Here is a 72,089-nt window from a genome sequence, read left to right on the forward strand (position 1 = left end):
CAACCAGTGGCCTCACAGTGGCCCATGGGATGGATCTGCGAGCTTCAGTCTGAGTGCGGTTGGCAGACCTTTTCCTGTGATCCTTCCAGGGGCGGCCCCAAGCCAAGGGACTGGGAATTGAGAGTTTCCAGGTGCTCTCAGAAGGACCAGCCAGAGACCCCTCTGTTCTCAGGGGCGGTGCCCAGCTGAGAATCTGGGCTCCAAGGGCAGTGCTGCGCCTTTCTGATTCTCAGAAGGTCAGCTAGGCTGCTGGTCAGCCCTTCAGATCCCTGCTGTTTTTCCACTGCTTTGTGAGAGAGTCTGTAACTGTGGGGGGCCCCTCGGTGCTATCTTGCTCAGGATTTCCAGCTGGAGAATGCCCCGCTCAAGAATTGAGGGGGGGCAGATTCTGGTTCCTACATTCCCGCAGACCCTACCCGCTGTTGTAAGGCAGAGTCCCAGCGCCCTCCACTCTCCAGTTAGAGTGGCCTGGGAGAGGAGCCTGTTGGGCGGGTGGGAGCTGGGACAGCTCTGCCTCCCCTGGTGGGGTGCTTAGTCTTAGGGTCTGCCCGCTTGTCAGTCTCCAGTCAGAGGGTTGGGGGTCGAGCCCGTTGGGTGGGTGGGAGTTGGGACAGCTCCCCCTCCCTTGGTGGGGTGCTGGGTCTTAAGTAGCCTGCCTGTCAATCTCCTATCAATGGCCTGAGGGAGAGGGCTGTTGAGGAAAGGGACAGGATTCTAAATTCCTTGCCCCCATGCTCCCGCCAGTCTTTCTCAAGCGGGGTGGAGGGGTCTGAGTTAAGTTCTATTGCTTGGCATCGCTGTGCTTTCCCGTTGTGTTTCGGGATGCGCTGTATTACTCATGCCTCTGCGTCCATCTGCGGGTGATCCGTGGTGGTGGGGAGTCTTTCACTCCCCTCCGGTCTCATCTGCCGCCTGTGTTCCGCGTCTGTGTTCCGCTGCTTGCTGTTCTGGTTCCGAGTCTGGGTTCCGCTTCTTCCCCTATTCGCTGGCCTGGTTGTATGTTGGTTTCTGCAGCAGTCAGTCTCCTGGCCTGATGCCCTCTGCCCACAACTGCTTTTCGCGGCTTGGAGCCGGCAGAGAGAGGTGGGGGAGGGGTCCTCGCGTTCCAAATTCTTTGAGAAAGGTGGATGTGAGCTTTATCTGGATTTCTTTTCTGGTTTGAGTCCTTCTCCGTTGCTTTTTGAGTTTGCTGTTGTGGATTTCTTAAGATAATTCGCTCGTGGGACTCCCTGGTTTTCTCTTTTTGTGAGATCTCTCTCACAAGGCAGCGTCCCTATTTTCTCAGCGCCATCTTCTCCCCATTTGGAAAATGAGAATCTTGCCAATGGCAATACCCATCAATACCCCAATGTCATTCTTTAAAGAAATAGAAGAGGCAATCCAAATTTCGTATGGAATAATGAAAGACCCTGTATAGCAAAAATACTTTTTAGCTGAAGGAACAGCACTGGAGGAATTTCACTTCCAAAGTTTATACTCCATTACAGAGCAATAATTATCAAAACAGCTTAGTACTGACACAAGAACAGGCCTAAAGACCAATGAAATAGAACTGAGGACACAGATATTAAACCACAGAGATATGGCCACCTAATCTTGGACAAGGGAGCCAAAAAAATAGAATGAAATAAAGACAGCCTCTTCAATAAGTGGTGCTGGCAACCGCAGAAATCTAAAGTTGGGTCCTTATTTGTCACCCTTCAGTAGAATTAATTCCAAATGGATCAAAGTCCTCGAGGTAAACTCTGACACACTGAAAACTTTACAAGAAGGAATTTGAGACACACTAGTCCTCCTAGGCACAGGTCCAAAATTTGTTAATAAGGACCAAGAAACACAACAAATCAGAGAAAGGCTGGATAAGTGGGACTGCATTAAACTGCAGAGTTTCTGTATGGCAAAGGACATAGCTGATAAATTAATTATGAAGCCTACACAGTGAGAGAAGATCTTTGCTAAACATACAACAGACAAAGGCCTCATATCTAAAATATATCAGCAGCACTAAAAATTGAATCACTCCAAAACTAATCTCCAAAGAATCAACCATCCCATCAAAAGATGGGCCAAAGACTTAAAGAGAGTCTTCTCTGAACAAGAAACAAAAATGGCTTATGGACACATGAAGAAATGCTCAACATCTCTGGTCATAAAAGAAATGCAATTCAAAACAACTCTAAGATTCCACCTCCAGTTAGAATGGCCAGGATCAGGAAAATGATTAATAACAGATGCTGGAGGGGATGTGCCCAGGAGGGATCACTACTACACTGCAGGGGGGAGTGCAAACTCGCTCAACCACTATGGAAAGCAGTATGGCAGTTCCTCAAAAGACTAAACATAGAACTCCCCTATGACCCAGCAATTCCACTACTTGGCATTTACCCAATCATCCAGAACCAAAGGCATACTAAATCCAGTAGCACAACAATGTTCATTGCAGCACTATTTACCATAGCAAAGATATGGAACCAACCCAGATGCCCTTCAGTTGATGAGTGGATCAACAAGTTGTGGTATTTATACACAATGGAATTCTATGCTGCTGTCAGAAAGAATGACATCGCCCCATTTGTAAGGCAATGGAACGACTTGGAAAAAATCATATTAAGTGAAGTAAGCCAGACTGAAAGGAACATAGGCTCAATGGTTTCCCTTGTTTGTCATAATCAGTAGAAACCTTGGGCTCTCCTAGCCGAGATTTACAATAGAGTAAAACCTAGATATATAAGGTCATATAGGATGACACTAAATGAAAGAACTTCTAGGATATAGAAAGAAAAGCCATACAATGAGTGATTGTTATCCTTAACGTACTATGTTATCTCTCATCTCTTTTGCTGTCCCTTGGTTATCTCATATTGTTACAGTATTTCACTTTGTTATCTCATATATTGGTATATGCATATTTGGTTATTTGAAATTGGATAGGAAAGGGGGGAAAACAAAATGAGGGTGGGGGTGGGGAGGGGAGGGAAATGGGGACCAAGACATGAGAAAGGGTATCAATGTATGTGAAGTAATGCACCTTCCATCTGGTGAATGTTATGTAATCCTTCTATTAATTACAATAAAAATATATGGAAAAAAAGAGTGCAAATAAAAAATAAAAGTTTCTGTACAGATAAAAGTATAGTTGCAAAAGTAGAGAGATAGCCAACCAACTGGGAAAAGATATTTACAAATAATACAATTGACAAATGGTTAATATCCAGTATCTACAGGGAACTCAAGAAACTAATCCCCCCCAAACCCAACAAACCATTCACCAAATGGGCAAGGGAAGTAAAGGGAAACTTCTCAGAAGAAGAGATTAAAATGCAGAAAGCATATGATAAAATGTTAATCATCTATGGTCATAAAGGTAATGCATATAAAAACAACCTTATGATACCACCTTACCACAACAAGAATGACCAAGATTTTGTACTCAGACAATGACAGTTGCTGGCGGGGTTGTGGAGAAAAAGGAACCCTACTGCACTGCTGGTGGGATTGTAAACTAATTCAGCCACTCTGGAAAGTAGTGTGGAATTTTCTCTTTTTTTTATTCTATTCATTCTTTTTTTATTGTAATTACTAAAAGGGTTACATGATATTTGCCAGATAGAAGGTGCATTAATTCACATACATTGATACCCTTTCACATGTCTTGGTACCCATTACCCTCCCCCCGACATCCCCCACCCCTCTTGATTTTCCCGCCTTCCCTATCAAATTTCAAATAACCAAATACAAATAAATTCAATATATCAGATAGCAAAGTGAGATACTATAAAAATATGAGATAACTAAGGGACAGAAAAGGAGATGAGAGACAACATAGTACATTAAGGACAACAATCATTCATTATATGGGTTTTGTTTCAATATCCTGGAGGTCCTTTCAATTAGCTGCTTAAAGAAGTGAAAATAGAACCTTCGCTACGATCCTGCCATACCACTTCTGGGCATCTATACTGAATATCATAACCCAAGATATGATAAGAACACCTGCTCAGCTACGTTTATCTCTGCACTATTCACAAGAGCCAGGTGATGGAAACAATCCAGATGCCCTATTGCGGATGAATGGATACAGAAAATGTGATATATATATATATATATATATATATATGTATGTATACAATGGAATTCTACATAGCCAACAGACAGAATAAAATAATGGCATTTGCAGGGAAGTGGATGAACCTAGAGAGAATCATGTTGAGTGAGACAAGTGAAGACCAAAAAAATAATAGGCACATGGTGTCCTTAATATGTGGCTATTAGATTCAAAGAGTAGAAGAGGGAGGACACAACATTTGTAAACCCAATGCTATGGACATGGTAATGGAAATATCAACATAACTATATAGACAGAAAAATCTATGACTTTATAGAAATAATGTTTTATTTCATAAATTAATATGTTTCTATGACATACAAACCCTTAGCCTAATTTTGATTAAATTCTAAAAACTAAGTTCCAGTGATTATATGTAGAGATTCCTACATGAACATTTGTTTGTTAAACTTGTTATTTGAAATATGATGTAAAAATCAATGTTAATGAATTCTTTAATTAAAAAAAATACCTGATCTTTCATTCACAGCACCCTGAGTAGCTAGGATCACAGATGTGAGACAGCAGTGCAGCCTCATTTTGGAGATATTAATTCTTCACTTGTTTGTAGACAGAACTTTCCATTTAAGACATTCATGTATATGTACAACACATCTTTCTTTTTTTATTTTTTTATTGTAATTAGTAAAAGGGTTACATGATATTTGCCAGATAGAAGGTGCATTAATTCACATACATTGATACCCTTTCACATGTCTTGGTACCCGTTTCCCTCCTCCACACACCCCTCACCCGTCTTGGTTTTCCCCCCTTCCCAATCAAATTTCAAATATCCAAATACAAATAAATTCAATATATCAGATAACAAAGTGAGATACTATACCAATATGAGACAACCAAGGGACAGCAAAGGAGATGAGAGACAACACAGTACATTAAGGACAACAATCATTCATTATATGGCTTTTGTTTCACTATCCTGGAGGTCCTTTCAATTAGCTTCACATTATATGTCCTTATGTATCAAGATTTTGCTCTATTGCAAATCTCTGCTAGTAGAGCCCAAGGTTTCTACTGATTATGATGAATGAGGGAAACCATTGAGCATAAGTTCCTTTGAGTCTGGCTTACTTCACTTAATATGATTTTTTCTAAGTCTTTCCATTTCTTAACAAATGGGGCGATGTCATTCTTTCTGACAGCAGCATAGAATTCCATTGTGTACAAATACCACAACTTGTTGATCCACTCATCAACTGAGGGGCATCTAGGTTGGTTCCATATCTTTGCTATGGTGAATAGTGCTGCAATGAACATTGTTGTGCTAGTGGGTTTAGTATGTCCTTGTTTCTGGGTGGTTGGGTAAATGCCAAGTAGTGGAATTGCTGGGTCATAGGGGAGTTCTATGTTTAGCCTTTTGAGGCACTGCCACACTGCTTTCCATAGTGGTTGAACGAGTTTGCACTCCCACCAACAGTGTAGTAGTGATCCCTCCTGGCCACATCCCCTCCAGCATCTGTTGTTATTCTTTTTCCTGATCCTGGCCATTCTAGCTGGAGTGAGGTGGAATCTTAGAGTTGTTTTGATTTGCATTTCTTTTATTTTTTTTATTGTAATTAGTAAAAGGGTTACATGATATTTGCCAGATAGAAGGTGCATTAATTCACATACATTGATACCCTTTCACATGTCTTGGTACCCGTATCCCTCCCACCCCACACCCCCCACCGTCTTGGTTTTCCCCCCTTCCCTATCAAATTTCAAATATCCAACTACAAATAAATTCAATAAATCAGATAACAAAGTGAGATACTATACCAATATGAGATAACCAAGGGACAGCAAAAGAGATGAGAGACAACATAGTACATTAAGGACAACAATCATTCATTATATGGCTCTTGTTTCAATATCCTGGAGGTCCTTTCAATTAGCTTCACATTATATGTCCTTATGTATCAAGATTTTGCTCTATTGCAAATCTCTGCTAGTAGAGCCCAAGGTTTCTACTGATTATGATGAATGAGGGAAACCATTGAGCCTACGTTCCTTTGAGTCTGGCTTACTTCACTTAATATGATTTTTTCTAAGTCTTTCCATTTTCTAACAAATGGGGCGATGTCATTCTTTCTGACAGCAGCATAGAATTCCATTGTGTACAAATACCACAACTTGTTGATCCACTCATCAACTGAGGGACATCTAGGTTGGTTCCATATCTTTGCTATGGTGAATAGTGCTGCAATGAACATGGTTGTGCTGGTGGGTTTAGTATGTCCTTGTTTCTGGGTGGTTGGGTAAATGCAAAGTAGTGGAATTGCGGGGTCATAGGGGAATTCTATGTTTAGCCTTTTGAGGCACTGCCACACTGCTTTCCATAGTGGTTGAACGAGTTTGCACTCCCACCAACAGTGTAGTACTGATCCCTCCTGGGCACATCCCCTCCAGCATCTGTTATTATTGGTTTTCCTGATCCTGGCCATTCTAACTGAAGTGAGGTGGAATCTTAGAGTTGTTTTGATTTGCATTTCTTTTATGACCAGAAATGTTGAGCATTTCTTCATGTGTCTATAGGCCATTTTTGTTTCTTCTTCAGAGAAGACTCTCTTTAAGTCTTTGGCCCATTTTTAATGGTATGGTTGTTACTTTGGAGGTTAGTTTTGGGGTGATTCAATTTTTTGAGTTGTTGATATATTTTAGATATGAGGCCTTTGTCCGTTGTTTGGTTGGTGAAGATCTTCTCCCACTCTGTAGGCTTCCGAATTAATTTACTAGCTATGTCTTTTGCCATACAAAAGCTCTGCAGTTTAATGCAAAGCTGGTTCAACATACACAAATCAATTAATATAATTCAACACATCAACAGGAGCAAGGACAAAAATCACATGATTGTCTCAATAGACGCGGAAAAGGCATTTGACAAGATCCAACACCCCTTTATGTTAAAAGCTCTGGAGAAACTAGGAACCCATGGAACATTCCTCACAGTAATAAAGACTTTGTATGAGAAACCTACTGCTAGTATTACACTTAATGGTGAAAATCTAAAGCCATTCCCTCTAAAATCAGGAACGAGACAAGGATGCCCACTCTCTCCACTACTCTTTAACATAGTACTAGAATTCCTAGCCAGTGCAATAAGGCAAGAAGCAAGCATAAAGGGGATCCAAGTAGGGTAAGAGGAAATAAAACTATCCCTTTTTGCAGATGACATGATTCTGTATTTAAAGAATCCTATGGACTCTACTCCCAAGCTCCTTGAGCTGATTCAAAGCTTTGGAAGAGTAGCAGGCTCTAAAATCAACCCTCAAAAATCAACTGCCTTTCTTTATGCCAACAGTGAGAGGAACGAGGCAATAATCAGGAAAGAAACTCCTTTCACAGTAGCATCAAAGAAAATAAAGTACCTAGGAATTAGCTTAACTAAGAATGTAAAGGACCTTTTTGATGAAAACTTTAAAACCCTAAAAAAGGAAATTCAAGCAGAACTAAGGAAATGGAAAAACCTTCCATGCTCCTGGATTGGAAGAATCAACATTGTGAAAATGACAATCTTGCCAAGGGCTATCTACAAATTCAATGCAATACCCATCAACATCCCAATGTCATTCTTTAAAGAAATAGAAGAGGCAATCCAAAATTTCATATGTAATAATAAAAGACCCCGTATAGCAAAAACACTTCTTAGCAGAAAGAACAGCGCTGGAGGAATTTCAATTCCAAACTTTAGACTCTATTACAGAGCTATAATTTTCAAAACAGCTTGGTACTGGCACAGGAACAAGCCTGAAGACCAATGGAATAGAACTGAGGACCCAGATATTAAACCACAGACCTATGGCCACCTAATCTTTGACAAGGGAGCCAAAAAAATATAATGGAAGAAAGACAGCCTCTTCAACAAGTTGTGCTGGCAGAACTGGTTAAGCACCTGCAGAACACTAAAGCTGGATCCTTCTTTGTCACCTTGCACTAGAATTAACTCCAAATGGATTAAAGACCTGGAGGTAAAAGCTGACACACTGAAAACTGTACAGGAAGGAATAGGAGATACACTAGGCCTCCTTGGCAAAGGTTGAAACTTTCTTGATAAGGACCAAGAATCACAACAAATCAGAGAAAGGCTGGATAAGTGGGACTGCATTAAACTGCAGAGCTTTTGTATGGCAAAGGACATAGCTAGTAAACAACACATCTTAAACCCAATCACACCTTCAAAAATACTTCCTCTCCCCCTCCCCCACCTGCCACATTAATATCCACACTTCCTTTCATACATGCACATTTTGTATGGTGACAAAATTCTCTCACTGTGTGTTCAATGATTCCATGTGATTTATTCCTTCCTGCTAGTCCCCTATTCAAGACACTGATACTCTAGATATTTCCTTTATGAACTGTCTAGGAACTCTCCAAAGGGTTTGCAATGTGGAATAGCCTTCCTGTATAGTCTATAATTACCCATACTTTTCATCTTGTCATCTTTGCATAGACAGACCAGCTTTGTTTACCAAAACTATACTTTTAGGCATTTGTTCTCCCTCACCCCCTCCATGTTATGGGGTCCCTAGAGATGATTTGTTCGGCATCAGTTTGGAAAATTGTGAGCTCTGTGAATTGTGCATCCACAATCATAGAAAAGCCTATTAGCAGCCAGTCCCCTGACATCTCCCTAAATATCTCCAATGCAATATTAGCCCCAGTTGGAAAATCTCCTGTGTTGCCCTACTCATGGTCCACTGTGAGGATTGAGCCTGGGGTTTTCATACACTTCAGGCATGGAACAATCTTTTCATCTGTACTTCATGGACATGACCCAACAGAGAAGCAACATAACGAAGTGTGTAGCAAGTGTACCACACAATTCATACAAGCGTGCTTTCTGTAAGATTCCTGTGATTTAGAGTTTTCCTTCTTGTCAAGAAATGCAGTCAAATGCATTGTTTACTAACTAAACAGCAAAACAGCTGCAAGGACTGCTGGAATATAATGAAGACAAGCCAGTAATTTGGTATCCTGTTAGAGGAGTCCCAGGAATAGCAGTAGTGAAGAATACAAAAAATTATTAATCTGTTCTACAGAAGGTCACAGGATTCTTACTTTAAATCTCTTATTGTTTACTGCAGTCTGTCTAGTTATCTAACAGGATATGACTGAACACTCAATTCACATGTAAGTGGTTGTAGATGATTAGATAAAAAAATTGTGAATCCAACTTTCTATTTGTCTATTGTCACCGAATATTAAATACTGGAAAGTGGTGTGATAGGCTTTGTTAGTCCCCCACTGAGAATCTGGACATCTGTCTCATCACTCTCTGACTTCCAGAAAGAGAACTCTAATTTCTTCTCTAAGGGATTAATGACTGATCACTAAACAGCCACCGGGGTCACAGCTAGCAACCAGTATAGGAAGTGCAATAATCAGAAAGATGATTGAAAAGAAAGAAACCCAGTAACTAAATGTCAACCAACATTGCCTATATCCAAGGAATCCCTTGCTCCACTGTCAGAAAAGTCCTCAATTCCTGAAATTACTTCAGGAAGAAGTAGATGTCATATTGGAGATCTTGATTTATTTATATGTAGGAGACTGAAGAGTTCGTGGTTTTTTTTATTATGCTATAGTCCAAGCCCTGGTGCCTCATACCTGGAATCCTAGCTACTCAACAGGCTGAGTTCTGTGGATAGAGGTTCAGAGCCAGCGTGGGCAGCAAAACCTGTGAGCTCTCATCTCCAATTAGCTACCAGGAAGCCAAAAGTGGAGTTTCTTACTCAAGTGTTTGAGCTTTCCTTTCGGCAGGAAAGCCTCAAGTTCAGAACCCAGGGCCAGAGTCAGAATCTTAGGACACACACGTTCACAAAGTCAGACAGAGAGAGAGAGAGAGAGAGAGAGAGAGAGAGAGAGAGAGAGAGAGAGAGAGAGAGAGAGAGAGAGAGAGAGAGAGAGAGAGAGACAGACAGAGAGAGAGAGAGACAGACAGAGAGAGAGAGAGACAGACAGAGAGAGAGAGACAGACAGAGAGACAGAGACAGAGAAAGACAGAGAGAAAAAGGGGGGATGGAGGGAAACAAAGATGAAACTTAGACAAAAAGCAAGGATGAAGAAATCTCCTGGGGTATTGCAGACATGGTAGAGGATTTTCTAGTCCTGGACTCTCGATGTGAAATTGCTTTGGATCATGCAGCTCTGTATATTTTAGAGTTTTCATAAGTAGGACAATTTGAATTTTTCACTATGTCCCTATACACTATTTCCATATCATAAAATGAAGCATGTAAGCATGCTTCTTTACAGATTGGATGAAAATGAATTTCACAGATTAAAAAATCACACCTGTGAAGTAGACTGTAATAAAGAATAAGCTGTATTTCCTGTGATCAGAAAACATTACACAGTTGATTATTTCAAATGAATACATGAAAGGGAATCAATGAGAAAGAAAAAATCTAGGATGATTGGGTTTGTGATAACTAAAAAGTATTGGACAGAATGTTGTTATGAACTGTGCATATTTGAGTTCAGAATGATTGTTGAATTCTGACTTCTTCATTAAGTATTGCTCTCTCTTAATATCGAAGATCTCCAATTAATGCAGAGATGTATAATCTAACACACATCTCAGAATTTTACCTCCTGGGACTCTCAGATGACCTTGAGCTACAACCCGGGCTCTTTGGGCTCTTCCTGTCTATGTACCTGATCACTGTGGTCGGAAATCTGCTCATCATCCTGGCTGTCACGTCTGACCCCCACCTCCACACTCCCATGTACTTCTTCCTCTTCAACCTGTCCTTAGCTGACATTGGCTTCACCTCCACTACAGTCCCCAAGATGCTGGTGGACATCCGCACTCACAGCAGAGCCATATCCTATGCGGGCTGCCTCACACAGATGTCTATTTTTCTCATTTTTGGTTGTATGGATGTTTTGCTTCTTACTGCCATGGCCTATGACTGCTTTGTGGCCATCTCTCACCCCATGAATTACCCACTCATCGTGAACCCTTGTCTCTGTGTCTTCTTGATTCTGCTGTCATTTGTCGCCAGCACCTTGGAAGGTCAACTGCATGTGTGGATGGTGTTACAGATGCCCGATTTCAAGCAATTGGAAATACCAAGTTTTTTCTGTGACCCTTCTCAAGTGCTGGATCTTTCCTGTGAGCATACATTCACAAGTAATTTATTTAAATACATCATGGGTACCATATATGTTTTCCTTCCTTTCTTAGGGATCCTTTTCTCTTACTACAAGATTATTTCTTCTGTACTGAGAATGTCGTCTTCAAGCGGGAAGTACAAAGCCTTCTCCACATGTGGCTCTCACCTGTCTGTGGTCTGTTATTCTTTGGGACAGCATTGGGTGTCTACTTTGAGTCATCTGTGTCACATTCTCCCAAGGGCAGCTCTGTGTTCTCAGCAATGTACACAGTGGTCACTCCTCTCCTGAACCCTTTCATCTACAGCCTGAGGAACAGGGACCTCAAAAGTGCCCTGATCAGGTTGTACAAACCAGGAGCTGACAATAGCAGGTAGGAAGTTCATTTGTTATGTGGTTTTGACAGAAGCAAGAATCTTCAGCCTATAATCCTATGAATTCTACCTGTCTGAACACTGTATGTGTCTAGTTTAATTAGTACAATCCATTAGCAGTGGAAAACCATTCTGGCTATGTCAGGATGGATTCCTTAAGGAGGAATATATCTTTGTAATGTTTAAATTGTTAGTTTGTAAAGAATGATGAACGTTTATAGATGTTAGGCTCAACAAAAATATTGCAAGGATTGAGTGGCAAATTTTGTAATATGTACATTTTACCTCAATACTATTGGACAGACTTTGAAGGCAGAACATGTTATTTTGTAGCCAGCTATCCTGTCCTGCCCTTTAGCTTGAGTTAATTTAAAAATTATAAACTAGTGCCTTAATTCTTCCCCTGATGACTTTTGTTATTTTAAAGGTGTTATATAAATGGGCTACCATTACATAAGTCAGGCGAAGAGTGCATTTCATTCTGGACAATGTAATTCCTACCTTCCCACTGTCCCAGTTCTTCCCTCCCATCATCACCTATGAGTTTTTAAATTCAATTAGAACACACATACACACACACACACGGAGCAAAAAGTCAAGCGATGGCTCAAGAAGCAGAAAAATAGCCCTGAGGAAAAAAATCAGGTCAAGTGTCCACATCCTGAGTTCAAACCCCAGGAATGGTACAAACCAAGATGCAAAGAAGCAAGCAAACAACAAAAATCATCCACCTTGCTTTTATGAGCAGGCAGTTAGAAGCTCACCCCTGAGATATAAGCATCCAGGCAGACCTGTGCACGCCTCGTCAGTACATATACTAAAATTGGAATGATACAGAGAAGATTAGTATGGCCCCTGCGCAAAGATGACACGCAAATTCGTGAAGTGTTCCCTGTTTTTACCCGTGCTGGCGGGGTTGTGGAGAAAAAGGAAACCTACTACACTGCTAGTGGGAATGCAGAGTAGTTCAGCCACTCTGGAAAGCAGTGTGGAGGTTTCTTAAAGAACTGAAAATAGACCTTCCCTACGATCCCACCATACCACTCTGGGCATCTATCCTAAACATCATGACCCAAGATATTACAAGCACACCTGCTCAGCTATGTTCATCTCTGCACTATTCACAATAGCCAAGCGATGGAAACAATGCAGATGCCCTACTGCAGATGAATGGATACGGAAAATGTGGTATATATACACAATGGAATTCTACATAGCCAACAGACAAGATAAAACAGTCGCATTCACAGGGAAATGGATGAACCTAGAGCGAATCATGTTGAGTGAGACAAGTCAAGACCTAAGGAACAAAAGGTGCATGGTATCCCTAATATGTGGCTATTAAATCCAAAGAGGACAAGAGCAAGGACGCAATATCTGCATACCCAAAGCTATGGACATAGTAATGGAAATATAAACATAACTATATAGACATAAAAACCTATGACTCTATAGACATAATGCCTTATTTCTCAAATTAATATGTTTCTATGACATGCAAACCCTTAGCCTAATTTTGTTTAAGATCTACAAATGAAGAGAGATTCCCTCCTTGAATACTTGTTTGTTAAACTTGTCATTTAAAATATGATGTAAAAAAATCCACAATAATAACTTCTTTAAAAAAAACCCGAAAAGGCCATATAGTATGAAGCTAATTGAAAGGACCTCCAGGATATTGAACAAAAGCCATATAACGAATGATTGTTGTCCTTAATATACTATGTTATCTAAGGACGTATAATGTGAAGCTAATTGAAAGGACCTCCAGGATAGTGAAACAAAAGCCATATAATGAATGATTGTTGTCCTTAATGTACTATGTTGTCTCTCATCTCCTTTGCTGTCCCTTGGTTATCTCATATTGGTATAGTATCTCACTTTGTTATCTGATATATTGAATTTATTTGTAGTTGGATATTTGAAATTTGATAGGGAAGGGGGGAAAACCAAGATGGGTGGGGGGTGTGGGGGGGAGGGAAACGGGTAACAAGACATGTGAAAGGGTATCAATGTATGTGAATTGATGCACCTTCTATCTGGCAAATATCATGTAACCCTTTTACTAATTACAATAAAAAATATACTATGTTATCTCTTTGCTGTCCCTTGGGTATCTCATATTGTTACAGTATCTCACTTTGTTATCTGATATATTGAATTGATTTGTATTTGGTTATTTGAAATTTGATAGGGAAGGGGGGAAAACCAAGACGGGGGGTGAGTGGTGGGTGGGGGAAGGGTAATGGGTACCAAGACATGTGAAAGGGTATCAATGTATGTGAATTAATGCACCTTCTATCTGGCAAATGTTTTCAGTGTTTAAATTGTTACTTTGTAAAGAATGATGAATATCTGCAGATGGTGGGGCCAGCAAAGAATTTAGAAAGGATTGAGTTGCAAGTTTTTAATATGTATAATTTACCTCAATAAAATTGGAGAGAAACAGACCTTTATGTTTTTCTTTTTTAAGCAGTCTTTGAAGTCATAACTTTTGAATTGATAGCCAGGTATGCTACCTCCTGCACTTTTGTTTTGAGTTATTTTACACTTATAACTTAGTCCCCTAATTGTTTCTTATGATGCATTTTGTTATTTTAAAGGTGATATGTAGATGCGCTCCCATTATATAATTCAAGTAAAGAGTGTTTTTCATTCGGGGCAGTGTAATTTCTTCCTTCCCTTTCTTCCATAATATCTTTCAAAGAAAATTGAAAATCTTGTTTCCTAGTGAAATTATGTGAGGATAGACAAACCTAATCCACTGGCACCTACATTTGGTTCTAGGCTGCTTGATTGTCTGGGTACGTGAACTCTATGATATGGGGGTCTCGTAATGCTTGAGTGAGTTGGAGGAAGCAATGAAAGAGCAATCCAATATCTAATCTACAGGGACGTGAGTGGTTCCTTGGACAGTTGAGTTTTCATCTCAAATTCACTTGAAGAAAAACCAAGAGTAAGGGACATTGGCTTGGTCCAAGTATCAGCAGCCCCGCACCTGGAGATTGAAGAAACCCCTGTATTATTGATAGTTGCATGCTCACAATTCACACACATGCACAGAAACAATTTTTATAGGTTTCTAGTTATGAATATAGAGAGGCCGTACTTGTCTACTACTTATATGTGTGCTATTCTAAGTATACATATAGGCACAATTACAATTTCATGGACTGACATAAAAAGGAACGATAACACCAGTGTGGTTTTCTGTCCAATACCAGGGTTTCAATTCAGGATCTCCTGTTTATATTCTGTTTGCACAGCTTGTTTGCTCATTTGAACTATATCTCCAGCCTGCCTTTTTGCTGAATAGTTAAAATGGGTTTTCAAACATTGTTTTCCTAGCCAGACTGACTTAATGACATTCACAGGATAGATAGAAAATCTTGAAGATATAAGAGGAAAATGCAAGTGACACAAGAACAAGTAAAAGTACACCTATATCATTGACAAATATTCAAAAGAAATGGTTTAGCTTGGCTCTGATATTAAGCTTCCCAAATCCTGGACTTGTGATAAGCCATGCATAAGGAAGCGAGTTATGATTTTATCAGATCCAAAGCACTGCTTTGTATGCATTGGGCTGATATGTTACATTAGGCCACAGGAGGTTATCTAGGCTGATCTCTAAAGGCAAACTACTGGCTTTTCCTGACAGGCTTGTTTCCATAAAACAGGAGGATGACATATTGTGGGAAGGTAGATTCTGTAAGAATATAAATGTAAAAAAGTCTGAACTGTACTTATTTAGTGTTTTTAGGGTCATGGGGTTTGAACCATTAGGCCTTATGTATCAAGGTTTTGCTCTCTCATATTTCCTAGATTTAGATTGACTCATTTTCTGTTCTTTCTCTATAATAACTAAATTATCCTCAGCCCTGGAAATTCTCTCCTCTGCATTGTCTAACCTGCTATCAAAGCTATCTACTTTATTTTTCATCTCCTTTGCTTCTAATTGCTCATTTTTGATGCCTTGCATCTCTTCTTTTAGAACATGTATGGATTTCTTTAGCTCCTTGATTTCCATTTGAGTGGTTAGCTCAGTAGCTTTTTTTTCTTTGGATATTTGCTGGAGTTCGGTCAACTGTTTATTTGTGGATTCTATGAATTCATCCATCTTTCTTTGAAAAACTTTTATTATGGCCTCCTTTATGGCTTCTTCTTTTTCGCTTATCACCTTGTTTATGGTTTCCTCTTGTTTAGCTATGGCTTCCTTCCTTATCTCTTTCTTTATATTTTCACATTTTTCATTAATGATGTTTATCAGTTGTATTTGTATACACTTAGAAGAGTCTCCTCTAGGTTTGCCAGTGACTGTTCCATTGTCTGTTTACATTGGGTGGGGCATGTTGTTTCTTGATTTGACATTTTTCTTGAGTTTCTTGTTCTGCCCATTTGAAAATGGGAGCAAGATTAATACTAAACACGATTATAGTTTTTCAGATATAACCAACCTAGACCTCTGTAGCTGGCAGACACTAAATGTTCACAAGTTTTGATTGGTGTTATCTCTCTTTCTTTTTGTGCACTTACAGACCAGTCTAATTCAACAACTGATAAGCGACTTATACCCAAAACAATAAGCCTCTCAATCCTATCTCTATTGTCTTTATGCCCCTCTGAGCCTAGAGAATAATTAACCACCTAGATATACAGTATTTCTCAACAGCCATCAAGTGTAGATCCATGCAATATAAGGGTTGAAAGACGAACAGAGGACGAGAGATAGAAAAATAGAATGAGAGAGGTCAGGCGAGGAACAAGAGGATTAATATAGGAGTGTGAGAATATTATGGAAATGTAGAAAAGGTATAGCATAAGGATAACTGACCTAAGTTGTAAGTAGGTAGCATATTTGAGTACAAATTTTGGACAGTATTAGAATAAAACTTATGTGTTGCTGCACGACTAGCTCTTAGACCGACCAGTGGCCTCATAGTGGACCATGGGATGAATCTGCGAGCTTCAGTCTGAGTGCGCTGGGCAGACGTTTTCCTGTGCTGCTTCCAGGGGTCTGGGGTTTGAGAGTTTCCAGGGGCTCTCAGGAGGACCAGCAGGAGACCCCTCTGTTCCCAGCAGCGGTGCCCAGCTGAGGACATGTGCTCCAAGGGCGGAGCCTCACCTTCTGATTCTCAGAAAGAGAGCTTGTCTGCTGCTTGGCCCTTCAGATCCCTGCTGTGTTTCCATTGCTTTGTCAGAGAGTCTGTGACTGTGGGGGGCTCCTCAGTGCAGTCTTGCTCAGGATTCCCAGTTAGATGATGGCTCGCTCAAGAATTGAGGGGGGCAGATGCTGGCTCCTATATTCCGCACACCCTACCCGCTATTGTAAGGCAGGGGCCCAGCGCCCTCTACTCTCCAGATCCAGTGGCCTGGGAAAGGAGCCTGGTGGGCGGGTGGGAGCTGGGACAGCTCCACCTCCCCTGGTGGGGTGCTGAGTATTAGGGTCCACCCGCCTGTCACTCTCCAGTCAGTGGGCTGGGAGTTGATCCCGTTGGGTGAGTGGGAGTTGGGACAGCTCTGCTTCCCTTGGTTCAGTGCTGGATCTTAGGTAGCCTGCCTGTCAATCTCCAGTCAATGGTCTGAGGGAGGGGGCTGTTGAGGGAGGGACAGGATTCTAAATTCCTTGCCCCCCTGCACCTGCCAGTCTTTCTCAGGCAGGGTGGAGGGGTGTGAGTTAAGTTCTATTGCTTGGCACCCGCTCTGCTTTCTCTATGTGTTTGGGAAGGTGCTGTTTTACTCATGCCTGTGCGTTCCATCTGTGGGTGTTCCACGGTGGTGGGGAGTCTTTCACTAACCTCGGGCCTCCTCCACCACCTGTGTTCCAAGTCTGGGTTCTGCTGCTTGTTGGTCTGGTTCTGCATTTGGGTTCCGCTGCATCCGTGGCTTGCTGGCCTGGTCCTGTGCTGGTTTCTGTAGCAGTTGGGCTGCCCAGCCCGGTGCCCTCAGGTTCCCTCCGCAGCCACTTTTCGAGGCTTGGAGCCGCTGGGGAGGGGTGTGGTAGGGGTCCTCACGTTCCGAATTCTTGCAGAAAGTTGGATGTGAGCTTTATCTGGATTTCTTTTCTGATTTGATTCCTTCTCTGTTGCTTTTTGAGTTTGTTGTTTTAGATTTCTTAAGGTAATTCGCTCGTGGGACTCCCTGGTTCTCTCTTTTTGTGAGAGAGAGCTAGGCAACGTCTCTATTGTCTCTGCCCCATCTTCCTTCCCCTTTCTCACTGTTTTTGATTTCTATACTTTTATCTTGATTAAAAGTTTATCTGCTTTGGGGAGGGAAAGGGGAAGCACAGTGATGATGGGACAAAGAGTGAACTAATTCAGTAGTGATACTTGCTAGACACAATGTTGGAAATGAACTATAAAACTTGTGGTCAGAAGGGTCAAAAACAGGAGAAAATGAGGGAAGAGATGACACTGTTCAAAAAGAAATGTACTCAGTGCATAACTTATATAACTCCCCTGTATATTACCTCTGCAGTAAAAGCAAAGTAAACCAGACCCAGAGGGAAAAATGTATACCCTAGGCAAAAACATGAGACCCTACCTGCTAAAAGCTACAGGACAGAGACATGGCTTTTCACGGCAGATCACTTGCTAAATAAGTACCAGGCTCGGAGTCCAATCTCTAGTACTGCAAGAAAAGCAAACACAAACCTCAGATCACAATCTTATTTACCACTCCTGAGAATACAAAGGAATGTAACTTGGCATATAGATGCAGGCACATCCAAGTTTATCAGGGCCCTGTTTCCAACAGTTAAGCTGTGAATCTGTGCAGGTGCCTATCAATGGATATAAAAATTGTGGTACATATACACAATGCAGAACTACTGAGTTATAAGAAGGATACCATTATTTTGTGAATAGAACTAAAGACTATCTTGTTCAGTGAAACAAGGACAGATATCAAGATGCATTGTGTTCACCAATAAGTGTGTAAAAATGAAACAGCCTTGTATATACATGACTCACTGATGCTAATAAGATAGTTAACAAAGTCTGGTAGAAAGACACAGATAAAAAGAAGAAAGACAAGTATCAAGATTTGTCTACTATGGCACATGCAGATGCTATATACATGCACATCTGAATAGTACTGAAACAGAGTGTAGCTATGAAAATAACACAATTGAAACCATGAAGATTCTAGAAGGAAGGATAAGGGAGGAGGGAAAGAAAGAGTAATACTGGGTGTGAATTTCATTTAACTTGGTTATGTAACTGTATGGAAATATAAAACCTGTGTGTAAATACTTTGATAAGATAAAATAAAAATTTAAGAATGATACTGTTATTCAGGCACTGGCAGCTCACACATGTAATCTAGTTATTCAGGAGACTGAGATGTGAGAATTGTGGTTCAAAGCCAGCCAGAACCGGAATGTCTGTGAGACTCTTTTCCCCAGTTTACCACCAGAAAATCCAAAAGTGGAGCTGTAACTCACATGGTAGACTGCTAGCCTTGAGTAAGACTGGGGACAGTGCCCAGGCCCCAAGTTTAATCCCCAGAGCTGTCATTCACACACACACAAAAGCCACAACCATGAAAAAGAAATTTTACTTAGAGATAAAACTACTAAGAATATAGAAAATGATGTTTGATTCTTGATATATATCTAACTCTCCAAATTTATATGTGCTGTTAGTGTCATTAACAATTTTTTTAAAAATATGCTGGATTTATTTATTATTATTATTATTATTATTATTATTATTATTATTATTATTATACCAGTCCTGGGGACTGAACTCAGGGTCTGAGCACTGTCCTTGGGCTTTCCTCAAGGCTAGTGCTCTACCACTTGGGCCACAGCACCACTTTTCTATGTATGTGGTACTGAGGAATTGAACCTGAATCTTCGTGCATGCTAGGCAGGCACTCTACCACTAGGCCAAACTCCAGAATTCTATTTATTATTTTTGAGGTAGGGTCTTGGTAGGTAGCCAAGCTTTGAACTTTTCATTCTTCTGCGTCAGTATTAGAAGTTCTGAGATTATAGGCATGAGTCACCTTGCCTTTGTGTGTACAATTTATTTTTCTTAAGATTCATGGGAATTAGAAAATATTGACAGGGGTGACACTGGTCAAGATGCATTGTATTCATAAGCTGTTTTGTTAAATGGCAACTCCTCTGCATATGTACTTAAAGATAAATTTGAGCAAAGAAAAAGGAAAATGAAGATTTACATCTTAAAGGTCAGAAGAAAGGAATCCAGATGACATAGCCCGCTTGAGGAGTGAAAGGTCTCAAGCTTTACCAAAAATACTAGGTTTTTATTTTGTTCCTATTTCATCAACATTAACAAGTCCTCAGAGACAGAGATACCATGAGCTAATTCGCCTGATGATCAGTGTTCAGCCTTGAGCTCTCAAACCTAGATGATTGTAAATAACCAGCTGGTGTTCTCCAGTTTTGCAGTTTACTGATTCAAGTCCAGTTGTCTTGCTTCATCTCTATCCAGACTTGAGGCTTCTGTCAGGAATCCACACAGGATTCTGTTATTCTGCTGGTCCTGAGGACAGAGCTTTCCTCTCCATCACACACCACTGATCCCGGAGGGGATGAGTGGTCATTCCTTTCTCATTCTCCCTGGTATTGATGGCATAGTCTGGTGAGTCTTGTGGATGAGCCTGGCAGGCTGGATTTGGGTAGCATTAAGAACCTTACCATTAAGATGCAAGGATGGAGTAGCTAGCTAAAAGCTGTGCCCCAAATGCAGAGTCTTCCACCCTCCTTCCCCCCAGTGGCCCTCCATCCCCACTGGTGCCTGGATCATTTTCATTTGATATGAAATCATTTTCAATTTCCTCTCTGATTTCTTCATCGGCCCAGAGATCATGCAAAACTTTGTCATGCTATCTCCATGTGTCTGTATATTTCAATTAATTTCTCATTTTTTCCCCTTTAGGATCCTTGAAGATATAGAGAATTCTTTTCTTTTACTTTGGTATTTGTTAAGACTTACTTTATGGCCTGAATTGTGATCTAACTTATAGAGAGTTCAATGGGTAACTGAGAAGGGCTGGTGGCTCACCCCTACAATCTGAGCTACTCAGGAGGCTACTAGAGTATGTGGAGGTATATATCTTATTTTATCTATGGTGCTGTTTAACTATTTGAGTGCTTTTTTCTTAATCTATGGTGCTGTGTAACTCTTTGAGTTATCTTTGTGTACTATTTTATTTAGTGGTCTATCCAATGATGAAAACACTGTGTTGAAGTCATTTATTTTTATTGTATCTGGACCTATCTAGTTTTATTTTTCTGGTCCTGGGACTTGAATTCTGAGCCTTCTGGACATTGTTCTTTAGCTTTTGTACTCAAGGCTGGCACTCTACTACTTGAGACAGATCTCCATTTTTGGCCTTTTGCTGGTTATTTGGAGATAAGAGTCTCATGGACTTTACTGTCCAACTGGCTTGGAACAATGATACTCAGATGCCAGTCTTCTGAGTAGCTGGGATTACAGGTGGGAGTCACTAGATATTTTATTGTACTCAAAGCTTTACCTGGATTGCTCAAATGCACATCACTTGGGTATATCTCTAAAATAAATGGAGTGCATGAAAGAACAAATGATGGACGATGGGATTTCTCAGAAAGTAATATTTTGGACGAGATTTTCCTCTCCCCTGAGAACTTCCCTGTTGGACTGATTTAATCTGAATGTAGTTTTAGTGTCACACACTGGTATACTTACATTTCTTTCTTTTGACACCTTTTTTTCATCTTCAAAAGGTGCCCAGGCAACATAGATGCCCATAACCTAACTCCAGTCACCGAGTCCCATCTCCTGGGCCTTTCAGATGACCCTGAACTACAATCTGTTCTCTTTGGGATCTTCCTGTCCATGTACCTAATCACCGTGCTCGGAAATCTGCTCATCATCCTGGCTGTCACCTCTGACCCCCACCTCCACACCCCCATGTACTTCTTCCTCTCCATCCTCTCCTTGGCTGACATTGGCTTCACCTCCACCACGGTCCCCAAGATGCTGGTGGACACACGGAGTCACAGCAGAGCCATGCCCCTAGTGGGTGCCTGACTCAGATGTCCTTTTTTATGCTTTTTGGTTGTCTGGACAGTCTGCTTCTGACCATCATGGCTTATGACCGCTTTGTGGCCATCTGTCACCCCCTGCATTACAAGGTCATTATGGACCCTCGACGTTGTGGCTCACTGGTTGTGGTGTCTGCTGTCATCAGCCTGCTGGTGTCCCAGTTACCTAACTCTATGGTCTTACAGCTCACTTTCTTCAGGAGTGTGGCCATTCTCATTTCTTCTGTGATCCTTCCCAGCTCCTCAGCCTTGCCTGCTCTGACCCCTTCACCAATGACCTGGTCATGTATTTTGTGGGTGCCATGTCTGGTTTCCTCCCTATTTCGGGAATCCTTTTTTCCTACTCTACAATAGTTTCTTCCATACTCAGCTTGGCGGGAGGTGGAAAGCTTTCTCCAAATGTGGGTCTCACCTGTATGTGGTTTGCTTGTTTTATGGCACAGGACTTGGGGTGTACCTCAGTTCGGCGGTGTTAGTGTCTCCCAGGATGCGGGCAGTGGCTTCTGTGGCATACACAGTGGTCCCGCCCATACTGACCCCCTTCATTTACAGTCTCAGGAACAGGGACATCAAATGGGCCATAGGGAGACTGCTGAGGAAAGTCTAATCTCAGTGGGATCAGAGTCTTCCTTCTGGAGAAAGCAGCAAGCCCACGTTGAGACTCAGAAAACAACAACAACAAACATCTCCCATCGTTGACCATGTCATTCATGTTTAAAAAATTGTTATTGTAAAGGTCATGTATGGAGAGGTTACAGTTAGGTAAGTCAGGTAATGAGCACCTTTCTTTTTGGAAAACGTAACCCCTTCCCTTGCTTTCTACCAGCCTTTTCCTCCCCACCCTCCATAAGTTGTAAAGTTCATTTTCAGCATAGTGTGTAGTATCACTGCTGAAGTAATTTATCTTTTGTCCTACAATTTCTGTGCTTCCCGCTTACCCTTTGCAAACATGTAAACTTATAATCAAGACAAAAGGCACAGAAAACAAAAATAACAACAGATAGAAAACAAAGACAAAAAACTCCTTTCGTCTCCATTTCTTGGAGTTCATGTCTATAAATATCATTTTATATGACCGTATGCACAGAGCTATTGAGACTTTGAGATCCTCTCCTAAGAATAGCCTTCTTTGGTCTCACTGTGTGAATGTGTATAGTCCTGTAAATTTATCATGTTCAAATGTGTCTTTGTCTTTTATCATCCAGTGTGTTTACTTGTAGACTTATAGGCACATTCTAATGATTAAAAATGGTGGAAACCATGCATCCCATGTTTCATTGGATCTGGCTTACTTCACTTAATATAATTTGAGGCACAGGCGCCTAACTAAATTTTTACTATTATTTTTCTTTAAGCATCATTTTCTTGATGTTTGTGTGTACTTGTATTCATTCGCTTGGCAGTCTTTTTTTCCAGTCGTGGGGTTTGAACTCAGGGCCTGAGCACAGTCCTTGGGCCTCTTCCTCAAGGCTAGAGCTCTACCACTTGAGACTCAGCACCACTTCTGGCATTTTTCTATGTATTTGGTACCGAGGAATCAAACACGGGTCTTTGTGCATGGTAAACAAGCATGCTACCACTGGGCCAAACTCCTGATCTCACCTTAGAAGTCCTTCAGATGGTTACTTTGAACTTGCTGTCAGATAAATTAGAGATCTCTATTTCTTTAAGGAAGACTTGATACTTTTTTACGTACATGTGTGAAAATGGGACAATGAAGCTTGTTGAGATTGATTTCAGAAGAGGAACAGATGAGAGAGTTCTTGTGGGGCTGATTTTGATCATGCTACATCATCTTCACATGTGGACATGTTAAATGGAACCTTCTTGTAAACTGATGGATGCTTTTTATTAAAATAGGTGGGAGGAACATAAATATTTTCTCAACAATTTAATGTATTTCTTGGCTTGGTTCACGTTTGCCCCCACCCCTTCATTTTGCAAGATTGTTCTTTTTTGGTGGGTAATGGGGCTTCAACTCATCCAGGGCGTTGTAACCCTGAGCTCTTCAGCTCAAGGCTACCTCTCTGCCCTTAAGCCAAGCCACACTTTCCCTTTTCTAGAGGTTAATTGGAGATAAGAGTATCTGGTTCTTTTGTGCCTGGGCTGGATTTGAACCTTGATCCTCAGATTTCAGCCTCCTGAGTAGCTAGGATTACAGGTGTGAGCCACCACACCCATCTTATTTGGGTAATTTTTTGTGCCAGTCCTGGGGCTTGAACTCGTGGTCTGAATGCTATCCCTCAGTTTCTTTTGTTCAAGATTAGCACTCTACCGCTCTACTTCCAGCCTTTTGGTGGTTAATTGGTGATCTGAGTCTCTCAGAATTTCCTGCCCAGGCTGGCTTCAAACTATGTTTTTTTTTCAAATCTCAGCCTACTGAGAAGCTAGGATTACAGGCGTGAGCTACTGGCATCCTTGTTTATTTCTTTTTTTAAATTGTATTTTATCATTAAGGTGATGTACAGAGGAGTTACAGATAGCAGGTACGTTACTTCTTGAACATTGATACCCCTTCCCATTTTTTCCCAGCTTCCCCCCTCCACCCCTCCCAGTTATCTTGATTTTCCCCCTTTCCCTTCCCATTTCAAATAAACAAATAAACATATATACAATATACCAGGTACTAAAGTCATATACAGTAACAACATGAGATAAACCATAAGGAGGGAGGGAGGGAGAGAGAAGGAGAAGAGAAATACATTCACAAGTAGGTTAAGAACAACAAACACAAAGATAAACCTCTTGTTTCCATATCCTGGAATTCATTTTGCATATCCTCATCCTGTATGGCCATATGCACATAGCTTTTGAGCTGTTGTGATCCTCTGCTAGGAGAATCCTGGATGTGTACTAGTTCTTGCAAATGAGGGAAACCAGGGAGCTATGATCATTTATGTCTGGCTTACTTTATTCAATATTTTTCCAAGTTTTCCATTTCCTTATGAATGGGTTGATGCCATTCTTTCTGATGGCAGCATAGAATTCCATTGTGTATAAATACCACATCTTCTTGATCCAATCATATACTAAGGGGCACCTATCTTCGCTATGGTAAATGATGGCATCTGTGTTTCTCATTCTTTTACATGGTTCTGTTCTTTATTTATATTGGGGTATTTAGTAAAGTCAGACATATATACTTGTTTCTTTGCTTTTGTTTGTTTAGTGTTAGTTCTAGGGCTTAAACTCAGATCCTAGGGCTGAGTTTGTTTTGCTTAAGTCTAGTAATCTACTACTTGAGCTGCAGCTGGATTTCTGGACTTTTTTCTAATTGGAGATAAAGAGCCGCATGCATTTTTCCACCTGGACTGATTTTGAATGATGTTCTTTAGATTTCAGGCTCTTGAATCCCTAGGTTAAAGTTATAAGCTATCAGTGTCCAGTGAGTAGTTGAAAATTTAGACAAGTGAATATATGCATACATGAGATGTAGAACCACTAGTTAAGCTATTTAATAACTTTAAAAATCCTTACTAGAATGCTCCTGTGCTAGATAATTTTCCCAATAAGAAGTTGCCCATACGTGTTTTCAAGTATTCATGCATTTTTTCTTTTACCTCTTCTCAGTTAAACCATAGTGAAAGGAAACCAAATAATGAATCTGAGTTACCTTTAAGTAGCAAAAGTAAAGCATTTTTGTGTGTATGCATGTATATGCCATATCTGGAGAGGACTGGATTCAGGGCCTGGGCACTGTCTCTTTTCTGGGTACCTCCTCACTCAAGGCTGATGCTCTACCATTTGAGCCACAGCTCCACTTCTGTGAATTCTATTCTCAGTAGCTTCCATTCACAAATGTAGCAAGAAACAGAAGTTCTTACAAATAAACCCTTCGAGTGTAACCAAAGGCACTTATGTAAGCCCATAAGCACTGTCCTGAAAGGTAGGAATTTTAATTAGCTTGCTGTATGTTTTTTATCAGATAACAAGAAATTATTGGTTTTGCAAGGTCCTGATGGTTCACACCTGTAATCCTAGCTTTTTACACAATATGCTTGTGATGCAATTTAAAAATTTCAAGCAGGTGGAAATTTCAAATTTCTCTTGTGACCCTTCTTGAATTCTTCATCTCAGCTGTGTTGACACTTTTCTTAATCCCCTTGTCAAGGATTTTCTAGTTGTTCCCTGTGGTTTCTGCCCCATTTCAGGAAACTTCTTTTCCTATTATAGAATTATTTCATCCATCATGAGGCTTTTCCTCACGTGGGAATTACAAAGCCTTCTTCACCTGTGGCTCTCATCTCTCTGTGTTGTGCTTATTTTATAGAAGCGCCATTGGTGTGGGTCAACAGTATCAAAGTCTCCTAAAGATTTGGTGCTGTATGCTGTGGTCACCCCTATGTGAACCCCTTCATCTACAGCCTGAGGAACAGGGACATCAAGTGTGCTTTATTTAAGCTGGGGGCAGACTAGTCCAATGACATTCACTACCTTTGTTGCACTGTCCAAGGTATTTATTTTTGGCTTCTTATGCTCATCATCCTATGCCAGACCTGTGCTTCTCCAGGCCTGCATCCTCAGATCTCAGACTCCTAAGCAGCTAGGATTACAGGTGTGAACCATGAAACCTGGCAAGATAGGGGTTTGTTCACTCATCAGAGATTCAAAGCTCTCCTGAAGTCACAAACCTCTTGTACCACAACACCACTTCTGGCTTTTGGCTGGCTAGTTGGAAATAAGAGTCTCTTCTTGCCCAGGCTAGCTTTGAACCTTGATCTTCATATCTCAGCCTTCTGAGTAGCTGAGATTACAGATGTTAAACCACTGGTACTTATTTCTACTTAGTGTTAAATTTGACCTGCCCAGTTCTTCATCACAGCTACCTCTACCATCATTCTTCCCATCTTCACTATTCCCCCCACAAAAAAATTAATTTGAGGTTTCCCACTTCTGTTATCACAGACACAAATTGTCTGTTGTTCTTTTTTTGTCAGCCTTGGGGCTTGAACTCAGGGTCTGAGCACTGTCCTTGGGCTTTTTCCTCAATGTTAGAGCTCTACCACTTGAGCTACAGCACCATTTCTGGCTTTTCTATGTATGTGGTGTTGAGGAATCAAACCTGGGCCTTCATGCATGCTAGCACTCTACCACTAAAACAAACTCCCAGCCCCTTTGTTCTTTTTTGATTCATCCACCTGCCCTTGCCTCAACTAGCAACCTTCCCATTAAACTTATTTTTGCTAAAATCTTTTTTCCTACTTAGTGTTTAGCTCACCCTTCTTGACATTCATGGATCTTTATCAATTGTTTATTTGTTCCTTATCATCTATATTTGCCTATAATGTGGTCAAATGTAATTGTAGGATTTTGTATTTTGTGCAGGCCTTGGGGCTTGGACTCAGGGAATGAGCACTATTCCTGAGGGTTTTTTTTTCTCAAGGCTAGCACTCTGTCACTTGAACCATAGCCCTACTTTCAGATTTATGGTAGTTAATTGGAGATAAGAATCTCACGAACTTTTCTGCCTGAGGTGACATTAAACCATGATCTTCAGATCTCAGCTTCCTGGATAGCTAGCATTACAGGTGTGAATACTGGTGTCTGACTAAGTCATTTTTGATGCTATTAAATGCACTCCCACTTGGGTCTGAAGTGGGAACTCAAAGCGATCTTGACTACCCACTGTGTATGGATCTTATGTCCAAGGCTCAGTGAACAGTTGTGCTTGCTGTTGGCAAGGGCCTGTGTAATAATTTTTTTGCAATTTATTTTTTATTGTAATTAGTAAAAGGGTTACATGATATTTGCCAGATAGAAGGTGCATTAATTCACATACATTGATATCCTTTCACATGTCTTGGTCTCTGTAATAATTTTGAACCAGGTCAAGAAATATTACTTTGCACCTGTGGCTCATGACTGCAATCCTAGCTACTCAGGAGGCTGAGATCTGAGGATAATGCTTCAAAGCCAGCCCAAGCGGGAAAGTCTGTGAGCCTCTTATGCCCAATTAACCACTAGAAAATTGGAAGTGGCACTGTGGCTCAAATGGAAGAGTGTTATCCTTTAGTAAAAAGAGCGCAGGGACAGAGCCTAGGCTCCTTGACCCACACAAGAGAGAGACAGACAGACAGACAGAGAGAGAGAGAGAGAGAGAGAGAGAGAGAGAGAGAGAGAGAGAGAGAGAGAGAGAGAGAAATTTAAGAACTTGATCCTTACATTTATTATTCATCCATTCGAAAAGAAGCCAAGACTTTAGAGAATGTCTAGCCCTCAAGAATTGACTGATAGCAGAAGTATAATATCCTCAAATTGGAAATAATCCAAAATGTCCATTAATTGATGACTACATAGACAAAACAAGAAATATTTATACAATAGACTATTATTCAAAGGGGTGAATTACTTGATAGATGAATCATATGTTGATAAATTATGTCCATAAACAATAAAAAAGGGGCCTGGAGTTTGGCCTAGTGGTAGAGTGCTTACCTAGCATGCACAAAGACCCAGGTTTGAGTCTCTGTACCACATACATAGAAAAAGCCAGAAGTGGTGCTTTGGGTCAAGTGGTAGAGCTTTAGCCTTGAGAAAGCTCAAGATAAGCTCTGAGTTCAAGCACCAGGACTGGTAAAATAAAACAAAAAACAATAAAAAGTATTCCTTTATCTAAGCACGAGTGGTGGTTTATGTCTGTAACCTGCTACTCAAAAATGCTGAGATCTGAACTTCACAGATGGAAGCCAGCCCAGGAGAGGAGAGTCCATTAGACTCTCATCTCCAGTTAGCCAGCAAAAGAAAGAGAGACATGTCACAAGTTGTAGAGCACTAGCCTTGAGCAAAAGTGTTCAAGGACAGCACGCAGGTCCTGAGTTCAAGCCTCAGGATTGGAACACACACACACACACACACACACACACACACACACACACACACACACACACACACACTGCACCCCCATAATGTGCATAACATGAAACATGCATTGCTGTATGGTTTCTTTGGGGGTATTGCCTCATTTTTGGTGGGGGGGGGACTTGCATTTACTTTATATTCTACTTTCTGCACGGATTCTTCTCTCCTCAAATTCATTCACATTTTGTCTTCCTACTTCCAGGATGCTAGCACCTGTGTGGGCTGCACTGCCAAAGTCATTAAAGACATTTCTAGTCTTCAGTATGTTTGATGTCTCAGTAGCAGAGCCACAGGTACTGTGGTTGCTCATTGTGAGATGGTGATGATGGGTTATTTCTCATACAGTTCATTTTTGGTACAAATGGGATCCTGATAGTCAAGGCTGTTGAGACTTCCTGTTAACACTAATATGTCACTCAGGGAGAAACTTCTATTTTGAAATTAATTTTTTTTGCCAGTACTGGGCTTGAGCTCAGGGCCTGAGCACTGTCCTTGAACTTTCTCAAGGCTAGAGCTCTACCACTTGAGCCTCAGCACCACTTCCGGCTTTTTTCTATATGTGATACTGAGGAATCGAACTCGGGTGCATGCTAGGCAAACACTTTAACCACTAGGCCAAACTCCCTGCCCCTCAAATTAAAATCGTAAAAAAATTTTTTGTGTGCCAGTCCTGAGGCTTGAACTCAGGGATTGGGTACCTTGAGCTACTTTGCTCAAGGCTACTGCTCTGCCAGTTGTGCTAGATCTCCATTTCCAGTTTTTGTTTGTTTGTTTGTTTTTTGGTTGCTAAATTGCAGAAAAGAGTTTCATGGTATTTCCTTCCTGGGCTGGCTTTGAACTGCCATCCTCAGATCTTAGCTTCCGCAGAAGGTAGGATGACAGGCGTGAGCCACTGGCCCTCAGGCTGAAATTAAAATCTTTTAATGGGAGACAGCAATTAGTGAAGTTTGATAAACAGTCATGGGAAACTTCTTGTTTAGAATGAGAAAGGCGATTAAAATCTCCAGGGCACTGATCATATTAAGTAAAAATGATCAAACATAGTAGATAAAGAAAAAAATAGAGAAAAGAAATGTATCTGTCTTTAGAGATAGGTGGCTGGCAAGACATTTATTCTGTCTCCCCTTTAAAGTAAAGAACAAATAAATGAAGGAGTTGTTCTGAGAACTCTTTTCTCAAGGTCTTGGAAATATCCCCAAAGAAAACAGTGGGACTCTTACCGATTAGGGATTACCTAAGGGGGATATCTCCTTGAGCTTTCTTGTTTTGTTTGTTGAAAAAAGTTACCAGGGGGAAAGGAGACGTGTCAGACAGGGTTCTATGATGCAGTCTGAAAGTGATGCATCTTATAATTGCAAGAGCTTATTTAGAAGTAAATGAAAATTAAATGGAAGCAATAGGGACCCAATAAAGGTCCAAAGTTTCTAAAGTATCTTCTCCAAATTAGCAAGACAAGCCTCCCTGGGTGCTTATTAAACACGAGAATTCTTGGCTCCTTTCCCAGGTCTTTTAAGTCTGAAACTCCTGGAGTCAGACTCAGATTTTTAATGAGCTCTTAAAATCATTTCTGCATGGTCGAAGTTCGGGAACGTGTGGCTCTAAGGGGTTTGTTAGCATGAATAACTTTAATGAACAACGAGAGACCCATAGAGGACTGCCCTTTTCAGATTTCAGGGCTCTCTGCCTCCTTCCAAATTCTCATGTGTACATCTGAAGAAAGAATGATGTGTTCATTTTGGAATTCATTAAAAATAGTCTGCATTTTTTCTTTTGCGAACACTGCACTTTTTCCATATATTTTTTATTGTAATTAATAGAAGGGTTACATTATATTCATCAAATAGAAGGTGCATTACTGTTGGGAGCCAGAGTGGAATCAAACTGTACCTTGACTTGCATCAGACATGGCTATATTGTCTTATTGCTTTCTGGCCCTATTCTATGTAAATGACCTGAGAATTACCATATGAATGTAACACCTGGAGGTTCCCTGGGAGAGGAGGAGGGAAGAAGGGGGAGTGGAAAATAAACGCGGTAGTCTCGGGAGTCTTTGCCTGGACCGCGGACATCCCGGACCCGGTGTGTCTGTCTCTCTTCTTTTTCTTCCTAGTCCTTGTCCCCTATTTCAGGAACCCCAATCTGCGAACCCTGGTTTGCTGCCGGTTGGCCCCGGCATCTGGCGCCCGAACAGGGACCCTGAAAATCTGGGACGAAGGTGAAGGACCCCTCCCTGTGGTGAGTAACACATCGTAGGACTATTAAGAGAGTATAGTCAGGAGTAAAAATTATGGGTCAAGCTAATAGCCATGGGTTATTTCTACCGATCTTAACAGGCCTATTTGAAGCCCACGGAACGTGGGTGGAAAAAGGGGTGCTTCAGAGCTTCCTACAGTTTGTCGAGGAGGCATGGCCGAGGTCTATAGAGGAGGAATTCCAAAAAGCCTGGCAGCGGATAGGAAAAAGAATTCAAGATTATTATGATGTATATGGCCCCGAAAAGACCCCAGTAGAGGCTACTACTGTATGGAATTTAGTAAGTGAATACATAGATCCTCTACATGAAAATGCTGAACTTAATCTTGAATTAAGGGAACTTTATGAGGTAAAGGACCCTTCTGAAGAACCTGAGGCTGAGCCATGTGCCGCAGCCCAAGAGAGTCTAAGTGAGATCTTGAAAAGGGAACAACAACCAGTAGATATTGAGTATCAGAATTCAGGTTTGAATACCAAGGAAGAAAGTTATGATGAGTCATTGGAGGGCCGGGTGGCTACGATAGAGAAGAAGTTAGAAGAAATGCTACATCTTCTATTGAAAATGGGGACAGAGCAGAGAGCCCCCCCAGAAGTAGGAAAGAAAGATGACCCTCAGGCCACTATGGTGTCTGATTCTAAACCTTACCCCTCACACCCACCGCCTCCGGCTGCAGCCTTATGGCCTCAATCCCTTTCTCAACATTTAGGCAAGCCTAAAGGCCCTAGCAACAAGTCCCTTTTAACAGGCACTACAACCAGGCACAGTGCATCGCAATTAAACCTGACTCAGGCTGCTAGAGAGAGGGAAGGTATTTCAGGGCCTCGATGCTTCCCTAGTTTAGTTGATCATGATGAACAAGTATACCATCAACCTGTTCCTGTTAAACTATTACAGGATTTAAAAAATGCCTGCTCCCAATATGGGCCAACTGCCCCTTTTACTGAAGTAATATTGGAGGCCGCGTGTGCTGGTATTGCATGCCCAAATGACTGGAAGTGGCTTGCCAGAGCATGCCTTAGTGCAGGAGAGTACTTATTATGGGAGACAGAGTTCACTGCACAGTGTCGGGCTAAAATTGAAACAAATAGGTCTAAGAACCTGCCTTACACTGTTGATCAGTTGTTAGGAGAGGGAACCTATAAAAACACCAAAGATCAATTGGGTTATGCAAAGGAGGCCTATTTACAAATAAATGCTGCGGCGAGAGAGGCTTGGAAAAAGTTACGCAATTGCAATCGTACAAAAAATCTAGTAGAAGTTAAACAGGGACCGAATGAACCTTATCTAGAATTTTTGTCTCGATTAATGGAGACTGCAGACTGCCTAGTACAAGATGAGAATGCAAGGAAGAGTATAGTTAGACACATAGCCTATGAAAATGCCAACGCCGCCTGTCAGGCGGCTATCAGACCCCATAGGAATAAGGGAGGAATCACGGATTTATTTCACTGTGTGCTGATATTGGACCCTCCCATGTACAAGGCCTTACTTTAGCCGCCGCTCCTCAAGGAAAGACTGTTACTGAGTCTCTAAAATATAGAGGTCAGCGGCATTCTCGGGATGCTAGACTCTCAGGGCGTTGCTTTTCTTGTGGACAAATAGGACATTGGATGCCGCAATGCCCACGCCAGGCCAGGCAAAAGAGAGAAAAATCACCTGGCACATGTCCACGCTGTGGTAAAGGGAAGCACTGGGCTAAAGATTGCAAGTCAGCAACAAATCGCAATGGCCGCCAGTATTTGGGAAACTGGAGAAGGGGCCAGCCCCTGGCCCTGCAAAACCATGGGGCAGTCCCTCCCTCTTCTCGGCCACAAGTGCATCTTCTATCAACCCCCCAAGATCAGTCTCTGGCCTCCTCCGTGCCACCCCACGATGTGCAGGATTGAACCTCTGTTCCTCCACCTGCTCAATATTGACCCCAGAGATGGGGACACAAGCTCTCCCCACGGGGGTCTTCGGCCCCCTTCCCCCGGGAGTGGCTGGATTGCTGTTAGGGCAAAGTAGCTCAGCCTTTAAAGGGATACAGATTACACCTGGCAAAATTGACCAGGATTTTACTGGAGAAATCAAAGTTATGGCCTCTGCCCCGAAACACGTGGTATCGATCCCAGCCGGTCAAAAATTAGCACAATTAATACTTGTGCCTTTACCTCCCGGGGAGACTGCTAATTCCCCATGTGGACAGAGAGGATTTAGATCTTCTGATATCTATTGGGTACAAAGCATAAAACAAGAGAGGCCTGAGATGACTATATTTATACAAGAAAAGCCCTTTAAAGGAATATTAGACACTGGAGCAGATGTGTCTGTGATATCTAAAAAACATTGGCCAGCCCAATGGCCCCTGACAACCTCTATGACTTCCCTACAGGGGGTTGGGCAAGCAACTGACCCACAGCAGAGCAGTGCGATCCTTGTTTGGAGAGATGAGGAAGGGCACTCTGGTCATTTTCAGCCATTTGTCTTGGATCATCTGCCAATTAATTTATGGGGTCGTGATATCATGGAAAAAATGGGAGTGTATATGTTTAGTCCTAGTGCTGCGGTCACTAAGCAGTTACTTGATCAAGGCCTCCTCCCCTTTAGGGGACTAGGCCGAGCAGCACAGGGGGAGCTAGAGCCACTCCAACCCCAGTCTCACCCTACGAGACAAGGATTAGGGTATCCCTTGACGGGAGCTGTCGTTTGCCCTCCCCCTCATGCTGATCCCATAAATTGGCTCTCTGAACAACCGGTATGGGTTGAACAGTGGCCTCTTTCTCTAGAAAAGATCATTGCAGTTCAGCAGCTGGTACAGGAACAGCTGGACTTGGGACATGTGGCCCCTTCTAACTCTCCATGGAATTCTCCAATTTTTGTTATAAAGAAAAAGTCAGGTAAATGGAGGCTGTTACAGGATTTGAGAAAGGTTAACGCGACAATGGAACTGATGGGGCCCTACAGCCCGGCTTGCCTGCACCCATGGCAATCCCAAAGGATACTTATAACATTATTATAGATTTGAAGGATTGTTTCTATACTATACCCCTGGCGCCTCAAGACTGTAAGCGCTTTGCCTTCAGCGTCCCCTCTGTTAATTTTAAAGAACCCATGAAGCGATATCACTGGCTTGTGCTCCCACAGGGCATGGCAAATAGCCCAACTTTATGTCAAAGTTTTGTAGCTAGAGCCATTTCTTCCACTCGTGAAAAATTTTCTTCTGTTTATATTGTTCATTATATGGATGACATCTTGTTGGCTTGTTCTGACCCTATCGTCGTACGACAAACCTTTGGACAACTAAAGCAAGATCTGAGCCTCTTTGGCCTTATAATAGCAGCTGAAAAGGTTCAGGAACACCCCTCTTTTACATATCTAGGCCATATATTAGGCCCACACTATTTTAAAAGCCAAAAAATACAATTAAAAACTTCACACTTAAGAACTCTTCATGATTTTCAGCAATTCTTAGGAGATATAAATTGGCTTCGGCCTTATCTAAAGCTCTCCACAGGAGAGTTAAAACCCCTTTTTGATCTCTTAAAAGGAGATACCAACCCTACATCCTTGCGCGAATTAAATCCTGACGCCAGGAGGGCCATCCAAATTGTAGAAAAGGCAATTTCCCAGCAACAAGTGACCCATTGTGACTATTCTAAACCATGGGGAGTTTATATTTTAGCTACTTCTCACTCCCCAACTGCTGTATTGTGGCAGGATGGCCCACTTTTATGGCTTTATCTACCATCAACACCCGGCAAAGGGCTGACCCCCTACTACGAATTGGTAGCTAATTTGATACATATGTGCCGAGTGGCTTCCCGTAAATATTTAGGTCAGGAACCTCATTTTATCTGTGACCCATATAATCTACAACAACAAGATTGGCTATTCGCCCATTGCGATTCTTGGGCCATTGCTTGGGCCAATTATACGGGGAAAATTTTGCATCACTACCCGTCTAACAAACTTCTCCAATTTGCTGCGTGTCATACGTTTCTATTTCCTTCCATAGTACAGGCCTCGCCTTTATCTTCTGCTGCTTTGGTATTTACAGATGGATCCTCTAATGGAAAGGCTGCTTTGACCATTAATGGGAAAACTCAATCTTGGGTTACGGGTTTTTCCTCCGCCCAAGAGGTGGAATTAGAGGCTGTTTTACAAGCAGTCGTCCTGTTACAAGACGAGCCCTTTAACTTATACTCAGACAGTCAATATGTAATTCGTGCTCTTCAAGTCATAGAAACTGTTCCCTTTATTGGAACTACTAACTTCAATATTCAGACCCAATTTCGCCAAGTACAAACTTTGCTTTGTTCTCGCAACCACCCCTGTTTTTTTGGCTTTGTTCGAGCTCACACTAATCTTCCTGGCCCTTTAAGTGAGGGCAATGCAGTTACTGACTCCGCCACCAGAGTTTACTTAACTCAGGTTGAACTTGCTAAGCAGTCACATGCCATCCATCATCAAAACAGTTGAGCCTTGCGCTGACAGTTTAAATTATCTAGAGAAGCAGCACGACAAATAGTTAAGACTTGCTCCAACTGTGTCCCTTTTTCACCAGCCCCCCATTTAGGTATAAATCCACGAGGACTGCTTTCTAATCACATTTGGCAGATGGATGTCACACATGTTCCATCATTTGGCCGATTAAAATATGTTCATGTTACTGTAGATACTTATTCTAATTTTATCTTGGCCACCCCCCTTGCTGGGGAAGCCACTAAACATTGTATCCTGTTCAGCACAGAGGTGTTAGGGAATTTTGATTTATTACTTTAAGTTAAAGTTTGGAAACATGTATTAGAAATTTAAATGTAAAATTGTTCATTAACGTCAGAAATTTTGCCTGTCCTTTCTTGCAAACTGACACTAGAAATCTGATGGTAAAATTTGGATAATGTGATTAGTATTTTAAAGGAATGTTTAAAGGTTTATCTCCATGCTATTGGGTGTATTTTAAAAAAGGAGAGGAAACTAAGTCCAGACTTAGACTTTTGGTGCACTGATGTCTATAGTTCTTGAATTAGGGAAAAACTGTTATTTGAGTTTAAACTGTTGTTGGAGTTCTAGACAGTAATCTAAACTGCAAAAGAGCCCTTTTTTCTAAAAGGCAAGAGGAGTGCCTTGAGCCTTAGGGGGCCTGAAGGCAGAAGGAGTTCTTTGTGCCCTTAAAGGTTTTTCAATTGCAAATAAAGGCTAAGGTGTTAATTGTTTAAGCCAGTATCAGTAAAAGTTATTAAGAACATTAGAAATGGGTTTGTAAACAATATTTGAAAGTGAAGTTGTCTTAAATGTTTAAAGAAAGAGAAAAAAGAAAATTAGGACTACCAAAGTAATTGTTTAATTGCTATTTCAGCTTGCTCTTGTAAGTTACCTTATAGCAACTTCCAGCTAGCCCATGGAGAAGGACAGCAATCCTTATTCAGATGTAACTTTGGCTTTTACCAGGTTCTAGGTAAGCTCATGCTTAGAGACTATTTCTGTGTTGACCACCTTGTTGCTTTAATTGGGAGTAACGTGGGCTTTTGTAGGACTCATTGATCTGAAAGCCACATCTTTGAGCCTGCCCGGGGAAAGCAAAGTCCCTGTGAGACTATGGTGTCTAATCTGCCAGCAGGATGCTAGGACAGAGTTGTTTTGGAGCTTGAAGTGGCAGAGTGCTAGCTCTGAGCTGAAAAGCTGGGGGGAAGCACTCAAGCACCAAGCTTGGGACTCGTAGTGGTAGGGTGCTAGCCTTGAGCTGGAGAGCTGAGAGACAGTACCCAGGCCCCGAGTTCAAGTACAGCAACCAACAAAGTGAAATGCCAATGGCATGTTTATCCCTGTGTGGAGAGACACTACTGGGACACGAAAGCCTCTGCTTGGATGGCAGAGATGGTGTCAGATCTTAGTCACTTGTGCTTGGCCAATCAAATTAATCAGAGCCGGGAGGTCATAGAATAGTTTGTAAGCATGCCTTAGTAATGCCCGTGCCTTTCATAACTGGGCAGGAACTTGTCAATCTTCTGTGATAGCGGGTAGTTTAAAGTCCTAATTGAGTAAAATTTTTAGTTTTTATTTTTGACACCAGCCACAAATTCAGGAAAAGTTTGTGGATCTGAGGCTTGTGTCTCTATTAATCTGTTTAGATCTGACAACTGAAGCATTGTTAAGGTTGCAGAAATTTAGTTCCCCAGACAATCAAGAAAAAGCCTTTGCAAATGGGTGCTAGGTAGGCTGCGCTGTTGTGGCCAAGGATGGTTTGTGCAGTTGTTGAATGTCAAGTATGATTTCTAGTTTGGAGTAGATTGTTGTTCCTGGTGTCTAATCCTTGCAATCCCTTGATAAAACAGGCTGGGCTTCTTAAGGTCCCTGGTCAAGCGTGGAGACGGCGCCCCTGAATCAGCTTGAAGAAGTCACGGAAGTTGAATCTCTGCCCATCAAATCTCCGTTGGACCAAGGGACCAAAGTCATTTTTGGAAAATGTGACAGGATAAATTAGGGGTATAGAAAAGAGTAAAAATTGCACTTGTGTTTCTTTTAAAATAAAAAACGGGGGACATGTTGGGAGCCAGAGTGGAATCAAACTGTACCTTGACTTGCATCAGACATGGCTATATTGTCTTATTGCTTTCTGGCCCTATTCTATGTAAATGACCTGAGAATTACCATATGAATATAACACCTGGAGGTTCCCTGGGAGAGGAGGAGGGAAGAAGGGGGAGTGGAAAATAAACGCGGCAGTCTCGGGAGTCTTTGCCTGGACTGCGGACATCCCGAACCCGGTGTGTCTGTCTCTCTTCTTTTTCTTCCTAGTCCTTGTCCCCTATTTCAGGAACCCCAATCTGCGAACCCTGGTTTGCTGCCGGTTGGCCCCGGCACATTACTTCACAAATATTGATACCCTTTCTCATGTCCTGTTTGCCATTTTCCTCCCCTCTCCCCCCTCAAATTTGATTTCCCCTTTTCCCTCTCCTATTTCAAATAACCAATTAAGCATATATAAGATATATCAGATAACTAGGTGAAGTATTGTAACAATATGAGATAACCAAGGGACAGTAAAAGAGATGAGAGATAACATAGTACATCAAGGACAACAATCACTCATTATATTGCTTTTTTTTTCTTATCCTGGAGGTCCTTACATTTAGTGTTGTACTATTTGGCCTAATGTCTCTAGATTTTGTTCTATTGTAAATCCCTGCTAGGAGAGCCCTAGGTTCCTACTTATTATGACAAATGAGGGAGACTTTTGGGCCTATGTTCCTTTGAGTCTGGCTTACTTCACTTAATATGATTTTTTTCTATGTCTTTCTATTTCCTTACAAATGCGGATATGTCATTCTTTCTGACAGCAGCATAGTATTCAATTAACACTGCATTTTTTAAAACTGCTATTTCGTAATGTTTCTATGTTCAATGGAATGTTATTCCTCATATGAAAATCAAATTATTTATCCTATCTATTTTTATTAAAGAGTTTATTAACATTGATTTTTACATCATATTTCAAATGACGTATTTAACAAATAAATATTCAAGAAGTGCATCTCCATTAATCACTGGCACATACATTTTAGAACATAATTAAAATAGGCTGAGGGTTTGTATGTCATAGATACATATTTGGCAATCCTGGGACTTGAACTCAGGGCGTTGGCACTGTCTTTGGATATTCAAGGCTAATGCTCTGCCACTTGAGCCACAGCGCTATTTCCAGCTTTTTCTGTGTATGTGGTACTGAGGAATTGAACCCAAGTCTCCATGTATACTAGGTGAGCACTCTACCATTAGTCTGTGCTCTGGCCCCAATTATTTATCATTTTAAAGGGGCATCTTGATCTTTTCCATTTGAGTGTCTGCGTGCATGCTTTTCCCTTCTCATGCACATTGGAATTGCAGGTGGCATTAAAAATTACAGACAATAGCTGGGAGTTTGGCCTAGTGGTAGAATGCTTGCCTAGCATTCACAAAGACCCAGTTTTGATTCCTCGGTACCACATCCATAGAAAAAAGTCAGAATTTCAAATATCCAAATACAAATAAATTCAATATATCAGATAACAAAGTGAGATACTATACCAATATGAGATAACCAAGGGATACAAAGGAGATGAGAGACAACATAGTACATTAAGGACAACAATTATTCATTATATGGCTTTTGAAATTTGATAGGGAAGGGGGGAAAACCCAGACGGGAGGGGGCTATGGGGAGGGAGGGAAATGGGTACCAAGACATGTGAAAGGGTATCAATGTATGTGAATTAATGCACCTTCTATCTGGCAAATATCATGTAACCCTTTTACTAATTATAATAAAAAACAAAAAAGAAAAAAAAAAAGAAAAAAGTCAGAAGTGGTGCTGAGTCTCAGGTGGTAAGGCTCTAGCATCGAGAAAGTCCAAGGACAGGGTTCAGGCACTGAGTTCAAGCTGAGGACAGGCAAAAAATAATTAGATATAAATTTTGATTTCTATTGTACTTAAGTAGATATATTTACCTGAACATTTAATGCATATTTATTTATTGTTTGTTTGTTAATGTATATTTATATCTTAAGAGTGATGCACATTTAAATTCCTGGGAGAAATTGGTCAGACGTGGGACTTGAACTCACAGCCTGGGTACCGTTCCTGAGCTTTTGTGTGCAAGGCTAGCACTCACAGCACTGCTTTCAGTTTTCTGGTGGTTAATTGGAGATAAGCCTCCTGGACTTTTCTTCCCGGGCTCATGATTTTTTTTTCTTATATTTTCTTTAACAATATAAGATGGGGCCAGGAGTATGGCCAAGTGGTAGAGTGCTTGCCTAGCATGCACAAAGCCCTGGGTTCGATTCCTTGGTTCACATACACAGAAAAAAACTGGAAGTGGTGCTGTGGCTCATGTGGCACAGTGCTAGCCTTGAGAAAGCTCAAGGAGAATACCCATGCCCTGAATTCAAGACCCAGGACTGACAAAAAACAAAACAGAACAAAACAATACAACAACCCCAAACCCCCAATATAAGATGGTCTTACCAGTCTACTCAGCTTTATTATCTTTATATTTATTTTAGCATTTAAAGCACTATGTTATATTTGGAATATATAGTGCATGTTATAATTAGATCATATACTTTATTATATTTATATTATAAACATAAATTGTATAACAGAATCATTTGTATGTGATAAATGCAATTTTATTAACATTTTTATTAAAATAATTTCATTAGTTTTAATATAGATATGATATAGAACATTATACATTATATCTATAGACTACAAAATCCTATGTAATACATACCATAGATCAAATAATATACACTGTGTGTTATACTGCATATATTATGTACATTATACATTATATTCTATAAATCATGTATGATGTTTTATATGTTATTTACCAGGTATGAATATAAATGTGAGCCATTGGTGCTTAGCATGTTGTCTTTTCAAAAAGAGTCAGGACAAGATGGCAGATTAGAAGCACCAACACTTTTGTCTCTATGAATGAGAAGAATCAGTAAACACAGGGAAGAAAATGGAGCTCTTTTTCACCAAGATGGCACTGAACATGAAGAAGGGAGCTCCTGCCCCTTCTAAAGCTGAAGCCAAGGAAAAGGCATTGAAGGCAATAAGGCAGTGCTGAAAGGCGTCCAAGCCACAAAAAACAGAAGATACACACTTCACCCACTTTCAGGCTGCTGGGGAGAGAGCACAAATATCCCTGGAAGAGTGATCTGAGGAAAATAATTGTATGCAACTATCAGGTGATCTTGACCACTGAGTCATCCGTGAAGACGATAGAAAACAATAACACATTTGTGTTCACTATGGATGTCAAGGCCAACAAGCATCAAATCAAGCAGGCTAGGAGAAGCTCTGTGACATTGATGTGGCTAAGGTCAATACCCTGATCAGATCTGACAGAGAGAAGAAGGCATATGTGCGACTGGTTCCTGATTACGATGCTTTAGATGTTGCCAACAAAATTGAAATCATCTAAACTGCATCCAGCTGGCTAATTATAAATGTACAACTTTTTCCCACTTAAAAAAATAGAAAGAAAGAAAAGAAAATGGAGCTGTGGTTCAAGAGGTAAACACTAGCCTTCAGCAGAAAAGCTCAGGGACAGAGCCCAGGTTCTGAGTTTATGCCCAGGGCCAGCTCAAAAAGAAAAATAAATAAACAAACAAACCAAAAAGGAAAACAGGAAAGACTATTCTGTGGAGAAAGAAAAAGAGGAAAACCAGTGGGAATCACAAAAGAGGAAGACAGCAGAAAAGCATACATAGAGAGAATTAAAAAAATATACAGATACCCTGCTTTCATCAAAAGAAATGCAATCAATTATATTAGATATAGATATAGGATATAGATTAACAAATAACAAATGTATGCAATCCTCTCTTATTATGTAGCATTGCATATCATGCATTGTATATTATTATTATTAGTAGTAGTATTTTTAGCCTTAAGAGGATGGCCAAAGGTCTTGACTTCAACAAGTCAGTGTATGAGAAGAAAGCATCTCTTCCCATGCCACCCCTTCCAGTTTTTTCTTCCATCTCTGCCAACTCTATGGAATCCTCTCAGGTTACCTCGTTCCATTTTCAAATTTGTACCTTGGCAATTATGACTGCTTCCATTTATCCTCCCTCGTTCCATTTATTTGCCTAACCTTGACCTCCCCCACCCTGACAAAACATGTTTCAGCTTCTTGCTATTCCTTTTGTCAGGAGGCTACTCAGGAAATCTGTGGATCATGTTTTGAAGGCAGCTGGGGAAAAAAGTTTGTAAGATTCTTATCGCCAATGAACTACCAAAAGCAGAAAGTGGAGGTGTGGATCAATTGGGAGCCTTGAGTGAAAAAGCTCAGGGATAGCACCCAGACCCCAAGTTCAAGCTCCAGGACTGGCATAAGAAAAATGAAGCTTGCTTCAGTTTTACACCTGCATTCAGGTATCTAAATGAGTGTTATCTGGGGCTAATTAGCAACAATTTCAGTGTGTATTAACTAAAGTTTTGCTTCTTTTTACTTCACTGTTTTCCAGTTAATATGTAGGGAAACGTCATGTTAAATAGGAAAATGGTATTGTTCCCATCTAAACAAAAAGTGGAGTGAACTCTGTCCTTATGATAGGTTATATAGGTGATAGAATGAATGAACAGAATTTTACTCGTATATATCTTTTTTTCTTTTTTGCTGGACCTAAGGCTTGCTTTCAGGACCTGGATGCGCTCCTTGTGTTATTTTACTCAAGCCTAGAGACCTACCACTTGAGACACAGCTCTATTTTCAGAGCTTTGGTGGTTAATTGGAGAGAAGAGTCTCATAGATTTTCTTGTTTGGGCTAGGTTTGAATTTCAGTCCTTAGATCTCAGCCTCTGGAGAAGCTAGGATTACAGCATGAGCTCCTGGCACTCAGCTTAGATTGGTTCTAAAGTTTGAGAATTTGAGCCACTCAGTTCCTCTGTGAGCTTCAAATATCTCAAGGCCAAACTGAGTGCAATATATTTATAACTCCAATGTCATTCAATGATTATATAACATTGTATCATGAACAATTCCCGTGATAGTTCACTCTCAATGGACCATCCTATTGCTGTAGACAACTAGCTTCTTTTTTTATTTGTGCCAGCACTCAGGGGCTGGGATTTGTCCAAGTGGGCATTCTACCACTTGTGCCACAGCTCCACTTCCAGCTTCTCAGTGGTTATTTGGAGATAAGAATATCATGGAATTTCCTGTCCAGGCTGGGTTTGAACTGCAGTCCTGCAATCTCACCCTTCTGAATAACTAGAATTATAGATGTGAGCCACCAGTGCCTGGCAATAACTAGCTTTTCCATGTGCATTCATTCCAGGTGCTGGTGGTTTACACCTGTAATCCTAGCTACTCAGGAGGCTGAGATTTGAGTATCTTGATTTAAGGTCAGCTTGGGCAGAAAAATCCATGAGACTTTTATCTCTAATTAATGAGCAAAATACCAGAAGTGGAGTTGTGGCTGAAGTGATAAAGTCCTTGCTTTGATCAAGAAAGACAAGTGAGAGCATGAGGCTCTAAATTTAAGCTCTAGTACAGGAATACATAAAAGGTGTTCGTTGGCTGGGAGTTTGGCCTACTGGTAGAGAGCTTGCCTAGCATGCATGAAGACCTTGGTTCGATTCCTTGGTACCACATACATAGAAAAAAAGCTGGAAATGGTGTTGTGGCTCAAGTGGTATTGCTCTAGCTTTGAGAATAGTCCAAGGACAGTGCCCACGCCCTGAGTTCAAGCCCCACGACTAGCAAAAAAATATGTGCCTAGAATTCACGAATTAAAGCTTGTGTGATCTTCAGTATGCCAGCAAATGTGTTGTATTTAGATTGCTTCTCAGAAGGGTGGTGGTACCCAGAGCATATGATTGAAATCCTGTACCACCCAGAGTCGAATGTTGTAAATCAGAATTTACTCCATAGTAACATATAGTACGGAAAACTGTCATTATCAAAAAATGATAACTAGGAGCCAGGTACCCTTGTCAGTAGTCATAGTTACTCAGGAGGCTGAGATGTGACAATCAACATTCAAAGTTCAGGCAGGAAAGTCCATGAGATTTTTTTTCGTACATTTTTTATTGTAATTAATACAAGGGTTACATTATATTGACCAGATAGAAGGTGCATTATTTCACATATATTAATACCCTTTCTCATGTCTTCGTCCCCATTTCCCTTCCCCCACACCAGCCCCCATCTTGTTTTTCTCCCTTCCCTATTCGACTTCAAATAACCAAATACACATATATACAATATATCAGACAACCAGGTGAAATACTGTAACAATATGAGATAGCCAAGGGACAGCAAAAGAGATGAGAGATAACAGTACATTAAGGACAACAATCACTCATTATATGGCTTTTGTTTCTATATTCTGGAGGTCTTTAATTTAGTGTCATGGCCTTACATATCTAGGTTTTGTTCTATTGTAGATCTCTGCTAGCAGAGTCCAAGTTTTCTACTGATTATGACAAATGAGGGAAACCATTGAGCCTATGTTCCTTTGAGTCTGGATTACTTAACTTAATATGATTTTTTCTAAGTCTTTCCATTTCCTTACAAATGGGGCGATGTCATTCTTTCTGACAGCAGCATAGAATTCCATTGTGTATAAATACCACATCTTGTTGATCCACTCATCAACTGAGGAGTCCATGAGATTCTTATCTCCAATGTATTACCAAAGTAGTTAGAAGCAGAGCTGTGGCTCAAATGTTAAAGTACTAGAGTTGAATAAAAGAAGCTCAGGGACAGTGTCCATGCCCTGAGTTCAAGCTCTAGGACAAGGCAATATATATATATATATATATTCATATATATATATAATTCATGGAGAATTCAATATCTAGGCTTATAGTTCAAAGCTATTTTTCAGCAGCAGCTCAGAGTTATAAACTGAGCAGACTGGATTTCTAATGGTGCTCAGTTTTTAGCATACTCAGCTGGGTGAAAATAACAGAATGAACAATATCCACATTGTGTAAGAATTTAGTAAATAAAAATATAGTTATCACCATCATTATCATCATCTGTTGAACTATTTAGTAAGGCATTTCATTTAGCTACCTGAACCCTAGTAGTGATTAAACTCAAGGGTTGAGTCCTGCGCTCTCAGACCACAAAGGCATCAAATTGGAACTGAACACACATCTCCACCAACGAAAACCCTGTAACTCATGGAGACTGAACAACGCATTGTTGAATCACCAATGGGTCATCGAAGAGATCAGAACAGAAATCCAACACTTTATGAAATTTAACAATAAGGAGCACACAAAATACCAACTCCTTTGGGTCACAGCAAAGGCAGTACTCACAGGAAAATTTATAGCACTGAGTGCCTACAACAACAAGTTGGAAAAATCGCAAACCAACAAGTTAATGTCTCACCATAACCTCCTGGAAGAAAGCAAATTATTAAAATCAAAGCAGAATTAAATGATTTGGAATCCAAAAAAATTATAGAAAGAATCAACAAAACAAGGAGTTGGTTCTTTGAAAGAATTAACAAAATTGACAAACCCTTAGGAAATCTTTCCAAAAAAAGAAGAGAGCTTATCGAAATAAACAAAATCGCAGATGAAAATTGTAATATCACGACAGAAATTACCAAGATCCAGAATATCATGAGGGAATACTTCTCAAAACTTTACGCCAACAAATTTGAGAATCTAGAAGAAATGGACGAATTCCTAGCCAATATTAACATACCCACTCTGAACCAAGAAGAACTAAGCCAACTCAACAGGCCTATTTCAAGCTCTGAAATAGAAATGGCAATTAGAGAACTTCCACCTAAGAAAAGCCCAGGGCCAGATGGATTCACAGCTGAATTCTATAAGGTCTTCAAAGCAGAGCTCACACCAATACTCCTCAAGCTCTTCAACGAAATTGAAAAATGAAGGTTCCTTACCAAACTCATTCTATGAAGCCAGTATAACCCTCATCCCCAAACCAGACAGAGATTCATCAAAGAAAGAGAACTATATACCTATTTCTTTGATGAACATTGATGCAAAACTTCTCAACAAAATACTGGCCAACCGTCTACAACAACTCATCAAAAAAATTATACACTATGATCAAACTGGATTCATCACAGGGAGGCAAAGCTGGTTCAACATACCAAATCAATTAATATAATTCAACACATCAACAGGAGCAAGGACAAAAATCACATGATTGCCTCAATAGATGCAGTAAAGGCATTTGACAAGATCCAACACCCCTTTATGTTAAAAGCTCTGGAGAAACTAGGAATCCATGGAACATTCCTCAATGTAATAAAGGCTGTGTATGAGAAACCCACTGCTAGTATTACACTTAATGGTGAAAATCTAAAACCATTCCCTCTAAAATCAGGAACGAGACAAGGATGCCCACTCTCTCCATTCCTCTTTAACATCGTACTAGAATTCCAAGCCAGTGCAATAAGGCAAGAAGCAAGTATAAAGGGGTTCCAAGTAGGGAAAGAGAAAGTAAACCGTCCCTCTTTGCAGATGACATGATTCTGTATTTAAAGAATCCTATACACTCTACTGCCAAGCTCCTTGAGCTGATTTAAAACTTTGGAATGGTAGCAGGCTATAAAATTAACCCTCAAAAATCAACTGCCTTCCTTTATGCCAACAGTGTGAGGAACGAGGCAATAATCAGTAAAGCAACTCCTTTCACAATAGCCTCAAAGAAAATAAAGTACCTAGGTATTATCTTAACTAAGAATGTAAGGGACCTTTTTGATGAAAGCTTTAAAACCCTGAAAAAGGAAATTAAAGCAGAACTAAGGACATGGTGAATAATGCTGCAATGAACACTGTTGTGCTAGTGGATATAGTATGCCCTAGATTTTGGATGGTTGGGTAAATGCCAAGTAGTGGAATTGCTGGGTCATAGGGGAGTTCTATGTTTAGCCTTTTGAGGCAATGCCATACTGCTTTCCATAGTGGTTGAATGAGTTTGCACTCCCACCAACAGTGTAGTAGTGATCCCTCCTGGCCACATCCCCTCCAGCATCAAAACAACTCTACGATTCCACCTCACTCCAGTGAAAATGTATTTTTTTCTTTTACCATTCATTGTGTCCCCTTGTAAGGTAACAGGCACATTGTAATTGCCACCGATGAGAGAAACCATGCAACTTATGGTACTTTGGCCTGGCTTCCTTTGCTTAATTTTTTCCTCCAAGTCTTTTCATTTCCTTACAATGGTACAGCATAATTCTTTCTGATGAATGAGTAGAATTCCACCATGTTTATATATATATTCCACATTTTCTTGATCCCTTCCTTCACTGAGTGTCCTCTGGGTTGGTTCCATATTTTGGCTATGATAAACAATGCTGCAATAAAGATGATTTGAACTGTCGGCTTTAGTGTGGCCTTGTGTTTGTGTTCTTGTACAACCATTCCGGAAAGAAGCATGGACATTCCTTAAAAGGTTAAGCACAGAACTTCAGGACTTAATTGTTTAGTGTAGTGTTCAGATAGTACAGTTTGGTTTTTACAGTGTGTTTATATGTGGTCTCTGTTAAGGGATTTTGCACAAATGTATTCTAAAAAGATGAGGCATATTTGAAGGCACAATATTGATGAAAATGATGTTATTTTTTCCTTCAAAAGGGAAGGCTACCCTTTATTTTATATGAGTATAAAGCACAGCTGGCTCATGACTCATTCTAGCTACTCAGGGGTCTGAGATCTGAGGACATTGATTTGAAGCCAGCCTGGGCAAGACAGTCCCTGATATACTTATCTCCAATGAACCATCAAAAAGCCAGAAGTGGAGCTGCTGGTTCAAATCATAGAACACAATCCTCATGAAATGTTCAGGGACAGAACCCAGGACTTGACTTAAAGGCTCAAAACTGGAATACACACACAGGGAGTATATTGCGTTTTTCTGTGAACATGAGTTTCTGATCAATGATCTTTCTTGTTCTTCTGTAAATACAAATGTTGGCATATAGAGATATAAATTAATGATATAGGAATTGATAATTCAAAATTTCTAGGAAACTGGCACTGGGAAATACTGACAACACTCCTGAATATGATTAAAATTGTGAGTACTTGAATTGGAAACATATATGCAGTACTGTGTTGCTAATTATTTATGATTCCATCCCTGATTTCCTATTCTAAAGGTGTTCAAGCCATGTAGCCACACTCAACCTGACACATGTCACCGAATTCCATCTCCTGGGCCACTTGGAGGATCCGGCTTTGCAGCCCATCCTCTTTGGGCTCTTCTTGTCCATGTACCTGATCACTGTGCCTGGAAATCTGCTCATCATCCTGGCCATCACCTCTGACCCCCACCTCCACACCCCCATGTACTTCTTCCTCTCCATCCTCTCCTTGGATGACAACTGCTTCACCTCTACTACTGTCCTCAAGTTGCTGACAGACATCCAGACTCAAAGCAGAGCCATCTCCTACAGTGGGTGCATGACACAGATGTGTCTTGTTATCATTTTTGGCTGCATGGATGACATACTTCTGACAGTGATGGCCTACGACAGGTACGTGGCCACCTGTCACCCCTTATGTTATTCTGTCCTCATGAACCCTCGGTTCTGTATCTTTCTGGTTCTGGCTTCATTTTGTGTTAGTCTCTTGGACTCCCAGTTGCATAATTTGATCGTGTTCCAGTTTACTTACATCAAACAAGTAGAAATTTTAGGCTTTTGTTGTAAGCCTGCACAGATCCTTCATCTGGACTGTTCTGACACTTTTGCCAAAAGCCTACTTACATATTTGGTTGCTGCCCTATTTGGTTTTCTACCCATTTCAGGAATCCTACTTTCTTACTGTAAGATAATATCCTCTATTTTGCAAATCACATCATCTGGGGGGAAGTCCAAAGCTTTCTCTACATGTGGGACTCACCTGTTGGTAGTCTGTCTATTTTATGGAACAGCTGTTGGTGTGTATCTGGAGTCAGTTGTATTCCATTCTTTCAAAGAGGGCAAAGTGGCCTCGGTGATGTACACTGTGGTCGCCCCTATGTTGAACCCCTTTATCTACAGCCTGAGGAACAAAGATATTAAAGCCACCATAAGGAAACTCTACAGTGGAAGACTATAGAAAAGTAATTCCTATGCAGGTGGGAAAATATCCCAGCAGTCAATACAGAAGTCTATATATAATACACCTCAAATGCTGGGACAGTCTTGGGAAGGAGAGTGGAATGGAGGACAAGACAGAAAGCTGTCTTCCTCTTGGGAGGAAAACATGTCATCAGAAAAACCTGAAATAAAAGAGAGCTGTTGTGGTAAAAGCAGTGTAAGAAGATCCAGAGAACATCCAAACTTTCCTGTCCTCTTATTGATGACCAAATAGAAAATGATAAAAAGAAACCATGAAATCACTTACAGGAGGGCCTTGTTGATGCAGGGAAGAGTCATTCTTGTCTCATTCGAATTCCAAAGTATAAAGGGGTGGGCTTGGGGATGGGGAGAGCCAGCAATCAACTCTATCTCCCTTGGTTTGTGCCAACATTTGTCTGGATCAAACTATCTGTCATCTTCAGAGGAACTGACACAGAGCAGAAGATGGAGGAGAAGCAGCATCAGAGCCACAGGGGACATTTCTGCAGCATTCACAGAGCTGTGACTCTAGCTGGAGACTGAGCCTGCAGTGTCAGGCAGGTTTATAAGTGGATCTTCAGTTTCTGTGGCTTCTTGTTACCTGGATGGCACCGGGATGCATCACCAGCCTCCTCCCCTGTCCTCTAGAGAGCCTGCTCTGCCCTCTAGCTCTGCATCTGCAATCTGGCATCAAAGTAAATAACACAAGTTAGAAAACATGTGTAGGATCTTCTTCTCCCTGCCTTCAGGGCTGTGATTTCATCTAGGACTCTAGATTATAAAATGCCATGGAAGTGGTGCTGTGGCTTAAGTGATAGAGCACTAATCTTGAGCTGAAGAGCTCAGGGACAGTGCCCAGGCCCAGAGTTTAAGACTCATGACCACCACCACCAACAAAATAATAAAATATAAAACCCCAGGGATGGAGACATTTTCTGTTGAGTTGTTTGCAAACGTATGTGCAGAAAAAGAGTTTAAAAGAAAACGAAGCACAAAACTAAGTTACAAAGATCCATACAAATGCCACTAAGAATGATATAAATGGATGACACCAGAGGATGCCATGTGAAGGTCACAAGATGAAACAGGGCTATGACAACCCTGCCAAAGGCTATCTACAAATTAAATGCAATGCCACCGGTGTCCCAATGTCATTCTTTAATGAAGGAGAGGAAGCAATCACAAATTCATAGGGAATTTTAAAAGATCTAGATTAGCAAAAATAATCCTTAGTAGAAAGAATAGCATTGGGAGAATATCTGTATGAAACTTCATACTTTATTACAGAGCTATAGTAATAAAAACCAGCTTGGTACTGGCACAAGAACAAGCCTGAGCACCAGTGGAATAGAACTACACAGAAATTAACCCACAGACATATGGCCACCTGCTCTTCAATAACGGAACCAGAAAAAAATAGAATGGAAGAAAGACAGCCTCTTCAACAAATGGCGCTAGCAGAATTGGTTAGACACTTGTAGGAAACTAAAGTTGGATCCTTATATGTAACTCTACACCAGAATTAATTCCACATAGATCAAAGCCCTTGCAGTATAAGCAGATTCCCTGAAAATTTTACAAGAAGGATAGGAGAAACTCTAGGGCTCCTTAGCACAGGTGGAAACTTTCTTCATAAAGACCCAGAAACACAACAACTTAAAGAAAGTTTGGACAAATGACACTGCATTAAACTGCAGAGCTTCTGTATGGCCAAGGTCATAGCTAGTAAGTTAAATAGAAAGCTCACAGAATGGGAGAAGATCTTCACTAGCCATACAACAGAGAAAGGACTCATACCTAAAATATACCTACAGCTGAAAAAATTGAATCTCTCAAAGAAACAACCATCCCATTAAAAGGTGGGTAAAGAGATAAAGAGAGTCTTCTCTGAAGAAGAAATAAAAATGGCCTAAAGGCACATGAAGAAAGGCTCAACTTCTATGGTCATAAAAGAAATGCAAATCAAAACAACTCTAAGATTCCACCTCACTCCAGTTAGAATGGCCATGATCAAGAAATCTACTAACAACAGATTCTGGCGGGGATGTGGCCAGGAGGGATCACTACTACACTGTTGGTGGGAGTGCAAACTCGTTTAACCACTATGGAAAGCAGTCTGGCAGTTCCTCAAAAGACTAAACATAGATCTCCCCTATGACCCAGCAATCTAACTCCTGGGCATTGACACAAATGTTCATAAGCAAGGGAATACCAAAGATACCAGCACAAAATGTTTATTGCAGCATTATTTACCATAGCAAAGATATGGAATCAACCCAGATGTCCCTCAGTAGATGAATGGTATTTATACACAATGGAATTTTTCCTGTCATCAGAAAGAATGACAGCACCCCATTTGTAAGGAAATAGAAAGACTTGGGAAAAAATCATAGTAAGTGAAGTAAGCCAGACCCACAGAAACAGACTCCATGGCTTCCTTCATTTGTAATAATTAGTATATATGTAGGGGATTTTCCTAGCAGAGGATCACAGTAACTCAAAAGCTGTGTGCATATGGCCATATGGGATGAGACTAAGAGAATTCTAGGATAGGGAAACATGAGGTTTATCTTTGTGGTTGTTTTTAATGTACTATATGAAGTTATTTATTTTCTTTTTTTACCCCCTCCTTATGGTTTCTCCCCTGCTCTTTCTGTATCTGACTTTGTTACCTGGTATATTGTATATACGTTTATTTGTTTGTTTGAATCAGGGAAAGGAAGGGGAAAAACAAGATGATAAGACAAAGGATAGTCATCCTTTGTGAACTAGTGTAATGGCAATATTCATAGACAATATTCTGCAAATGAACTTTACAACTTGGGAGGGGATGGGGGGAGTGAGAGTGGGAGAAAAACACGGAAGAGGTAACAACGTTTGAGAAGTAATGTACCCACTACCTTGTGCATGTAGCTGCAACCCCTCTATACATCACTCTGACAATAAAATAGAATTAAACAAAACAAAGCTAAATCTTGCCCTAGAAGTTGTGGGTGCTGAGTTATGAGATATGGTAGACCAGAACAAGGCAGTCTCCTTCTCTCTAACCCTCTCCCCGTCCCGTGCCCCTGGTCCCTTGATCTCCAAGCTGGAGGCCCTCTGCCTTTTGACTAACTCCATCCACCATACCGAAGCCTTCAGGAAAAGGTAACCAGCTGTAGTTTGTGGTGGAGGCATACTGACAAGGACCTGGGTGGAAATGAAAGTTCTACACAGAAAGAAAATCCAGAACCTGTGAAAACCAGACATTAGGATCTTTTCCTTCATAAATTTAATTGGAGATGACATACGAGACATGACAGAAGACAGCAGTTTACGAGAATTATTATAATTTGACACCTATGAAATGGTTTAGAAAATGAAAAAAACATCATCTTGCTGACAGTAGATATGTCAGAAATATCAGCGTCAATCAGACAAATTTTTTTGGCTCCTCTGCTTTTGCCATCCCTTGATACCAAATCGATTTGAGGAAACCGTTTGATATCAAATCAAATGATTAGTAAACTATCTAGGGGTCCTCCTAATGCCTGAAAAAAGCTAATTCCTTAAAAACTACAAATGATTCTTTATTGATGTATTGATACTGCGATATTTTACATATAAAAGGTCATTTCTCTTAATAGCTGGGAAAGTAGCTTAGAAATAGTTTATGGAATAGTCAGAGGATTGCCTAAGAATGATGGATTTGTCATGATTATTGTCTCATTCTGTGAGAAATGTGCATTTACACATCAGAAGTTAGACTTTTAGAGATTAATTCTGATGAATTACTTGGAAAAATATTAATTTCCAACTGTATACATGAAAATGAGTATATTTGTATATACATATATATACATATGAAAACAAGTATATGTAAGTAACTATACGCACATACATACACACAAATATGGAATACTGCTTGATTTTAGCATAAAATCTCCCTTTTCCAATTATATAGTTACAAAAGCTGTACAGTAAAAACAGCATAGAAATGGATGGGAGTTTGGCCTAGTGGTAGAGTGCTTGCCTAGCATGCACCAAGACCCAGGTTTGATTCCTCGGTACCATGTTCTCAGAAAAATTTTGGAAACGGTGCTGTGGCTCAAGTGATAGAGATCTAGCCTTGAGAAAACTCCAAGGACAGTGCTTAGGCCCTGAACTCAAGCCCCATGACTCACAAAAAAAACCCCAACATTGAAACAAGTGGAAAAATATATGCCATACATCTTGGATAATTATGTATATGCAGTGAAATTTACAGATACAGAAGAAAATAGAGCATACTCCTCTACAGTGAACATTATTTTTTTAGGTACAATGTATTCCTGGCTTGTAGTTGTGGTCATCAGCCCTAGTTGTTTTCAGAAGAGAGAACAAGAGTTAGTCAGTTTGATACAGCTTCTTGACAAAGCCATTTTTTTGCCAATCCCAGGCTTTAACTCAGGGCTTGAGCACTGTCCTTGGACTTTCTCAAGGCCAAAGCTCTACCACTTGAACCACAGCACCACTTCCAGATTTTTCTATGTGGTAGAGCCCAAGGTTTCTACTGATTATGACGAATGAGGGAAACCATTGAGCCTAAGTTTCCTTGAGTCTGGCTTACTTCACTTAATATGATTTTTTCTAAGTCTTTCCATTTCCTAACAAATGGGGCGATGGCATTCTTTCTGACAGCAGCATAGAATTCCATTGTGTACAAATACCACAACTTGATGATCCACTCATCAACTGAAGGACATCTAGGTTGGTTCCCTATCTTTGCTATGGTGAATAGTGCTGCAATGAACATTGTTGTGCTAGTGGATTCAGTATGCCCTTATTTCTGGATGGTTGGGTAAATGCCAAGTAGTGGAATTGCTGGGTCATAGGGGAGTTCTATGTTTAGCCTTTTGAGGCACTGCCACACTGCTTTCCATAGTGGTTGAACGAGATTGCACTCCCACCAACAGTGTAGTAGTGATCCCTCCTGGCCACATCCCTTCCAGCATCTGTTGTTATTCGTTTTCCTGATCCTGGCCATTCTAACTGGAGTGAGATGGAATCTTAGATTTGTTTTCATTTGCATTTTTTTATGACCAGAGATGTTGAGCATTTCTTCATGTGTCTATAGGCCATTTTTGTTTCTTCTTCAGAGAAGATTCTCTTTAAGTCTTTGGCCCATTTCTTAATGGGATGGTTGTTACTTTGGAGATTAGCTTGGGAGTGATTCAATTTTTTGAGTTGTTGATATATTTTATTTTATTTATTTATTTTTAATTTTTTTATTGTAATTAGTAAAAGGGTTACATGATATTTGCCAGATAGAAGGTGCATTAATTCACATACATTAATACCCTTTCACATGTCTTGGTACCCATTTCCCACCCCCCCACATCCCCCACCCTTCTTGGTTTTCCTCCCTTCCCTATCAAATTTCAAATATCCAAATACAAATAAATTCAATATATCTGATAACAAAGTGAGATACTATACAAATATGAGATAACCAAGGGACAGCAAAGGAGATGAGACACAACATAGTACATTCAGGACAACAATCATTCATTATATGGCTTTTGTTTCACTATCCTGGAGGTCCTTTCAATTAGCTTCACATAATATGGCCTTATATATCAAGATTTTGCTCTACTGCAGATCTCTGCTAGTAGAGCCCACAGTTTCTACTGATTATGACGAATGAGGGAAACCATTGAGCCTAAGTTCCTTTGAGTCTGGCTTACTTCACTTAATATGATTTTTTTCTAAGTCTTTCCATTTCGTTTTTTCTGACAGCAGCATAGAATTCCATTGTGTATAAATATCACATCTTGTGTTAAAGTCACCGACAATCACAGTATTTCGATCTATGTAGGGTTTCAGTGAAAGTAAAGTTTGCTTGATGAAGTTCGGAGCTCCAGGATTGGGTGTGTAAATATTTAGGATCTTTATGTCTTCCTGGAGGAAAGATCCCTTTAGTAGTATGTAGTAACCTTCTTTGTCTTTTCTTACTAATTTTACTTTGAAGTCTATTTTATGTGATATGAGGATGGCAACTCCAGCCTCTTTATTGGGGCCGTTAGCTTGATAGAGTTTATTCCAACCTCTCACTTTCAAAAGATGATTGTTTTTTTTGGGTAAGATGTGTCTCTTGAAGACCGCAGAACGATGGCTCTTGCTTTTTGATCCAACTAGACAGCCTATGCCGTTTAATTGGAGAGTTAAGTCCATTGATATTGAGACTTAGGATTGAGAGATATTTATTAGTTCCTACCATTTTTAAAAGCTTTTATTAGGGCCTGTGTCTTGACAGTTCTTGTGGTCCTTAGATGGTATGCTGTTTAGGTGCCATTTCTTTCCCTAGATTGTTCTATGTATAGAACATCTTTGAGAATTCTCTGTAGTGTTGGTTTTCTTGCTACATATTGTTGCAGCTTTTCCCTGGAATGGAATGTTTTTATTCTTCCCTCAGTTATGAATAAGAGCTTAGATGGGTATAGTATTCTTGGTTGGTATTTATTTGACTTAAGGGCATGGAATATATGCTTCCAGTCACTTCTTGCTTGCATGGTCTCTGCTGAGAAATCTGGGTTTATTCTGACTGGTTTTCCTTTATAGGTTAATGAATCCTTTTCCCTGGCTGCCTTTAGGATCCTTTTTTTGTTTCTATTGATCCAGTTCAGATTATGATGTGGCGGTGGGGTGTTGTTTTCTGGTCAGGTCTGTTTGGGGTTCTAAGAGCTTCTTGTATCTGGATGGGCCTGCCCTTCTTGGTATTTGGGAAATTCTCTGAGATGATTCCCTGAAGTATATTTCCAGTACCATTGACCTCTTTCTCCAGACCCTCCTCTATACCATTTTGCCTTAAATTAGGCTTCCCAATTGTATATCGGACCTCCTGGAGTGCTCTCTCATTTTTCCTCGATTTGGATTGACTCATATTCTGTTCTTTCTCTATAATAACTAAATTATCTTCAGCCCCGGAAATTCTCTCCTCTGCATTGTCTAACCTGCTATCAAAGCTATCTACTTTATTTTTCAGCTCCCTTGCTTCTAATTGCTCATTTTTGATGCCTTGCATCTCTTCTTTTAGATCATGTATGGATTTCTTTAGCTCCTTGATTTCCATTTGAGTGGTTAGCTCAGTAGCTTTATTTTCTTTGGACATTTGCTGGAGTTCGTTCACCTTTTTGTTTGTGGATTCTATGAATTCATCCATCTTTCTTTGAACAGCCTCTATTATGGCCTCCTTTATGGCTTCTTCTTTTTTACTTATCACCTTGTTTTTGGTTTCCTCTTGTTCAGCTATGGCTTCCTCCCTTATCTCTTTCTTTATATTTTCACATTTTTCATTAATGATGTTTATCAATTGCATTTGTACAGCACTTGGAAGACTCTCCTCTAGGTTTGCCAGTGACTGTTCCTTTGGATGTTTATATTGGGTGGGGGAGGTGGGAGGTGTTGTTTCTTGATTTGACATTTTTCTTGAGTTTCTTGTTTTGCCCATTTGAAAATGGGAGCAAGATTAATATGAAACATGATTATAATTTTCCAGATATAACCAACCGAGACCTCTGTAGCTGGCAGGCAGTAGGTGTTCACAATATTTGATTGGTGTTATCACCCTTTCTTTTTGTGCACTTACAGACCAGTCTAATACAACCACTGATAAGTGACTTATACCCAAAAAAATAAGTCTCTCAATCCAATCTCTATTATTTTTAAGTCCCTGTGAGCCTAGAGTATAATTGAATACCTCGATATACAGTATTGCTCAACAGCCATCAAGTGTAGGTCCATGCATTATGAGGGTTGAAAGACGAACAGAGGACCAGAGATAGAAAAATAGTATGAGAGAGATCAGGGGAAGTACAAGAGGATTAACGAAGGTGTGTAAGAATATTATAGTAATGTAGAAAAGGTATAGCGTAAGGATAACTGACCTAAGTTGGTAAGTAGGTAGTGTATTTGAGTACAAAATTTGCAAAGTATTAGAATAAAACTTATGTGTCACTGCGCGACTGGCTCTTAGCCCAACCAGTGGCCTCACAGTGGACCATGGGATGGATCTGTGAGCTTCATTCTGAGCGAGCTGGGCAGACGTTTTCCTGTGCTGCTTCCAGGGGCGGCCCCCAGCCAAGGGTCTGGGGTTTGAGAGTTTCCAGGGGCTCTCAGCAGGACTAGCAGGAGATTGCTCTGTTCCCAGTAGTGGGGCCCAGCTGAGGATGAGGGCTCCAAGGCAGAGCCTCGCCTTTCTGATTCTCAGAAAGGGAGCTTGTCTGCTGCTTGTCCCTTCAGATTCCTGATGTGTTTCCACTGCTTTGTCAGAGTGTCTGTCACTGTGGGGGGGCCCCTCGGTGCTGTTTTGCTCAGGATTCCCAGCTGGAGGATGCCCCGCTCAAGTATTGAGGGGGGCAGATGCTGGCTCCTATTTTCCTGCACACCCTACTCACTGTTGTAAGGCAGGGTGCCAGCGTCCTCTACTCTCCAGATCCAGTGGCCTGGGAGAGGAGCTTGGTAGGCAAGTGGGAGCTGGGACAGCTCCTCCTCCCCTGGTGAGGTGCTGAGTCTTAAGTTCTGCCCGCCTCTCAGTCTCCAGTCAGAGGCCTGGGAGTTGAGCCCCATTGTCTGTTTAGATTGGGTGGGGGATGTTGTTTCTTGATTTGACATTTTTGTTGAGTTTCTCGTTTTGCCCATTTGAAACTGGGAGCAAGATTAATACTAAACGCAATTATAGTTTTCAGATATAACCAACCTAGACCTCTGTAGCTGGCAGACACTAGATGTTCACAATTTTTGATTGGTGTTATCACCCTTTCTTTTTGTGCCCTTACAGACCAGTCTAACACAACCAGTGATAAGCGACTTATACCCAAAAAAATAAGCCTCTCAATCCAATCTCTACTGTCTTTAAGTCCCTCTGAGCCTAGAGAGTAATTAAACACCTAGATATACAATATTGCTCCACAGCCATCAAGTGTAGATCCATGCATTATAAGGGTTGAAAGACGAACAGAGGACCAGAGATAGAAAAATAGAATGAGAGATGTCAGGGGAAGTACAAGAGGATTAACGTAGTAGTGTAAGAATATTATAGTAATGTAGAAAAGGTATAGTGTAAGGATAACTGACCTAAGAGGAGCCTGGTTTCGGGTGGGAGCTGGGACAGCCTGGTGGGCTGCTGAAACTTAGGTTCCGCCCGCCTGTCAGTCTTCAGTCAGAGGGCTGGGAGTTGAGCACGTTGAGTGGGTGGGAGTTGGGACAGCTTCCCTTACCTTGGTGGGGTGCTGGGTCTTAGGTAGCCCGCCTGTCAATTTCCAGTCAATGGCCTGAGGGAGGGGGCTGTTGAGGGAAGGGACAGGATTCTAAATTCCTTGCCCCCCTGCTCTTGCCAGTCTTTCTCGGGCCGGGTGGAGGGGTCTGAGTTAAGTTCTATTGCTTGGCACCCGCTCTGCTTTCCCGATGTGTTTGGGAACCCGCTGTATTGCTCAAGCTTCTGGGTTTCATCTGTGGGTGCACCACAGTGGTGGGGAGTCTTTTACTACCCTCGGGTCTCCTTAGCCACCTGTGTTCCTTGTCTGGGTCCCGCTGCTTGCTGTTCTGGTTCTCCGTCTGGGTTCCGCTGCTTCCATGGCTCTCTGGCCTGGACCTGTTTTGGTTTCTCCAGCAGTTGGGCTGCCCAGCCCAGAACCCTCCGCTGCAGCTTTTCTCGACTTGAAGCCGGTGGGGAGGGGTTCTCGCGATCCGAATTCTTTGAGAAAATTGGATGTAAGCTTTATCTGGATTTCTTTTCCAGTTTGAGTCCTTCTCCATTGCTTTTTGAGTTTGTTGTTGAGGATTTTTAAGGTAATTGGCTTGTGCGACTCACTGGTTCTCTCTTTTTGTGAGAGAGAGCTAGTCAGTGTCCCTATTGTCTCGGCGCCATCTTCCTACCTCTATGTATTTCTTTTGTTAAAATGTCTGGGAGCTGTTCTAAGGCCTTACATTATACCACTGCATTCCTGCATCTTCCATTCTGAACCATACTTTTCATCCTCTCATCTATGTATAGAACACACAACCTTTTCATAACAGAGCCTCAAATCTGTTCTTTTGGACATTCTTTCCACTTTAGTGAGTCCATAGAGATTTGTATGCCTAGAAACAATCTGTTTAATTGTGAGCTCTGGGAATGAAGCATCTAAGATCAAAGGAAAGCCGATTATCAGCCTGTCCTCTGACATCTCCATAAATATCTCCAACGTTATATTATTCTACAACTGGAATTTCTCCTATGTCAACCTATGTAAGATTGATTGTGAGGAGTGGGGCTGAGATTTTATTATACTTCAGGCATGCAGGGATCTTCTGATCTGTACTTCATGACCATGACCCAACAGAGAAGCAGTTCAACCCAGTAAGTAGAGAGTGATATCACAGTAAATATGCAAACATACTTTGTATAACTTTCCTGGTGATCCAGAGGTTTCATTCCTATGGAAAAACACAGTTCTATGTCTTGTGTCCTTAACTAGAGAGCAGAACAGCTATTTCTACATAACAAGGACAAGCCAGCAGTTGCAATATGCAACTGGAGGAGGATGAGGAATAGCAGTAATGAGAACTTTCTTAGGACTTTTGTTCTGCTAAAGGTTACAGAAATCTGACTTCAAAGCTTTCTACTGTGTTTTGTTTTTCCTGTAGTTGAAAATGTTTCCTAATAGAGTATGATTGAACACACTATTCTTTCTTTTTTCTTTTTGTCGGTCATGAGGCTTGAACTCTGGGCCTGGGTGCTGTCCCTGAGCTCTTCAGCTCAAGGCTACCGCCCTTAAACCACACTGTCACTTCTAGGTTTTTTTTAGTGGCTAATTGGAGCTAAGAGTCTCAGGGACTTTCAAGCCTAGGCTGCCTTTGAACCGTGATCCTCAGATCTCAACCCTCTGAGTAGCTAGGATCACAGGTGGGAGCCACTGTGCCCAGCTTGAACACACTACTTTTATAGAAGCTGTGGTAGATGGTAAGGTTAAAAAAAGAAAACTGTGAAGCCATATTTCTGTTTGTCAATTGACACAGAATATCAAATTTTGGAAAGTGGGATTTGTTAAAGACTTTGATAGGCACACAGTGGAAACCAGAGCATGTGTCTCACTTCTCCCTGACATCCAAGAAAAGGATGCTGATTTCTTCTTTGGGAGATTCCTATTTGGTCACAAAACAGAAAAGCAGGAGTCATGGCTTGAAATCAGTAAAGGAAGTGCAAGGTTTGATAGATGGCAGAACAGGAAAAACTAAATGTCAACCACCATTGCTCATATCAACATACTCCTAAATTCCTGAAATTGGTTCAGGGAAAAGTAAATATAACATCAGGTATTGATTTAATCATGTTCAGAAAAATGCAAATAGCTAAAAATGTATACTTTATTTCCAGTGCTGGTGGCTTACCCCTGCTATCCAAGCTACTGAAGAGGCTGAGAGAGGTTCTGAGGATTCAAGTTCAAAGCCAGCTCAGGTAGCAGAACCCCAGAGGCTCTTACCTCCATTTAGTCACTTGAAAGTCAAAAGTGGAGCTATGCATCAGACTGGCTCTCTTTAGAGCCAATCTAAAGAAATGTCGATTATATCTGTCTACAAAGAAATGAAGACCTGAATGTTTATGGGAAAACTTGTTTTCATTTCTCAATTAAACAACAGATATTGAACTCCCAAAAAAGGTAGAGCTGTGGCTCACGTGGTAGAGCACTACTTTGGGCAGGAAAGATTCAAATTCTAAAACTCACTGTCTCTGTCTCTCTGTTTCTGTCTCTGTCTCTCTCTGTTTTTGGCTCGCTCTCTGTCTTTTTTTTATTAAAACATTTTTATTGTAATTATTAAAAGGGTTACATGATATTTGCAAGATAGAAGGTACATTAATTCACATACATTGATACGCTTTCACATGTCTTGTTACCAGTTTCCCTCCCCCCCACACCGCCCACACGTCTTGGTTTTCCCCCTTCCATATCAAATTTCAAATATCCAAATACAAATAAATTCAATTTATCAGATAACAAAGTAAGATACTATACCAATATGAGATAACCAAGGGACAGCAAAGGAGATGAGAGACAACATACTACATTAAGGACAACAATCATTCATTATATGGCTTTTGTTTCACTATCCTGGAGGTCCTTTCAATTAGCTTCACATTATATGTCCTTATGTATCAAGATTTTGCTCTATTGCAAATCTCTGCTAGTTGAGCCCAAGGTTTCTACTGATTATGACGAATGAGGGAAACCATTGAGCCTAAGTTCCTTTGAGTCTGGCTTACTTCACTTAATATGATTTTTTCTAAGTCTTTCCATTTCCTAACAAATGGGGCGATGTCATTCTTTCTGACAGCAGCATAGAATTCCATTGTGTACAAATACCACAACTTGTTGATCCACTCATCAACTGAGGGACATCTAGGTTGGTTCCATATGTTTGCTATGGTGAATAGTGCTGCAATGAACATTGTTCTGCTAGTGGGTTTAGTATGTCCTTGTTTCTGGGTGGTTGGGTAAATGCCAAGTAGGGGAATTGCTGGGTCATAGGGGAGTTCTATGTTTAGCCTTTTGAGGCACTGCCACACTGCTTTCCAGAGTGGTTGAACGACTTGGCACTCCCACCAACAGTGTTATAGTTATCCCTCCTGCCCACATCCCCTCCAGCATCTGTTGTCATTCGTTTTCCTGTTCCTGGCCATTCTAGCTGGAGTGGAATCTTAGAGTTGTTTTGATTTGCATTTCTTTTATGACCAGAGATGTTGAGCATTTCTTCATGTGTCTATAGGCCATTTTTGTTTCTTCTTCAGAGAAGACTCTGTTTAAGTCTTTGGCCCATTTTTAATGGGATGGTTGTTACTTTGGAGGTTAGTTTTTGAGTGATTCAATTTTTTGAGTTGTTGATATATTTTAGATATGAGGCCTTTGTCCGTTGTATGGTTGGTGAAGATCTTCTCCCACTCTGTAGGCTTCCTGATTAGTTTACTAGCTATGTCCTTTGCCATACAAAAGCTCTGCAGTTTAATGCAGTCCCACTTATCCAGCCTTTCTCTGATTTGTTGTGATTCTTGGTCGTTATTAAGAAACTTTCCACCTGTGCCAAGGAGGCCTAGTGTATCTCCTATTCCTTTTTGTAAAGTTTTCAGTGTGTCAGCTTTTACCTCCAAGTCTTTGATCCATTTGGAGTTAATTCGAGTGCAAGGTGACAAAGCAGGATCCAGCTTTAGTGTTCTGCAGGTGCTTAAACAGTTCTGCCAGCACAACTTGTTGAAGAGGCTGTCTTTCTTCCATTATATTTTTTTGGCTCCCTTGTCAAAGATTAGGTGGCCATAGGTCTGTGGTTTAATATCTGGGTCCTCAGTTCTATTCCTTTGGTCTTCAGGCCTGTTCCTGTGCCAGAACCAAGCTTTTTTGAGAATTATAGCTCTGTAATAGAGTCTAAAGTTTGGAATTGAAATTCCTCCAGCGCTGTTCTTTCTGCTAAGAAGTGTTTTTGCTATACGGGGGTCTTTTATTATTCCATATGAAATTTTGGATTGCCTCTTCTATTTCTTTAAAGAATGACATTGGGATGTTGATGGGTATTGCATTGAATTTGTAGATAGCTCTTGGCATGATTGTCATTTTCACAATGTTGATTCTTCCAATCCAGGAGCATGGGAGGTTTTTCCATTTCCTTAGTTCTGCTTTAATTTTCTTTTTTAGAGTTTTAAAGTTTTCGTCAAAAAGTTCCTTTACATTCTTAGTTAAGCTAATTCCTAGGTACTTTATTTTCTTTGAGGCTATTGTGAAAGGAGTTTCTTTCCTGATTATTGCCTCGTTCCTCTCACTGTTGGCGTAAAGGAAGGCGGTTGATTTTTGAGGGTTGATTTTATAGCCTGCTACTCTTCCAAAGTTTTGAATCAGCTCAAGGAGCTTGGGAGTAGAGACTATAGGATTCTTTAAATACAGAATCATGTCATCTGCAAAGAGGGATAGTTTTATTTCCTCTTTCCCTACTTGGATCCCCTTTATGCTTGCTTCTTGCCTTATTGCACTGGCTAGGAATTCTAGTACTATGTTAAAGAGGAGTGGAGACAGTGAGCATCCTTGTCTCATTCCTGATTTTAGAGGGAATGGCTTTAGGTTTTCACCATTAAGTGTAATACTAGCAGTAGGTTTCTCATACTTAGCCTTTATTACATTGAGGAATGTTCCATGGATTCCTAGTTTCTCCAGAGCTTTTAATATAAAGGGGTGTTGGATCTTGTCAAATGCCTTTTCCGCGTCTATTGAGACAATCATGTGATTTTTGTCCTTGCTCCTGTTGATGTGTTGAATTATATTAATTGATTTGCGTATGTTGAACCAGCTTTGCCTTCCTGTGATGAATCCAGTTTGATCATAGTGTATAATTTTTTTGATGAGTTGTTGTAGACAGTTGGCCAGTATTTTGTTGAGAAGATTTGCATCGATGTTCATCAAAGATATAGGTCTATAGTTCTCTTTCTTTGATGAATCTCTGTCTGGTTGGGGGATGAGGGTTATACTGGCTTCATAGAATGAGTTTGGTAAGGAACCTTCATTTTCAATTTTGTTGAAGAGCTTGAGGATTGTTCGTGTGAGCTGTGCTTTGAAGACCTTATAGAATTCAGCTGTGAATCCATCTGGCCCTGGGCTTTTCTTAGGTGGAAGTTCTCTAATTGCCATCTCTATTTCAGAGCTTGAAATAGGCCTGTTGAGTTGGGTTAGTTCTTCTTGGTTCAGTGTGGGTATGTTAATATGGCTAGGAATTCATCCATTTCATCTAGATTCTCAAATTTGTTGGCATAAAGGTTTGAGAAATATTCCCTCATGATATTCTGGATCTTGGTAATTTCTGTCGTGATATTACCATTTTCATCTGCGATTTTGTTTATTTCGATATGCTCTCTTCTTTTTTTGGTAAGATTTTCTAAGTGCTTGTCAATTTTGTTAATTCTTTCAAAGAACCAACTCCTTGTTTTGTTGATTCTTTCTATAGTTTTTTTGGATTCCAAATCATTTAATTCTGCTTTGATTTTAATTATTTGTTTTCTTCTACTGGGATTAGGGTTGGTTTGTTGCTCTTTTTCCAGGAGCTTAAGGTGAGACATTAACTTGTTGGTTTGCAATTTTTCCAACTTGTTGTTGTAGGCACTCAGCGCTATAAATTTTCCTCTGAGTACTGCCTTTGCTGTGTCCCAAAGGAGTTGGTATTTTGTGTGCTCCTTCATGTTAAACTTCATAAACTGTTGGATTTCTGTTCTGATCTCTTCGATGACCCATTGGTGATTCAACAATGTGTTGTTCAGTCTCCATGAGTTACAGGGTTTTCGTTGGTTGAGATGTGTGTTCAGTTCCAGTTTGATGCCTTTGTGGTCTGAGAGTGTGCATGGAATCATTTCTGTGTTTCTGAATCTGTCCAGGTTAGTTTTATGGCCTAAGATGTGATCTATTTTGGAAAATGTTCCATGTGCTACTGAGAAAAACGTATATTGTGTTGTTGCTGGGTGGAATATTCTGTAGATGTCTCTTAGATCTAGTTATCTGTATAGTTGTTCAGTTCTAAGGTTTCTCTGTTGAGTTTTTGCCTTGTTGATCTGTCCATAGGTGAGAGCGGTGTGTTAAAGTCACCGACAATCACTGTATTTCGATCTATGTATGGTTTCAGTGTACGTAAAGTTTGCTTGATGAAGTTTGGAGCTCCGGGATTGGGTGTGTAAATATTTAGGATCGTTATGTCTTCCTGGAGGAAAGATCCCTTTAGTAGTATGTAGTAACCTTCTTTGTCTTTTCTTACTAATTTTGGTGTGAAGTCTATTTTATCTGATATGAGGATGGCAACTCCAGCCTGTTTATGGGGGCCGTTAGCTTGATAGAGTTTATTCCAACCTCTCACTTTCAAAAGATGATTGTTTTTTGGGGTAAGATGTGTCTCTTGAAGACAGCAGAACGATGGCTCTTGCTTTTTGATGCAACTAGACAGCCTATGCCGTTTAATTGGAGATTTGAGTCCATTGATATTGAGAGTTAGGATTGAGAGATATTTATTAGGGCCTACCATTTTTAAAAGCTTTTATTTGGGCCTGTGTCTTGACAGTTCTTGTGGTCCTTAGGTGGTATGCTGTTTAGGTGCCATTTCTTTCCCTATATTGCATTTATTTTGGTTTTCTATGTATAGAACATCTTTGAAAATTCTCTGTAGTGTTGGTTTTGTTGCGACATATTGTTGCAGCTTTTCCCTGGAATGGAATGTTTTTATTGCTCCCTCAGTTATGAATGAGAGCTTAGCTGGGTACAGGATTCTTGGTTGGTAGTTATTTGACTTAAGGGCATGACATATATGCTTCCAGTCACTTCTTGCTTGCATGGTCTCTGCTGAGTAATCTGGGGTTATTCTGATTGTTTTTCCATTATAGGTTACTGAACCCTTTTCCCTGGCTGCCTTTAGGATCCTTTTTTTGATTTCTACTGATCCAGTTCGGATTACGATGTGGCGGTGAGATGTTCTTTTCTGGTCAGGTCTGTTTGGGGTTCTAAAAGCTTCTTGTATCTGGATGGGTCTGCCCTTCTGGATATTTGGGAAATTCTCTGAGATGATTCCCTGAAGTATATTTCCAATACCATTGACCTCTTTCCTCAGACCCTCCTCAATACCAATTAGCCTTAAATTAGGCTTCCTAATTGTATCTTGGACCTCCTGAAGCGCTCTCTCATTTTTCCTAGATTTGGATTGACTCATTTCTGTTCTGTCTCTATAATAACTAAATTATCTTCAGCCCCGGAAATTCTCTCCTCTTCATTGTCTAACCTGCTATCAAAGCTATCTACTTTATTTTTCATCTCCCTTGCTACTAATTGCTCATTTTTGTTCCCTTCCATATCTTCTTTTAGATCATGTATGGATTTCTTTAGCTCCTTGATTTCCATTTGAGTGGTTAGCTCAGTAGCTTTATTTTCTTTGAACATTTGCTGGAGTTCGGTCACCTTTTTATTTGTGGATTCTATGAATTCATCCATCTTTCTTTGAACAGCCTTTATTATGGCCTCCTTTATGGCTTCTTCTTTTTTACTTATCACCTTGTTTATGGTTTCCTCTTGTTCAGCTATGGCTTCCTCCCTTATCTCTTTCTTTATATTTTCACATTTTTCATTAATGATGTTTATCAATTGCATTTGTATAGCACTTGGAAGACTCTCCTCTAGGTTTGCCAGTGACTGTTCCATTGGCTGTTTACATTGGGTGGTGAAGGTAGGAGATGTTGTTTCTTGATTTGACATTTTTCTTGAGTTTCTTCTTCTGCCCTTTTGAAAATGGGAGCAAGATTAATACTAAACACGATTATTGTTTTTCAGATATAACCAACCTAGACCTCTGTAGCTGGCAGACTCTAGATGTTCACAAGTTTTGATTGGTTTTATCACTCTTTCTTTTTGTGCAGTTATCGACTAGTCTAATTATTCACTGATAAGCGATTTATATCCAAAACAATAAGCCTCTCAACCCAATCTCTATTGTCTTTCAGTCCCTCTGAGCCTAGAGAATAAATAAACACCTAGATACACAATCTTGCTCAACAGCCATCAAGTGTAGATCCAGGCAGTATAAGGGTTGAAAGAGGAGCAGAGGTCAAGAGATAGAAAAATGAATGAGTGAGGTCAGGGGGTAAGTAGGTACAGTATTTGAGTACAAAGTTTGGAAAGTATTAGAATAAAACTTATGAGTTGCTGCGTGACTAGCTCTTAGCCCAACCAGTGGCCTCACAGTGGACTATGGGATGGATCTGCCAGCTTCTGTCTGAGCGCGGTTGGCGGAGGTTTTCCTGTGCTGCTTCCAGGGGCGGCCCCAAGCCAAGGGTCTGGGGATTGAGAGTTTCAGGAGCTCTCAGCAGGACCAGCAGGAGGCCCCTCTTTTCCCAGGGGCGGGGCCCAGCTGGGGACATGGGCTCCAAGTGCGGAGCCGCACCTTTTTGGTTCTCAGAAGGGGAGCTTGGCTGCTGGTCGGCCCTTCAGATCCCTGCTGTGTTTCCACTGCTTTGTCAGAATCTGCGACTGTGGGGGGGTCTCTCGTTGGTGTCTTGCTCAGGATTCCCAGCTGGAGAATGCCGCCTCTGCGTCCGTCTGCGGGTGCTCCACGGTGGTGGGGAGTCTTTTACTCCCCTCGGGTCTCCGCCGCCACCTGTGTTCTGCGTCTGGGATCCACTGCTTGCTGTTCTAGTTCCGCGTCTGGGTTCCGCTGCTTCCGCCGTTCGCTGGCCCGGTTCTATGCTAGTTTCTGCAGCCGTTGGGCTCCCAGCCTGGTGCCCTCCACTACCGCCGCTTTTCGTGGATTAGAGCAGGTGCCCGCCCCCGCTTTCCCCGCGTGGAGCCGGTGCCCACTCAAGCCGCTTTTCACGGCTTGGTCCAGCGTGGCTTTCCGCGGGTTTGGGCGAGAGGTGGGGGAGGGGTCCTCGCGTTCCGAATTCTTTGAGAAAGTTGGATGTGAGCTTTATCTGGATTTCTTTTCTGGTTTGAGTCCTTCTCCGTTGCTTTTTGAGTTTGTTGTTGTGGATTTCTTTAGATAGTTGGCTCGTGGGAGTCCCTGGTTCTCTCTTTTTGTCAGAGAAAGCTAGGCAGCGTCACTATTGTCTCGGCGCCATCTTCCTTCCCGTCTCTCTCTCTCTTTTACCCAAACACACACATACACAGAATATCAAGATGGAAATTAGTAAATGAAAGAATGACGGGGCTGGGAGTTTGGCCTAGTGGTTAAAGTGCTTGCCTAGCATACACGAAGACCTGGGTTCGATTCCTCGGTACCACATACATAGAAAAAAGCTGGAGGTGTTGCTGAGGCTCAAGTGGTAGAGCTCTAGCCTTGAGAAAGTCCAAGGACAGTGCTCAGGCCCTGACCTCAAGCCCAGGACTGGCAAAAAAAAAAGAAAGAATGAGGAAGAAATTTCCTGGGAGATATCAGGTGCTTTACAATATTTTCTAGAACTGATTTGTTTGTATGAAATTAATGTTTGATGATTCAGTTCTGTATATTTTATGAAGTGTTTTAAGTAGCATATCTCTAGAAATTTCACTATTCATGACTTTAATATTTCTTTATGAGAAAATAAAGTTTGTAGGAATGTTTCTTTCTTCCTTTTTGTTGGTTGGGAGACTTGATCTCTGGGCCTGGGCACGGTCTCTGATCTCTTCAGCTTAAGGCTACAGCCCTACCTCTAAGCCACAGTGCCACTTCTGGTTTTCTGGTGGTCAATTGGAGATAAGAGTCTCATGGACTGTAGCACCCGGGCTGGCTTTGAACCATGATTCTAAGATCTCAGCCTCCTGAGTAGCTTGGATTACAGGTCTGAGCCACCATGTCCAGCAAGAATGTTTCTTTATAAATTGTATGAGAATGAATCTCACAAAGAAAGAAGACCACCGTGGAATATCTTGTAATAATCTTACAAGAATATGCTGTATTTTCTGTGATAAGAAAGTACTTCCAGTAATGTTCTAATGTAGTTGAGTATCTAAAATGCATTTGTAAAAGGGAGAAAGAAGAAATCCAGGATGACTGGGTAGATGACAACGGAAACTATTATTGATGGACACTAAAGAGTCCTCAACTAAAACACTTGAATTCAAAATTATTGCTGAATTCTGAGTTCTTCAGTGGTTATTGCTCTCTTTTTACATCAAAGGTGTCCAATAAATATAGGGCTGTGTAATCTAACACATATGTCAGAATTTTATATCCTGGGACTCTCAGATGACCTTGAGCTACAACCTATGCTATTTGGGCTCTTCCTGCCCATGTACCTGATCACTGTGCTTGGAAATCTGCTCATCATCCTGGCCGTCACCTCTGACCCCCAAATCCACATCCCCATGTACTTTTTCCTCTCCATCTTGTCTTGTGTTGACATTGGCTTCACCTCTACCACGGTCCCCAAGATGTTGGTGGACATTCAGAGTCACAGAAGAACCATCTCCTATGTGGGCTGCCTCACTCAGATATCTGTTTTTCTCATTTTTGGCAGGATGGAAGTTTTGCTTCTTACTTTGATGGCCTATGACCGCTTTGTGGCCATCTGTCACCCCCTGAATTACCTACTCATCATGAACCCTTGTCTCTGTGTCTCCTTGGTTCTGATATCATTTGTAGCCAGCATCTTGGAATCTCAACTTCATGTGTTGATGGCATTACAGATCACCACTTTCAGAGAGGTGGAAATCCAGAATTTCTTCTGTGACCCTTCTCAAGTCCGGGATCTTGCCTGTGTTCACAGCTTCACAGATAACATCATTAAATATTTTATAGGTACATTATTTGGTTTTTTTTCCCACCTTAGGGACTCTTTTCTCTTATTATAAAATTACTACCTCACTACTGAGAATTCCAACATCAGGAGGGAAGTACAAAGCCTTTTCTACCTGTGGCTCTCACCTGTCTGTGGTCTGCTTATTCTTTAGGACAGGATTTGGAGTCTAAATTGGATCCTCTGTGTCACATTCTCCCAGAAATATTGCAGTGCCTTCAGCAATGTACACAGTGGTCACTCCTCTTCTGAACCCCTTCATCTACAGCTTGAGGAACAGGGACATTAAAAGAGCCCTGAGGAGACTCTACAAGGCAGCAAGCTGGTGACAAGATAGGTTACATTTGGTTATGTTGTTGGTTTTCTTGCTGTTAATTTGTGTGTGTGTGTGTGTGTGTGTGTGTGTGTGTGTGTGTGTGTGTGTCTGTGTCTGTGTCTGTGTGTGTGTGCGTTGTTCCTGGGACTTGTTCTCAGCACCTAAGCAATGTTCCTGAGCTTTCATGCTCATGGTTGTCCCTCTACCACTTGACTCATTCCTCCACTTTCTAAACTTTGGTGATTAATTGGTTATAAGAGTCTCACAAATGGAAGGAAGATGGCGCCGAGACAATAGGGACGCTACCTAGCTTTGGACATATAATGTGAAGCTAATTGAAAGGACCTCCAGGATAGTGAAACAAAAGCCATATAATGAATGATTCTTGTCCTTAATGTACTATGTTGTCTCTCATCTCCTTTGTTGCCCCTTGGTTATCTCATATTGGTATAGTATCTCACTTTGTTATCTGATATATTGAACTTATTTGTATTTGGATATTTGAAATTTGATAGGGAAGGGGGGAAAACCAAGACGGGTGGGGGGTGTGGGGGGGGAGGGAAACGGGTACCAAGACATGTGAAAGGGTATCAATGTATGTGAATTAATGCACCTTCTATCTGGCAAATATCATGTAACCCTTTTACTAATTACAATAAAAAATAAAATAAAATTAAAAAAAAATAAAAGAGTCTCACAGATTTTTCTATTGATGCTGGATTTCAGCTGGGATCCTCAGATCTCAGCCTCTTGAGTGAGAAAGAATACAGGTATAAAGCATCACCTGCAGTGTCTTTTTTGAAAAGCGAATCTATCTGTGCATGCAGAACTATAAATTCAGGCAGACAGTAAAAATCATGTTTTGATTATAATTGCTGATCACGTTCACACCTTAAGGGCCTTGTTCAATGATCGATTTATTTGATATGTATAAATGTTCTATTTTAATGTACATTCCATTATACACATTATGAAAGGTATGAAAGGTGTAGAAATTTCAGATAGTTTCCTGAGATGAAGGATAATAAACATACCATGTTGTAATAGTATAGCATACCATAGTATAATAGAAACTAATATGTAATAAAAATTTAAATGGGTCAAAATGTTAGTTATTTTTCTCTGTGTACTTTACCAGAATAAAAATGGTTCATGAAAAGAGATGGGTGCTTTTTTCTTTATTGCGATTAATTATACACAAAACCATTTTTACACGTGTAAGGATAATCATTATGATTTCCAAAGCTTATGTTAACAAAAAAGTACAAAGAGATCAAGCTCTACATAGGAAAAAAGTTTAACTCTTGAACATTAATGATAAAGTTGTATCTTCTTGATTGGGGTGATAGCAAGATAACTAGAAAGCCAAGTGAATGGGAAAAGATTTTACTAGCTATACATTAGACAAGAATCTCATATCTAAAATATACTTAGAGCTAAAAAAATTAATCCACCCCCAAGGAAATTTTTGAAAGGGCCAGGAGCATGGCCTAGTGGGAGAGTGCATGCCTAGCACGCACCAAGCTTGGGTTCAATTCCTTATTACCACTTACACAGAAAAAGCCAAGAAGTGGTGCTGTGGTTCAAGTTGTGGAATGCTAACCCTGAGCAAAGGAAAGAAGCTCAGGGACAGTGGTCAGGTCCTGAGTTCTAGTCCCAGGACTGGTAAAAAAATGAAAGGAAGATATTGGTGGGGATGTGGCCAAAAGAGAAACGTTACTACACTGTGGGAATGTAAACTTGTTCAGCTACTTGAGAAAGCAATATGGAGATTCCTCAAAATACTAAACATAAAACTTCCTTATGACCCAGCAATCTCATTCCTGGATATTTTACCCAAATGACTATAACCAGGCTGTACTAATGCCACCGGCACAACCATGTTAAGGTTTACTATAGCCAAGATATAGAATCAATTCAGATGCCCCTCAGTGGATGAATGGATCAAGAAAATATGGTATATGTGTATATACACAATGGAATTCTAAGCTTCAATTAGAAAGGATGACATTGTCCCATTTGTAAGGAAATGGAAAGACTAGGGAAAATTATATTAAACAAAGTAAGCCAGACCCAAAGAAGCATAGGCTTCATGGTTTCTTCTTCTTTTTTTGTGGGTCATGGGGCTTGAACTCAGCCTAGGTGCTGTCCCTGAGCTCTTCAACTCAAGGCCATCACTCTATCCCTGAGCCTGGGCGTTTTCACTGAGCTCTTCAGCTCAAGGCTGGTTTATTTGATATGTATAAATGTTCTATTTTAATGTACATTCCATTATACACATTATGAAAGGTATGAAAGGTATAGAAATTTCAGATAGTTTCCTGAGATGAAGGATAATAAACATACCATGTTGTAATAGTATACCATACCATAGTATAATAGTAACTAGTATCTAATAAAAATTTAAATGGGTCAAAATGTTAGTTATTTTTCTCTGTGTGAGCAAAGCCCCACTTCCCATTTTCTAGAGGTTAATTGGAGATAAGAGTCTCTGGTCCTTTTGTGCTCAGGCTGGCTTTGAACCTTGATTTTCAGATCTTAGTCTCCTGAATAGCTAGGATTACAGGCATGAGCCACCATGCCTGGTGTTTTCCCTCATTTGTAATATCGGAATATGCCTGTAAATTTAGAAGTAAACCCAATGGATAGGAAAAAAGAAAAAAATTATACCTGCACATGATTAATTAAATAGGACTCTAAACATCCACACAGTGGGAACAAATGAGGATATTCTTAGGAGAGAAGCACAAAGGCTCAATATTTAGGCGCATATAATCATATCATTTCATGTTTATCAAAATGAACTCCAAGAAACAGAAATGAAGTTTTTTTTGCCAGTCCTGGGTCTGAGACTCAGAGCCTGAGCACTGTCCTTGGGCTTTCTCAAGGCTAGCACTCTGACACTTGAGCCTTGGCACCATTGTGGCTTTTTTTCTGTGTATCTGGTACTGAAGAATTAAACCTGCACCTTTGTTCATGCTAGGCAAGATTCTACCACTAGGCCAAACTTCTAGCCAAAATGAAGTTTTTTTAATTTTTTACTTTTTGTGGGCTTTCCCCCCCCCTCCGGTTTTTCCTCTTTTCTCACTGTTTTTGATTTCTATACTTTTATCTTAATTATAAGTTTATCTGCTTTGGGGAGGGAAAGGGGAAG

General features: G+C 40.7%; 1 protein-coding gene, 1 non-coding gene and 2 pseudogenes across 2 annotated transcripts; all 4 read left to right on the top strand.

Annotated features, from left to right (window-relative positions):
* Nucleotides 1-12,391: 12,391 nt before the first annotated feature.
* LOC150068109 (U6 spliceosomal RNA) lies at nt 12,392-12,498 on the top strand. The gene has a single exon (XR_016538381.1). It is a non-coding gene; the product is annotated as a U6 spliceosomal RNA (small nuclear RNA).
* A 7,662-nt stretch (nt 12,499-20,160) lies between these two features.
* On the top strand, nt 20,161-22,265 carry LOC150068110 (olfactory receptor 7E178-like; annotated as a pseudogene).
* A 25,201-nt stretch (nt 22,266-47,466) lies between these two features.
* Nucleotides 47,467-48,348, top strand: LOC150068111 (olfactory receptor 7E24-like). Its single transcript, XM_090341706.1, has one exon. It carries the CDS (start codon nt 47,518-47,520, stop codon nt 48,346-48,348), a length of 831 nt encoding a protein of 276 aa, XP_090197832.1. The 5' UTR covers nt 47,467-47,517.
* A 19,840-nt stretch (nt 48,349-68,188) lies between these two features.
* On the top strand, nt 68,189-68,948 carry LOC150068112 (olfactory receptor 7E178-like; annotated as a pseudogene).
* Nucleotides 68,949-72,089: the final 3,141 nt, after the last annotated feature.

The sequence above is a fragment of the Megascapheus bottae genome, chromosome 1 (genome assembly GCF_031878675.1).
Source record: "Megascapheus bottae isolate mThoBot1 chromosome 1, mThoBot2.hap1, whole genome shotgun sequence".
Classification (NCBI taxonomy): Eukaryota; Metazoa; Chordata; class Mammalia; order Rodentia; family Geomyidae; genus Megascapheus; species Megascapheus bottae.

What these genes read in the sequence shown, in the direction of transcription:
- LOC150068111 (XM_090341706.1), top strand. Translation starts at nt 47,518, where the DNA reads ATGTACCTGATCACTGTGCCTGGAAATCTGCTCATCATCCTGGCCATC.